The 72,089-nt window shown below is 38.6% G+C and overlaps 2 protein-coding genes and 1 non-coding gene across 4 annotated transcripts; all 3 read right to left on the reverse strand.

Annotated features, from left to right (window-relative positions):
* Positions 1-906: 906 nt before the first annotated feature.
* Positions 907-36,910, reverse strand: ETF1 (eukaryotic translation termination factor 1). Of its 2 annotated transcripts, XM_072630417.1 has the most exons (11): positions 36,774-36,910; positions 36,480-36,583; positions 15,822-15,997; positions 15,007-15,146; positions 11,684-11,822; positions 11,128-11,318; positions 9,670-9,799; positions 7,118-7,273; positions 5,899-5,963; positions 3,600-3,747; positions 907-3,238 (listed from the first exon to the last, which is right to left on the reverse strand). In XM_072630417.1, exons 2-11 carry the CDS (start codon positions 36,563-36,565, stop codon positions 3,156-3,158), a joined length of 1,314 nt encoding a protein of 437 aa, XP_072486518.1. In that variant the 5' UTR covers positions 36,566-36,583; positions 36,774-36,910; the 3' UTR covers positions 907-3,155. The 2 variants fall into 2 exon arrangements, with proteins under 2 accessions (XP_072486518.1, XP_072486519.1); XM_072630418.1 differs by lacking the exons at positions 36,480-36,583; positions 36,774-36,910 and adding an exon at positions 35,781-35,898.
* A 17,828-nt stretch (positions 36,911-54,738) lies between these two features.
* Positions 54,739-71,893, reverse strand: HSPA9 (heat shock protein family A (Hsp70) member 9). Its single transcript, XM_072630416.1, has 17 exons — positions 71,602-71,893; positions 69,509-69,567; positions 69,330-69,417; positions 65,408-65,589; positions 64,083-64,207; positions 62,998-63,071; positions 62,803-62,909; positions 62,145-62,307; positions 61,577-61,669; positions 59,932-60,141; positions 58,844-59,071; positions 57,846-57,950; positions 57,336-57,453; positions 56,627-56,721; positions 56,054-56,146; positions 55,785-55,925; positions 54,739-55,461 (listed from the first exon to the last, which is right to left on the reverse strand). The coding sequence occupies exons 1-17, from the start codon at positions 71,677-71,679 to the stop codon at positions 55,384-55,386; spliced, it is 2,037 nt and encodes a 678-aa protein (XP_072486517.1). The 5' UTR covers positions 71,680-71,893; the 3' UTR covers positions 54,739-55,383.
* Positions 58,293-58,361, reverse strand: LOC140521840 (small nucleolar RNA SNORD63). The gene has a single exon (XR_011973122.1). It is a non-coding gene; the product is annotated as a small nucleolar RNA SNORD63 (small nucleolar RNA).
* Positions 71,894-72,089: the final 196 nt, after the last annotated feature.

The raw sequence follows: 72,089 nt of genomic DNA on the forward strand, positions 1-72,089 counted from the left end.
GTAAACCGAACAAAAAAATCATTGAAATAGGTTTCAAAATTATAACCAAGCTTGGCCTCAAAGAGATGAGGAGACATGCAGAACCACACAAATGTGGGATAATGAGTACATTAGCCTTTTTTGATGTCACATTTTTTTATTTTTGTACTTCCTCGTAAGGCATAGCTCTCTAGGAGGGGCAGGAGAAAGGTGATGTCACTTACTTTTTAAAGAAGAAAAAGCACCTTACTAAATGGACTTAAGAAACAAGTTTTCTTGAAACTCACGCCTCAAAAAAGATCAACGTTTTCATACCAAAGTCATCTTGTGAACTCTTTAAGGGTTCTAAATAATTCTCAGATGTGGAGAAGGCCAAACCACACATAATGTAAAATTAGCCCATGAAACGTATCTTAGAATCATGGACTGGAGAATTTTTGTTTGACTACCCAATGAGCTTAGACAAGAAAAAGTCATTCTTCCTACTCAACCCCTGGGAATGGTATGGAAAATTATTTCTTTCTGAAGTTAGAAGCTTTAGACAAGGCTGAAGATTGGGGTGGCTGGGAAAAATTTATCCTGGTATCTTGTTCTCCAATTTAACCACATCCCCAAAGACTAGCCACTTAGGTCTATGAAGAGGACCATATTGTAAAATAAGAGGCATTCTGGAATTACTTGGACCTACTAAAAAATCCAGAATCTAAAGTGACTTTAAAGACTACAGCCACCTTTCCCCAACCAGAGTTGCACCGGGACAGTTCTCTACCTGCCCCACCACAGCCAATAGGAGATAGAACCTCAGATCTAAACCTAGAGAAAAGCCAATACAACACCAATGACTGGAATGTGGGTCTCAACAGTTAATATCCCACCCTCCTACCACAACAGCACCCAGTACATCCTAAAAAATCTCAAGCACACAGATTATATTCTTAAATATGGTTTAATACTCTTCTCCATTTCTGTACATCACAACACCAAGATTTCGCTGCTTAGGATCTCTCTGCAGAGGCTATATAGAATGCGAAGGCTACGATTTTCACCCCCTCGTATGTGTATGTGTAAGTGTAATACATATCAGTATATATTGATACACACATCAATATATAATGCAATATATATCACCGAAGAGAACACATTGATTAAAGAAATACAAAAATTTGGCATCATTTCCAAACTTAAATAGTAAAAATAAAAACTACAAAAAAAGGAGCTGCATACCCTAAATGTATCATGTGAAACAACAAGCAGTATATTCAAATATGTAAATTTACATCCAATTTTTTCTGGTCTTGTCATATCACATTAGACCCATTTACAATGGCAAAACCCTAAGGTACTGCTGCGAAGAGAGCAAGTTTGTTCAAACTTGGGTTTTCTGCAAATAAACAGCAGAGCCCAAAGCAAAAGCCTGTTCTGGTGAAGCCTCCCAATCCAGTGAACACCCAAACATTTACTCTTACTGGGAGATTGACACATCAGGTTACACATTGACAGACAGTCATTTGGACCTCAGAGTACAGTGTGAGAACCAGAAGCGTTACATTTTAAGACATACTCCCTTCATTCAAGTGAAACAGGATTATTGGAACGATAAGCAAGTCTGCAACCTTGGAAGAAAGAGTTGGTTCAGACCAATAAAGCTACGAGTGACTGAGTCAAAAGTCAGTGAAGAAGCAGTCAGGCACTAAAGTGTGAAAAGTACCCAATTGGAAAAGCAAATGAACCCCCCACTATCCTCCATCAGTATGTGGGGGATATACCGCATTGACTTTTAAAACCACTGGCTCAAAGTTCATTTGGTACACTTTATTCATTGCCATCATGGGGTACATTCTACACTTTATCCACTGTTACCTTCTTGGGCATTCCACAGCACTGCACGTGAGCTGGGTACAAGTCCAACTTAACTCCCCAGCAGCCAAGCTCAGGCTTCATATTTTTGGGGCCACTTTTGGATCCAACATGGTTAAGTCCTTGATGCCAGGAGCTGGGTCCTGCCCCTCCCCAACCCCCATTGTTCCAACTTCCCATGTGAGTGATGCTTGTGCACCTCAAATTCTAAATAGAAGCTCCAGGCCCACCAGAAAGTTTGGGGGGTTCCTAATCACATGCACAGGCATACACATCTTATTTGTTGTCCCTGTGAAACACCTTTCAGTTTTTTTTTTTTAAAAAATCAAAAAATTCACATAATCTCATGCTGTCCCAACACAAGGAAAACACAACCACCTCCCTTTACCAAGGAATAGACCCGAGTGTAAAAAATAAAAATTTCTTTAAATTACTTTGCTTCCACTTAAATTGCATGTTTTATTTCTCACAATCCCAGCACAGGTGCCCCATTACTCCCTCCCACCCCCTACCCCACCCCCGCTAACCCCAAACTAGTTTCTAGCAGGCTAAGATCCTGGGCACCCTCCCTTAGAGCATACAGTAATGAGAGCTCCTGACACTTGGGCACAAATGCTTCTGCACAATGGATGTGAGTAAACAGTCCAGTGAACCCAGAAGTCAGTTTGAATGTGCAGTGCAACTTGTACCCTCTGAACTGACCGCTTGGGGTATGTGGGGTGTGGGTTTAGGGGAAAGAAGCTGACGTTGCCTTCTATTATTTTACCCTTTCAACATTAAACAGAGACCAAGAGAGAAATGTTTCCAATATTTCACCACATATATTTCTTCTTATGCAGTCTAAGCTGAGAATGCCATGTAAATGGGTCACCGCGAAATGCAGCAATTGAAATTTTCTCCAATCAAAATAAGAAACAAACCAGTATGATCTTACTTCTATTAACTTTTGAAGGTTTTACAGCAGTTAAAGTATTTTTTGCTTCTATGTATGAAGGTTAAAAAAATCATTTTTTTTCATAAAATACAAGAGCAACCAATTTCACCACTGAGTAAAAGTAAAAACTGCGATTCTTTTTTAAATTAGTCCAAAGTGGCATTTAGGAACTTAGTAGTTTGCTGCTGCACTGACACCATGACAAATCAAAGTGTAGGGTTGGGTTTTTTGTTTCTGTTTTGTTTTCAATATCCAATGCTCATGGATCAAGTTCTGGAAATGTTTCAATCATAAGGCAGGGATCTGTTTTGTTTCCACCACGCATTTGCTCCTTGGGTTGGATGCTGGAGGGCGAGGCACGTTTTGCCGGACCCAGGTCGACTACCTAGTAGTCATCAAGGTCAAAAAATTCATCATCTCCCCCTTGGTATTCCATTCCCTGGAAATCTACTCGGTACCGCAAGATACCTGGAGGAACAAAAAATAAGTTATTGTTTCCAGACAACATGAAAGATAGGCAAGCCTAGCTTTGCTATGGAATCAGAGAAGGCAAATTAGCCAAAAGGAAGAATTCCAAGCCAAATTTCCAATGCCTCCTTGGCTCCTTTAGGCTCATATTTGGTTTGGAGCTCACATGAAATAAAGAGACTGTCCATAAGCCACTCCCCTCTCACCCCCAAAGGCTGATAAAGATGAAAACATGGCAGAGAAAGAGCAAGATTCCCTGAGGTTAGGTCAACTATCCAAAGACACTGAGTGATACCTGCAACTGGGACACTGAACAAGCACTTTGGAGACCTTAATCTCATATTTAAAATTTGTTGCTCACCTCCAATTCCACCAAATCCTTTCACAAACTGGGATCCTTCCTGTGACTTGTCTGTAACAATTTCCAACGTTGCTCCAAATTTCTTATAGTTGTTAGCAAACCATTCCAGTAGCGGCATACTCTCTATCAGCTCATGTTCCTGTCCTGTCTGTGGGAGAAGACAGTTCGAGGGATACAGAAACAATCATGTGAAGACAGTCTGACTTGGATGTAAGCTCTCTTCCCAGCTAAATTTCTAAACCTGAAAAGTAGTTAAGCAAAACTTATCTAGAGTTTTGCCACATCAAAGGATATTCTAAGATCTCAAAACAGTTATCGTCCGGCCTTTAGCATCAATAGTTTGGATACCAAACAAATGCAGACACAGCAACTTTGCAAATTATGATTTTCACTGTTTGCTCCCTAAGTCAAACTACTTAAGTGGTCCCAGGCAGCCCTAGGACACTCCCAGAGCAGCCATCCCAGGCCGGTTTTCTGGAGCCACACAGAAGAACAAGATCCTCAAACTCAGAAGTGAAGGAGGAGCTAGCTGAGGGAAAGCAGACTGTGAAACTGATACCAGATCAACCACCTCAAGCTTTTGAATACATGTATACTCAACTGAAAAAAACCAGTCCAAGACTTAGTTTAAAGCCAACCTTAGTTTTTCCAGATGACCAAGAGAAAGAGGAATGAAGAACTTACTTTGTGACTGGATTAAATTTTCCTATTCTTGGGAAAGGGTATGATATGAACTGATGTGGAATAATACTAAGCAGAATCAGGAAAATAATAATATACAATGATTAAAACAATGAAAAGGGAAAGAACACCAAAATACCAAACTCTGAACACTGAAACTTTAGTGACTAAGAAGCTTGGCTTGAAAAAGTATCTACTCCATCCTTGTGCAGAGATGAAGGACTATAGATACAGACTATTAGACCATCAGATCCAGTTGATTTGCTGGTTTGTGATGTTGAATTGCCTGCTGTGACCCTCCCCCGCTTCTCGTTATTGCTACAAGGGTTCAGTGGGTAGGAGAAGAAGTGTGATGCATTCAGAAATGAAGGTGATAGAAAAACAAAAGCTTTCATCATTTAAAAAAATTCTTTAATGTAATCTTTTTTTCTATAACCTTCAATTTTGAATATATTTCTCCTTCCACCCCCCCAAAGCAAGCTAGCTCTGTAACAAAAGAAAAAAGAAAACAGTTAGGCAAAACTGACCAAGACATTCATTAATTCCATTCCTGTAGTCCTCCACCTCTACAAAGAAGGGAAATGAATTCATTCTTCAAAACCAAGTTTGGGGAACAGCATTCAGTTTTTTTTTTTAAAATCTTTTGATTTACACTCTTGTAATATTACACTCTTGGATATTTTCCCCTGGTTCTCTTTACTTCACTCTGTATCAGTTAGCATAAGCCTTCCATGTTGTCTGAATTCTCCATCTTCCTAATTCCTAGCAAAATGTGTTAACTTCATTTTTATGCATATGACTTTTATAACTTGGACCTTGTACATGCCTAGCTTAGGATCGCTGGTTTAAATGGTACACATTTTACTCATTTTCCAAGTGACTTTACACAATTCTATATTCTTTTCCAGAATGGCTAGAACCATCCAAAGCTACATTGTCGGCATTCGATTAGTATGCAGGGCAATCTCACGTGGCAAATACATTATAATTCTTTTACTTGTTTATATTCTTTCACTATTTATCCATTGAAGTCTTACATTCAGTTCACTATACAGTTCAGATATCATGTTCATCACATATTTGATACACAGTTTCCCCTTTTCCTCATCATAAACTTGCTCTCAAATATTCATTGGTACAACAGCTTTACAATTTGTGACTGCTTCTTTTATTTGTTTGGTTAAGAACTCTGCCACCAGGCATAAGTTGTGACAAGTACTGATATGGTTTTCATTTACATTTTTTATGACATGACCTTTAAAATTCAGGTTCTATATTCACTTTGAGCTTATTGTGGCATATGGTGTGAGATGTTGGCCTCAAGTTAATTTCTGCCAAATGGTTCTGACAGTTTCCAGTTGAAAAACAAAATTAAACCACAAAAAGACTTAGGTTTAAGACCTTATGTTGCTATCTCACAAGCAAGACTGCACTATGTTAAATGAGAGGAATGAAGCTGGAATTTTAATAATTCAAGATTTACCAACACAAGAAACAATGAGAACATTGGAGCTGGGACCCTCTGATTTTATGGATTAGGAAAACTGAGGGCCAAACAGTCATTCTAAGTCAAAGAGCTAGTTATGGCAAGAGACTGGAGCCAAAGATCCACACATACCTCTTTGTCTGTAAAATGAGATTTATCCTTCTCTTGCTCTGGAGTCAAATACAGAATCTTCTCTTCTATAGATTTTGGGAGATGGAAGGAAAAAAGAGAAAGAAAAATAAGCCTAGTCTTGATGGAATCAAAGTTCTTGATTTACCAGATGAAGTGGAAGTTCTGAAATTGCTCTATATATTAGCCTAAATACCCATTTAGGATATATTAAGAATTTGCAATGTGGCAATGAGTTAAGGGGAAATACATAAAACAAACAAAACCCCCTAGAAGAAATTATTCCTGTCCCTAGTGAGATAATAATTAGCATTTAAATAGCACCTACTATATACTAAACATTTTACAATTATTATTTCATTTGATCCTGACAATAATCCTGGAATGTAGGTGCTATTATGATCCCTGTTTTACAGATGAGGAAAGTGAAACAGAAGTTATGTGACTTGCTCAGGAGAACATGGCTATGAAGTGTTTGAGGTCACATTTGAACCCAGGACTTCCCTGACTAAAGCTAGATAGAGTCTAATGCTCTATCCACTGTGTTACCTCACTGGTTCAAATTACTGAGAAAAATTCTATAGGTGTGTGTATTTATTTCAGAAAGGACAGATTTTTTTTTTTTGGAGAGGGTTATGGTTTGTCTTTCGTTCTCCAAGAGGATCATGACATCAGGAAGATGATGACATCACTTGCAATTGACTTTGATTTGAATGAGGGAGGGCTGTGCAAGGTCACTAGCCTCACTTTCTCCTCTGGAGCCATCTGGATCCAGTGGCCAGATATCCATCAAGATAACCAAAAGATGGCACAGGATGCAATGGGACACCTTAGCCCCTTTAAGATAAGGTCTTTTCAAGTTCTCACTTCTAGTGAGGCAACACCCATTCAGTGAATAGGCCTCTTTAAAAATTGAGTCAAGGGATATCCCCTTTAATAAAAACAACAAAAAAAATCAAACTGGGAAGGGAAGATCCAAAAGTTATTGGTCATAACAGAAACAGTTACTATTTACATTCACTCTGAGTCAGGAGGTCCCCCAAAATAACCCTTAAGTAGTGCTTGGCCAGGGACCTATATTTTTTTTTTATCAAAGGGGAGAGGGAAAAGATAGAAGGGGTAGAAGAGAGGTAGTGACAATAAAGTCATAACTTTAAAGACTGTCTCAGCCACACTGAATTCCTAAAAAGAATAATCCCATTACTCTATTAACTTATCATACCTTCTGTGCCTTGGCAATGAAGAACATATCTCATTATATCTAGATTTTCATAGACTATCAGGATCTCTACAGCTCCCATTTCCAAAGCTTTTAGTGTGTCTTCAACTCCAAAACAGTACTTCCCGGTGTCTTGGCTAATTTCATCAAAGTATCTTCCTACAATTAGAAGATGCCCAAGAGTACAAGTCATCTGAATGATCCAACAAACATTTATTAAGCACCTACTATGTACAAAGCATGGGCTAGATGTTGGGGATAGAATGATAAAAAATGAAACCACCCTTACCCTCAAGGGGCTTCCATTCTATTGGGTGAGACGTCACGTATAACAATTAATACAATATATATACAGAGTAATTTTAAGAGGGGGCTCAAGAAAGGTGTCAGGAAGTAGCACCTGAGCTATGATTTGAAGGAAGCTAATAATTTTACAAGGCAAGGATAAGGAGGCAGTGGATCCAAGACACTGAAAAATCCTTATGCAGACACAGTAGGTGGACCATTATGAACTGAGGGCAGCAAGCAGTCAGTTTGCCTATAATGGACAGAAAAGGAAGGGAAATGATATAAGATTACAAAGATAAGTAGAAGCCAGATTGTGAAGAACTTTACATGCCATACTGAAGGAATTCTACTTTATCCTCAGGGTGATAGAAGGCCATTGAAGATTTCTGAATAGTGGGGAAATATAGATCTGTTTTTAGAAACAAAAATTTGGCAGCTATATGGAGAAAGGACTGAAGAAGGAAGAGACTCAAATCAGAAAAATCAATTAGCAGGCTTTCACAATAGTCCAGAAGAGTGATAATAAGGATCTGAACTAAGGAAGAGACTGGAGGTAAGGGGATGGATGCATAACATATGGAGACTTTGCTGACTAGTTATGGAGACTGAGGAAGAGAAGACTATAGAATGATTCTAAGGTTTTAAACCTGAGCTAGAAAAATGGTGGTGACAGCCGAAAAAAGGGAAAGTTTAGAGAAGGGAATTTTTTTTTTTTCAGGAGGTGGGGGTGGAAAATAACAAGTCCATCGAAAACATTTTGAATTTGGGATGCCTACAGGATAACTGTTTAGAGATGTCTAGCAGGCAGTTGGTTATACAGGACAAGAGTTCAGAAGAGAGAGGAAGGCTGGACATTTATAGTTGTAGAAGTCTAGTAAAGAAAGACAAATGAAACCATAAGAGCTGTTATGATCACCAAAGGAGAGAGCAAAGAGGGTCCAGAATAGTTTTGGTGGACAGAGGATGGGAAAAGATGATTTGGTAAAGGAAACCAAGAAGGATGAGTCAGACAGGTAAGGGAAGAAGCAAGGAAAATCAGTGTCATGGAAGCCAAGAGAATATACAAGATCCAAGAGGAAGGAATGGTCAATAGCGTCAAAAGCTGCAGAGGTGAGGAGACTAAGGACTTTTAAAAAGTTTATTGAGTTTAGCAGTTAACAGGAGAGAAAAGTTTTAGTGAAGTTGTATGTAAGCCAAACTACAAGGGACTGAGGAGAGGGAAGTGAGAAAAATAGAGATGAGCATAAATAATGCTTTACAGGAGTATGGATATTACAAGGAGGTATGAAAGCATAACTTTGGGAAATGTTACAGTCAAGTTACATCTGAGTATGTTTATATATATGGAAGAGAAATAATGAGTAGATGAGAGGTTGAAGATCAAAGAAGGGGAATGACATGAGGGTCAAGCTCCTAGAGATGTGAGACAGGGGGATCAGAAATGTAAGTGGAGCATTTTTAGGTTTGGCAAGGAATTTTCATCTGAGAATAGAATTAGACTAGAAGAGAATGGAGGATAAAGATGGGTTTATTAGGAGGTACAGAGTGGGCAAGAATAGGGAGCTCATGATGGATTGTCTCCATTTTTGCAGTAAAGCAGGAAGTCAGAGAGAAAGATGATATCTGAGGATACAGGCCTTGAACAGATACTGTAGAGAATATGAAAGTCAATGAGGGAAGAATAAAAGGATTGCCATGCAGCACTGAGGGCCCAGGTGGGATTAGAAAACATGCATCTGTAGTAGAACCCCTCAATATGGTTATACTACTATCTTCAGGAGTGTTTAGCAATATATAATTAGGAATGGAGAAGGCAGACAGTCAGTAAAGATATAAATTAACCTGCACCTTCCAAATGCAGCCCAAATCATTGGAGGAAAAAAGAAAGCTTACAACACATTGAAAATAAGGCATAAGATGATCCTCCCCCCAAATCCCACCCCAGCAATGGTCAAAATTTTACAGAATGATACACAAAAGGGAGTATTGGTGCTCTGGGGACAGTTTTATACATGAGCAATTCTTAGACTAGGATCACCATGAAACACACTTATTGTTTTTATCTTCAGATTCATAGAATTTTATAGCTGAAAGGGACCTTTCAAGAACATTATTCTAACAGGACCCTAATTAATTTTCTAATTATTCCTTCCTATTACCTTCCTATACCTTTGAAGCAAAAAAGTAACCTGCTTCAAAGTTGGGAAAATACTGGTACAGGGAAAATCCTAAGGATACTATGGAAATTAGCTACATTCCATCCATACCTATTAGTTTCTTCTCTTGAATGAATTTCACGTTGGAGAGGACTTCAGTAGACAACTCAATTGCCTGATTGAATCCATTTTCACCACCATAGGAGATATCAACTAATTTTAAAACTTTCGATTGCAATCGCTTTGACACAAATAAAAAAAACATCATCAGTATTTTCAAGGCACGGCATTATGATCACTGGGTCAGTAAGTTTGAATTTGGGGGCTGAGGAGAGGAGACAGGTTCAGTTTACTGAGTGTAGGTTCTGCTTTCACTATGGAACACACTGCTAGAGAGACTTCCCTAGTCAACCACAACTGACTGTCTCTCTACCTATTCTGAGACCTTCAAAGAGCTTAAACACAAACAGAATTTGCTTTGCTCTTGGGGTGGAGAAAGCTCTCTCTTCCTGTCAAGCTGTTTGATGATATACAAAATACCTTTGTGGCTTGGGATGAACTGGGAACATGATCACAAGATCATAGCTTTAGAGTAAGGTAACTTCAAAGTAATTTACAACCCCCTTATTTTATAGATGAGAAAACTGATTTGTCCAAGGACACGTAGTTCCTAAGTAGTTGAGCCAATATTTGAACCCAGGTTCTTTTAGCTCAACCGAGCAATCACAGAGTTGGAAGGACACTCATACCCAAGCAAGAATCACCCTCCTATTCTAGTGTGGAAGGACCTTAAATTCTTGAAAGTTCTGCCAGTATCTACCAAACTGGAAAGTCTTTAGAGTATGGTCCCAGTGACTGACCATGTCTGCTGCCTGCAGTTGAATCAAACATAAAGAAGTTTTTCCCAAAAGGTTCATTACCAGATGATAAAGTTTTAGGGCCTGATGATCCATGAAAACAGGTACAAACTAGATCTTTCTGATCAGGGAACCTCTCTGAATTGAACCAGCATCTTAGTGAGGATTCAAGGCATGTGCGATCCTCATTTTTTCAGATCCAATGTGTCAATGTTTACCCTTATTTCAGCATGGATGGATACCCTGGGTATTATAAGAAGTGGAAAGGGATAAACAGCAAAGAGAGACAATGATCTCAGCCATGGCAAGGCACAAACCAGAAAAGGATAGGGAAAACCTAACTCTTTAACACAAATGTGTGACCCTTTACAAAATAACACTAGTTTCTTTGAAATACGACAATTTCTAGAGCATTTCTATGTGCTGCTCCCTCAACCATCTGCCTCACCTATCTCCTGTTCTAATCCAGACCTCCTTCACATATCCTTACTTTCTCCCAGAATAAAACATAAGCTAACCTACAGCAGGGAATAATTGCTTTTAAGACTAAATCCCTATTATTTAAGCCACAATACTTGCACTATCACTGAAACTGGGTGCTCTAGCTGCCAAAAATGTTAGATGCATGAGTCCAAATGTTGATTTGCCAAGGTTCATGAAAACTCTTAACGCTAAGACAGATATAATGAAAAGCTCCCCCTCTTTCACTCACCTGATCAAACATGTCAGATTGACTTAGTTCAGTTTTGAAGTCAGCTGATCCAGCTAAAACGAGACCAGCCACATTCACTTTGTCCCCAGAAATAAACAGCTGCACAGCAGTTTCTGCTACCTTCCTTACATAGTTGTGTCGTTTTTCCATTCGTAAACGGGCAAAACGCAAGGCAGATTGACCTCCCCTACCTTTGAAACAAAGATAATGTGTAAGACAGAGTAATGATTTCCAAGAAAAGCAAAAAAAAATTACCAGGCTGATTCACTCCTCAAGTGGACTATAGGCAGTCAAATAAATGAAATTATTATTCTTTATTACTTGACTAGATTAAATGATTAACCTTTAGCATTTTAACAAGATGGGTTTAAACCTCAGATTTCTAATTTATTATTTCAAAAATTTCAGAAAGGAAAAATCACATCTTCAATCATTCCACAATATCTCCAAACCTACAATCTGTATTTTACTCTGCTGCTCTTTTCTCACACGACTTCAGCTTTCCTATTATTGTTAGGAGAAAGACAAATGAGTTCGTGTTCTCTTCCTAGTTTACCGTGTTTCTTTGGGAGATCCACAGTGAATTTGTGCAGGACTTCTCTTGTGTTTCCTTGCAGAGTGCCAAAGAGTGCACCACTACCATCTATTACAATAAAGCCAAACTTGCTATCATCAGACAGTAGCGCTGTAAGAGCCTAGAAAATGAACATCACACAATAAGCAGACGTCTTAATGGCTCAGAACAAAAATTCTCTGAGAACTAAGATACCATAAACAACAGGACATGCTTTGCACACAAGAGGTGCTTTAAAGTTTGTTGAATTGAATGAAAATAAACACACAAAATGGATTTCTTTTGACATTTAAGTTAGTGGTGCTACAGTAAAAAGGCTAATGATGCTAACTTCAGATATAAGGTGACAGATGTTTAAGAGTTTTGAACCTCACTGGAGTTTTCTGAGGACTTTAAGAGGTTTGTGAAACATGTCAATGTACTTGATAACCAAAAGAAAAGCTAACAAGTACCCAATTCGTTAAAAGGAGACTGTGATTTTGAACTTACCCTTGTAATTCTATTTAAATAAGACAGATAAAAGAACTAAAAACCTCAGAAAACTGATGGTGTGTAAAATTTACAAATTAAGGATCTGAGTTCCCACTGTTTAAAAGAACTTGTCAATGTAATCTTCCTTCTTTGAAGTGGACCTAAGAAGTGTGAAACTAAGAACAAGTATCTGAAGAAGTCATCTTCTGGCCCAAGAATATTTCCTATGACATGTTTGTCAGTTTTGTCTGCACACCTAGGATAATTTCTTTGGTGTAAGAAAATTCCTCCACCAGTCAAGATCAGGAAAACTTATCCATAACTTATAGTCAATAAGCAAGCAATTATTAAAGCAGTTACGAGCAAGGCACTGTGCTAAGTGCTGCGAGTACAAAGATAAAAGTGAAATAGTACCTGTTCTTAAGAACTTATAATCTAGTCAGAGGAAATAACATGTATATGTACTTGTCTAGGCATACAAAAAATAGATACAAAGTAAAATTATGGAGGAAGGCACCAAGTGACTGGGTATTAAAAGTTTATGTTATTTGTCAAATAGCTAAATTAGCTAAAAATAGCTAAAATGTTTAAGAGGCAGTACTTGAACTCTGACCCAGAGACCAGAACTCTATATACTAAGTCATACCACAAAAATGAGATCTTTCTCAATGGGAAGAAAAAAAAAAAGGGAGCAAATAAAGTACTGAAATGACATCTAGATCCAAACTTCAACATACTTCTTGTGTATCAACAAAGTCTCCTACAACTTTAGGTTTTAAAGGTGGCACAACTAACCAAACCAACGATTCAAGAGTTTGGGGGGGAAAATCCTTTTCTTAGAACAAAAATTTCACCACCAATTTCCCATCCCCCATATGGCAAAGTAGAAGCTTTTAGGACAAGATGATAGTTTGTACCCTACAGACTTGGCAGACTGACAGTTGCTGGGTGGTAACCTTCTTACATTTCAGAAGGCACATCCCACTTTAAATAGGGAATAGGAAAATCGTGTCTTTAAATATCAACCAGGAAAGTACAGATTAATCACTGTGATCAAGAGTCTGTTCTATTTTTTTTTAAATCAATCTTTGCCCAATCCTGGAACAGATGTTTTCCCATGTCTACCATGCAGTAATTAGCATCAAGAAAGGACAGTTGCACATGTTAATGAAGTTGTGTTCTTAATGGTGATCTGTTACACTGGCTTGAGAGAAACCAGATATAATACTGCCACCTGTGGGAAACAAACATTCCTCCAAAACATTCTTCTCCATTAGTAGACACAATTAGCTTAACTTTGATTCTGATGGAGGATACAAGTTACCCCTGCTAAGTCCAAAGGAAGCAGAACAAGGAAAATTACACAGACCCTTGAGGAAGAAGTTAGGATTCAGAAAAACTAATAAGGATAAATTCAGGATAAGTTAGGCTGCCAGGCAACAATGAAATCCACAAACTTCAAACGTAAGTCATAATCACATAGTGTGACGGTGGGGACTTATAAATGGAAACCTTTGACAAAAAAGTATTTTGCAGGTCTGTGTTATATCAAGAGATGTAACAAATATTAAGGAGTCCTTGTTTCCATGACTGCATGTGTATAACCTATATTGGATTGCTTGCCGTCTTGGGGAGGGGGGGTGGGAAGAAGAAAAAATTTGGAACCCAAAATTTTATAAAAAATTGAATATTCAAAACTATCTTTACATGTAATTGGAAAAAATAAAATACTATTTCCAGAAGTCCCTGTTTTATGTCATCAAAAATTCCAAAAGTCATCTGAATTGCTATCAATTTATCTAATATCATCCAGTGGATGAATGCCCATTCTTGGTCCACTGCAGAATTTTTTCACTACCATGGGCCATGAAAGGCAAAAGAACTTAATCAGGAGCTGATTTCAAATTCTGAAATGCCCTACTATCTATAGATATGGGACACTTTAGTGAGATCTTCTGTCTACTAAAATTACTAACACCATTGCAAAGCCATCAAAATACATGATCCAAAAAATAGGTTCTCAAGACAAATTGTGGTACTGCACAATATGCTAATACATTATCAAGATGTTTAATGAAAAAAACATATATACAAACAGAATTGATGAACAGGGGTAGACAAGTCAAATGTTATCTTCTACCTTTCAAAACCTATTCTAGCCTACACTTTCCAAAAAAGTGTAATTAGCTAATGCTATACTGTAAATAAGTTCTTGTCTTTAGAAATAAACAATATTAGCTCCCATACAGATGATTAACAACTGAGCAAATTGCTTTATTTCAAAGGATTTTGATTTCATCATTTTACTGCACTTCTTTTAAAAGCCACCCTTTCTATTCAAGGACTTAAGATTGGTTTCTATTTGGTTTTCCTGAGAATGGTTTGTCCTCATGCTTGGCAGAAAAAGGTTAGGGTCCTCTCTTTTCAGTTTAGTCACTGAACATCTGGAGTGGTGACATTCCATTTCCTCACCAAATATGCAAGAACAAATTGGCAGCAAAGATTATTTAAAGACTAATGAATGTCCCATGAACTTCCTGTCTCTTTGTCTGCCAAACACGGCCCCACCTACCCCAAATATAGATACAACATTCTTTCAGCATTCATATAAACCCCTACGTTGTGTGGATATTGTATAAAGCCAGTATTTTGCTACCATAGTAGTATAGATTTCTGAGATAATGTGTATCAGAAATAGAATTAGAAAGTATCAGGAACAGCTACTTACTTAAACCCTGTTCTTTCACCACTCTCTCCCTCCCCCAGCCCTCTCCACTGAAAAATGAATGGCTTTTTTTTCCAAACCCGTGACAAAAAATTGTTTGGATTCTTACCTCTGTATGGAATTTGTTGTCACACAGATACAATGATGTATTGATTGGTTTGAAAGGTTCAAAGTCAATGTTGACTTTCTTTTCCTTTCCTTCTTCTGTCACAATTGTTCCACAGTAAACAACCAGACCATTTGGAGGTACTGTAAAAATACAATCATTTAATCCCATTGAAATCCAGTTTCCTTAGATTCTTGTTTAAATATAATTTTGACATTTGAGATTTGACAGGAATTTGATTTTAGCCTTTGTCCTCCTCCTTCAAAAGACGAGTAATCATCCTAGGCACAGCACAAGATTAAGATTTTAAAGCATAAGTTTATCTACATTTTGAAACTTGCTCTAAAATGTCTAAATTTATCAGGATATGTTAACACTTGCAGTTTGATACCTTAAAATCTACCACTTAAATCTCCAAATAAAATAATGCTATATTCAATGGGAATAATAATAGCACCTACCTCACAGGGCTGTTATGAGGATTAAATGAGATGATATACGTAAAGCATTTTTAAAAGCTTAAAGTGTTATTAAATTCTATTATTATTGTTATTATTACCACCACTAAGAAAAGGAGATGCCTAGGGAAACAAGTATGACCAAAGTACTACTGCAGCATCCTGGCTATAGAGTCCAACAAAAAACCTTGCCACGAGTGATTTTCTATAAAGGGACACAGAATGGGAAAAAGTCATAAGAAGAATTAAATATTTTAAGTTTGTTAAGTGCATGTAGAAAGGAATTACAAATGTTTTTAATGAAGGAAAGTGGGGGGAGAGTTGGGGGGGCAGAGAGAAATCATGTTATAAAGAATATACCTTTGTTATAGAGTTTGAGTCTTTGCTGTACAGATGTAATGGCTCCCAGAACTGAAAGGCGGTTTACACGAGATTTTATATTGGATGCAGTTCCAAACTCATCAGCTAACATTTTTGCCACTCGAGAAATCTGGTCTTTGGGAGGAATGATCAACGATATCATGCTGGTGCCATTGCTGAGAAAGAGAGAATAACATTCCTTAGTCTTAAACACTGCATACTATTTGCATCATAAAGAAAGAAAAAATAGCAAGAAACTCATAAGAGCATTTCATCTGTACATCCTCAAGAATGCAATGGCCTCAATACTAAGACGTTTTAGGTTGAAATTTCCATGGTCTATGCAAAGCTCACAACAAAAAAATTCTCTTCATCTAATTTCTAACTTTAAGTGAAGCCATTTTATTTATAATTACATTTGCTTTTCTAATAAGAGGCAGAGAATATTCAGCTATTTTTTTTGGTGGGGGGAGTTAACTAAGATAAAAGAAGTAAAAGATTCAAGACTAAAACAGGAATTAAACCTTCTAACAGAATTATTCAAATCATACAACCCTTTGACCTAAAGTTTCCACTGATAGTATACACTGCAAGGAGTTCAAAAATAAAAATAAAGGTCCCATAAACAGCAAAACATTAACAGTATTTTTTTGTAGTAGCAAAGAACTAGAAACAAAGTAGATGGCCACTGAATGGAGAATGGCTATACAAACTGTTGGGTGTGAATGGAATAGCATTACTCTAAAAAATGCATATTAAGAATTCAGAGAAACAATGGAAAACATATAAAGGATATACTGGGAAATGAAGGCTATGTTAAAAAAAAATGTGAGTAACTTCAAAAAATCCTACATCACAGCTTTCCCTTAAGCTGGCAGTTCTCTTTCAAAGGAACTGGATACCTCTATATTGTATTTGTATATTGTATTGATTCCCACCCTTTTCCCCCTTCCCATTACAGTTTTTCTTTGGGATTTAGAAAGGTCTGAAACTAAATCTATACTAGCATATCATACTAATGCTTTATACTAGACTAACCCCACTCTTTACAAAGTTAAAGAACTGTGACCCTCACAAGACCCAATCTACAATAACAAACCAGACACAGGATAAAAATCTGCCACTATTGTTAGCTAGGGGGTTATTACAATAGCTATTAGTACTATCCAGACCAAGCTATCTTGTATCTGCTCTAAGATAAAGAATACTATTCAATTTGATGCATACACATTCCTAATTCTCAAATTTGGGAGTTTAAGGATTGGAAGTCCTTATAATAAATGGGAGGTGAGAGAAATGAAGAAATAAAGAAAAGGGAACACTGTTAAACGTTTCTAATATTTCCCTAGTTACTGAGCTTACATTTTCCTGTTAAGACCAATATACCTATTCCAAATACAAATTGTATCTACCCATACTTTAGAGAGAACTGGCAAGGAAAGGGGTAGAACAAAAATAAACAGGAAGCATGTAAAACAGGATTAAGAGAGAAACAAGAAGTGAAAAGTGGCACTAAGAAAAGGAGGAGAAAATTCCATCACATCATTTATTACATGGATTTGGATGTAGTACAGTGCAAATCCCATCTGCTCCTGGCCCCCTCAAAATACTACAGAGGAAAATATTGTTAGTTCTATCGAAGATAGGTTCCACTGTTCATCTCTCCCATTCATTTATTTTGTGCTGAACCTGATAGAAACCTTGGGCATAGTTGCTTTATTTAAGAAAAGATAATTAAAATAGATGCCCAGTTCATTCCTGCCAAGAACTCTTATGTCTTCAGGTTGCCAGGTGGCCTAGGAATGTAAAACTTCACAACACTGTTTGCTGTGTGAAAAATGAAGGTTCTATGCCAGCATTCAAATTTTAAATTTGGGCACCAAAATCTACCTCAATTAGTTTGTTGAGGAAATTAACTAAAGCTACCATGTAAAGGGACCAGCTACATGGCACAGTAGATAAAAGTGCTGGGCCTGGCATCAGAAACACTCATCTTCCTGAGTTCAATCCAGCCTCAGACACTTACTACTAGCTGTGTGACCTGGGCAAACCTCTTAACCCTGTTTTGTTTCACATTTCTTTGTTTGTAAAAGTAGCTGGAGAAGGAAATGGCAAACCACTCCAGTAGCCTTGCCAAGAAAACCCCAAATGGGATCACGAAGAGTCAAATACAACCGAAAAATGACTGAATTGTTGAGAGGATAAAAGCAATGGGATAGTGTGATAGGCCTCTGCTGCCACCCTCTGGGACAGTAAAACAAGTTCTTCTCTCCAAACTAGAGGATAGGAAAGAAAGGCAGGGGAAGCTCTTAAGTGGGTCAAATGGTAGAGAACTGTATGAGCTCATTAACAATATTCCCTGCTGATTTAAACAAATTTCAGTAGTATGGCAGCGTCTAGCTCAGAAACATCACATCAAACCATAAAAAGAGGATGATTCTTTTCATCACAAATCTCATTTATAAACTTGTAAAAATCAGTTTTCCACTACAAATATAAGAACCCATGACAGATAGATGTTTTCCAAAGATAACTTTCATCTAAAGTAAAAGAATTCATAAGTATCTTTGGCTAAAATCTAAAGAGCTCATTACTATTATTTAAATAAGCTAAAGTTTTAAATATTAGCAGACTAGATTATACTCAGACAAGTCTCTGTGTTCCACAATAGAGTGTGAGCTCCTTGAAAGCAGGACTAGCTGGTTCATTTTTTCTTTGTGACTTAGTGACTGCAACATGGTGGGAGTATAAGAAATGCTTGACTGAAAGAAAGATTAAGACAGCACTGCTCAGTTCTAAACTTCACAGCAGAAACAGACAGGGATTTAAAGGCAATGTGCTGACTAGTAAAGGAACACCACATATCAATTAAAACACATATGAAATTCTATCTGCTGAATACAGAGCTAAGTTACTTTCGGGAGAACTTTCATGACAAATCTAAATGACAAAGTTATTCTATGGAAAATAAAGCCCGGCTGCCTCAAACTGACATTCCCACCATGAAAAAATGCCAAGAGAATGACTCTCAGAATTATAGACTGTTAAAGTGGGAAGGAAACATATGGCCACTCATTTAAAAAATGAGAAAATTGAGGGACACAGGCTAAACTATTTATTTGACATTATACTGCTGGTGAGCAAGCAGAGTTGGGACTATAACTTCGAGTTCTCCTGCTTCAATTCAATCTTCTTTCCACTACATTACAATGCATTCCTCAACAGGCTACTTGAAAAAAAAAACCCAACAAACCCCAACATATGAAAACAAAAGAAAGTGGATATTTCCTCCCACCAACTTAGCATAACACTATGTTGTTTAGATGAAAACTTCTTAAGAAGCCTCCTTGGTGGTGCTGGTTGGTCTGTCTGGGAATGACTCCAAACCTTCATCAGCCAGTGATTTACCTAGGAGCACACAGACCAAGGTACATGGATAGCAGACACTCAAATGTCTCATAGAAATAGAGTTCCAAGCTCAAGCCAAAACAACAAACAAAATGCAAAAGAAACTACAAAATAATGGCCACAGTAGTTTTCTACTACTCCAGGTTATATTAGATGATAATTTTTTACATTCTTTCAGTTTACAAAGCACTTTCACTTGCTCTGATCCTCTCAGTCGTATAAAGTAGAAAAGACTGTTACTATGTCCATTTTAAAAAGGAGGAAATTAAGGCTTAAAAAAGTTAACTTGGAATTTTTCACAGAGTTGTGACTCTGGGATCCAAGTAATGGATCGAACTGCTGGATTTTTTTGGAGTGTAACTCTCATATAAATAGGTCCACTTTTAAAGATGAAACAAATTTTAAATCAAAGACAACAAAAGCAAAACTATTATAAGAAAATTGTTCCAAGTGGCAATGAGTACAATGCAGTGATTATTTTAATCAGGTATGAACAAATGAGGCCAAGGTGAGTTGGCTTGTGTCCAACCTGCTGTCATCCCAGTGAATATATATGCTTATGAATTTCATCATCAGGCTGCCTGCTACATGTAAGTCTATACATACTGGTCTCCTTGTACTGAAGGATAGTTTCATTCTTTGTGTTTGTATCTCTAGTGCCTACTATACTTCCTGGCATACAGTAGATATGCTTAGTAAATAAACTGATCAGAATATGAAATGTTATATTTAACGGTTGTTTGTGTTGTTATTTTTAAAACTGTAATAACGGGGGGGGGGAAGCAGGGCTGGGGGAGAACTAGGCCTCTTTATTGTTGCTTAACCTAGAAGTGGTCACTCACAGGCCTGATACCACTGCTGACTGACATGGAAGCTCTGACTTCCATTTCTGACCTGGGCCCCAACTTGGGCAGCCTGGTGCTTTCCTTGTATTGCTGTTGGTCTTAGTTTAATAAAAACAGCTAGTATTTCTATAGTGCCTGCTATATGCCAGACACTGTGCTAAGTGCTTTACAAATATTATCTTCATAACAACCCTGGTAGGGAGGTGCTATTATTCCCACTTTACAGATGAGAAAACAGAGGCAAAAATGGATTAACTAAATTGCCCAGGATCATACAGCTAGTAAGTATATGAGGCTGGAAAAGAACTTGGATCTTCCTGATTTCCAGCTCTGATACTCTATCTATCCAACGTGCCAGCTAGCTGGCCCAAAAGTATACACTCTCGATTAGCTAATTTTTAGCTCCAAACTCCCAAACTTAAGCCACAATAATGTAAACTCTGAAAGACTTAAGAAGGATGATTATGAAGCAGCACACTTCCTACCTCCTGGCAGAAACATGATTAACTCAATGTGCAGCATGAGACTGATGTTTTCAGACATAGACAACATACTAATTTGTTTTAATTGAATATACTTATTTTGTCAGAGAGTGCTTCTTTCTATTGGGGAAGGAGCTGGAGGATAGTAATAATGATGAAAAAGAAAACGGCATCAATGAAGTATTTCTTTTAATAGAAGATGGAAATAGAAGAAAAAGGACGGATGAGGGCAGTTTTTCTGTTGTAACGTAACATTTAATTCACAATTTCAAATGTAAGCCTCTTTTAAATGATCCTTTTAATTAAATTCATAATAAAGAAGAAATCATTTAAATGAGTAGATATGAGGAGCTGCAACAATTTTTGTTTTTAAAAAGTGAGGTTTTGGGGATGAGAACTGATATTTAAGTTTGGAAACAAGTGATTGCTGAAGGTGTCACACAAAACAAGTTGAAGCACCAAAAATAGGCTTAATTGAGCCGGTCAACTACAATTTCAGTGTTTTTTCTACTATATCTTATGATCTTTTTAGTAAAAAAGCTTTTTAGAAGGTAGGATTTATTGAACGATAGTAACGTATAGGATACAGAGAAACCCAAGATGGCAGTAGACTGGGCAGTTGAAGAAGAGCAGATGAAGAATGCTTCAAAGAATAAACTTTAGGGTGAGGGATGACTTAGGTGGGCCATCTGAACTTAGAAAGTTGATATGGAAGGCTGTGGAAATTTAATAAGTATGACAGGTCAAGCAATGTCTTTCATATAAATGGCCATTTACTTCTACTGCTAGACAATTTAGGCAATAAACAGTACTATCAGTATATATTTCCAATACAGTCAAGGAAGAGAAAACACTGTTCACTAGATCATGGCTAGGATTTACTCTATACAGGATTCCTTTTTAGAAAAAGCTCATTCTTAGTAGTACAATAATTTATGCCCTATCCTGTTACCAAGTAGCTGCTAAGTGTGAATCACTAGAAAATAGGGGCAGTTAAATGTTAAATGAATATACACTTGGCTTGTTAACATTTTGTTAAGATATGGAGAGAATTTTAGTCTTCATAAAAATTTTTTAAAAATCCCAAACTCTAAATCTAACTTCATAATCACTTTAAAGAATATCTTTATGCAACACTTTTATCTGCTACAGATTTCATCAATATTTTTCCCACTGAAAAACCTGCACATTATTCACTTCTAGGGTATCTAGTACAGAATAAAATTCAAGATCTTTACAAAATTAAAGATTATTTTAGAAATGTGAAGAAATTTAAAAAAAAACTTTCATTTTGTAATCCATGATATCTCTCGTAAATTTAGTTTTATTGCACACAGAAAACAGACAAGATTAACAACGATACTTCCTGAAGGCAATTCTTACAAAGTTGTTAGACCAGTTTGTGTAAACATGGAAAGAAACTTTGGAAGCTAAATTTTTCATGTTATAGCTCTGAATCTCTAAGGAGAAAATGAAAAATGGGATATGTAGCTGGCAACAATAGCAAGCTGCAACCCTTTCAAAAAAGTTTTTACCTACCTTTTTAACATAAGTCATAGGGCTCCCTCCCATTCAAGTGATGATAGTGAATCATGCAGTAGAAGTGATTCAGTACAAGTTGTGAAAAAAATGAAGACACGAAACAACAATGTGCCCTGAAATATTCTCAATATAATTGTCTTTACTCCCAGATCTCTAGTTGTCCATGTTTAAGGAGAATGATTCCATTCCATCTTTACTCAAAAGCTGTATCCCTATATATTGAAAATTAATCTGTTGGGGCAGTTAGGTGGTGCAGTGAATAGAGCACAGGCCCTGGAATCAGGATGACCTAAGTTTGATTTCAGCCTCAGACTAGCACAGTGTGCTTTTGGGCAAGTCACAACCCTGAACGCCTCCCCGGAAAGGCCAAAAGAAAAGAAAAGTGAGAAGTGAATGACAGTCTGCTGAGTGTGTTATAGAGAATATTTATGCTTCAGGTATGGGTCTGCACTAATATTTAGAGATCACAGCTGATCTTTAAGGTACGTCCAACTTATGAAATCTATGAATCTAAACAAATCAATCTCTCTCTCACACATACACACATGATTTATAGCATGAAGGAAACAGAAACACGTTTGTGATAAAACAGAGTAAGGAACTTGTGGCTGTTTGCACAGGGATTTATACTTCATATGGGAAATGCATGACTTATTACAAAAGGTCATAAGCATGAAGAGAAATCTGTAAAAAGTTAACCACCTAAGTGGAAGAGATGACTGATAGCCTATCAAGGAAATACAAGCAGTTTAAGGCTAAGGAATTTGGGATTTATCACAAAAGCATGGAGTAGGCAGGGACCTCAGAGATAATCTTACACCAGAATAAGAATTCTCTCCTCCCTCCCCCAGGGAGGTATAGAAGCAAGTGGATATAAAGAGACTGGAGTCCAAATCTCATCTCTAATTATCAATATGACCTTGGGACAAAACTCCTTTAGGGTCTCAGTTTCCTCATCTGTAAAGAAGAGATTAGATTAAACCACCTCTAAGCTTCCCTCTAATACTAAATAATCTATGAGCTTTTATAAGTGGCCAATTGGCCTTTGCTAAGACCTTCAGTAATGGGAAACATACTATTTTAGCAGGCAGTTTATTCCACTTCAGAAAAAATCTAATTGTCAGAAAGGTTTCCCTTAAACCAAGCCTAAAGATACCTTCCCTCCTTTTTTTGTTGCAAGTTTTACATATTCCTTTCTTTAAAAATTTTAAGTTATTTATAAACAATTTTTAACATTTGTTGTTTTGTTTCAATTTTGAGTGCCAAATTCTCTCTCCCCCTCTCCCCAAGATGGTAAGCAATCTGACATGAGTTATAGAGGTGCAATCCCATATTAATCATTTTGTGGAATAAAATAAGAGAGAGAGAGAGAGAGAGAGAGAGAGAGAGAGAGAGAGAGAAACAGTATGGTTCCTCTGCATTCAGACTCCCTCAATTCTTTCTCCGGAGGCAGATAGCATTTTTCATCATGAGTCCTTTGGAACTGTCTTAGATCATTATGTTGCTGATAATAGCTAAGTCATTCACAGTTGCTCATCATACAATATTGCTGTTACTGTGTACAATGTTGTTCTGCTCACTTCATCCTGCATCAGTTCAGGTAAGTCTTTCCAGTCTGCACATTCCTAGTTCTGCCATGTGAGGATAATAAGTCTAATCCTTCTTCCACATTTCAGTCCTTCAAATATTTGAGCTATCAAGCTCGAACCCTTTTTTTCTTCAAGCTAAGCTAAGCATCCTCAGGTCATTCAATAAATCTTTTTATGGCATGGTCTTTCCAGTCTCTTCACCAACCTGAACACCTTCTTTCTGAATATGCTCCAATATGTCAAACTTTCTTCCTTAATGTGGCTCCCAGAACCAAATACAACACTCCAGATGTGGAGTGACTAACATTATAACTTCTTTTATTGTAGCCTAAGATTGTATCAAGTTTTGTGAATGCCTTGTCACATTGTTGATTCAGTGAATAGTGAATGTAATAAAACTCAAAGACCTTTTCCACAGAAATTGTCTAGCCATACCCTCTCTGCCCATCCTATACCTGTCAAGTTGATTTCTCGACTAGCTGAATGACTGTTTCAACTGCATGTTTGATAAGCATGCCATCTATGCCTTGACCATCACTGATAAAAAAAAAAAAGAAGTATGATTAGTGTGGCATAATCTATGCTTTAATGAAGTCGTTGCCTCTATTTCACTATCCATGTTGAGAAATTTTTAGTTAGCCAGATGAAATGGCTCCTGAAGAACAAGATGTGAAGGAATACTGAATAATTTGGTCTATCATCTAGGATTTGAGGCAGAACCACTTAAGTCACTTCAGATAGCTTCTCACAGGAAATCCCAGAATTTCACAAACTGCTGGGCTCTCTCACAAGAACCCAATACTATTTCACTACACTGTGGCAACTCAAAGAAGCTGAATTCTTACCATATAAAGTGCTACAAAGGCTAAACTCCATTGCTTCCTTCCTTCCACCTGTTCTGTCTAGATTATGACCTCTAAAATTCATGTAGTCATTCTTTACAGTGTTTCACTCTTAAAGTGAATAGTGACATATGGTTCCATTCATTAAGAATTAAGACTTTAGTCTTAAGAGGTCTATTTCTGTCCCATTTTCTTAACTGAACTGCGGCTGTTTGTCCATTTTCAAAGAGGATCAATGATATAACGGGGTGATGAATTGTCTATGAACTGGATTTAAGTGAGACAGAATTGGGATGACTTTGCATAACTTTGCTTCGCTTAAATGCATTAAGGTGTTAGGAGAGAATCTATATTTTAGGTGGATGATTACATCTATCATAAGCCTTCATATCAAGATTATAAACATTATTTTCTTATTCAAGCTTTGATTAACATGAAGATGCTCATCCAGGTGGGGGAGAGGGAAAAAGTTACTTGTATAATTATCACTAGGTATAGCTTTCATCCCCACCTTGCCCCAAGGGTACAGGCTGGAGAGAAGAAACATTTGACAGCATCTCCAGTATTAGTAAAAAGAAAAACTAGGATTGGTTACGTTACTTGACATCAAATACCTGGGGTGGGAGGGAATAGAAAGAATGTCTTGAGGTTAAAATTGGATCAAGGGCGTTTGGGGCAGAAAATGAAGGAATTAAGTGTTTTGGGTTTGTTTTGGGGTTTTTTGGGGGGGAGAAGAAGAGGATAGTGACAATGTCATAGATGAGAAAATAAGCAGAACCTCCACCAGGGACACAGCCAAAAGTATAATGGACAAATCTTGATAGGGTAGACATTTCCTAGATAAATTTTACTAAGGCAGAAATTACAGGGATTATCAGAATCCTCTGAAGACAAGTATCAAATTAGTCAACACCAACTTTATTCTTCCTTTTTCTTTTACTAAGAGATTTATGAACTTTCATCTTTGATTTATAGCCAGGTTCTAAAATTCTGACATAGGCCAGGAGCAGATGTTCATTGTCTAACAATCAATTATTTCTAATGGGGCAGTGATCTGAACTCAACCTGTACTTCTGCCATGTGCCAGAAACCCAAATTCTCACCCTGAATTGATATACTAGAAATTTGTGACAGCTCCCTCTATCGACATCTCCCTTTAGATACGGACTTGGATTTGTGATTTCACTAGGGCAGGGAACTTCCAGATAAGAACACTCCCTCTACCAATCCAGAGCTACACTTTCTCTGCAATCTATTAGTGTTGCCTACAGCTTTAAGAAGTTAAGTGACTTGCCCAAGGTCAGCATGAATCATAGATAGAACTTGAACCTCAATTTTCTTGGCTAGCTATAGATCTACTATGCCAAAACTGCCTCTCCTCTCGAGCAGGGCTTCTAAACCTTGAGTCCATAACCTTGAGTTTGTTGTTTTTTTTAATTTTGATAAATCTATTTCAACAAAATTGATTTTCTTTGCAATGCTATATATTTTATGCAACTGTAAACATTTTGGAAGGAGTCCATAGGCTTCTCAGAGGATTTCATGATATAAAAAGTTTAAGACACCTGCTCTAGAGAGGGGCTAGAAATAACTCCTGCCAATCCTTCCAAAAGAGGTAAAGAATCTAACAAAATGTACATAACAATAGTATGGGGTGGGTGGGAGGCAGTTGACATACAAGTGCCACACACGACTTAACTGCTTCCAACTTATCTGAGACTTCAAATATCCATCCTACTGCCAAATAATCTTATTCAATAATAATTCCTTCAGTGTTCTTTTCCACTACTCCCTAGCGTTCTAAGGCTCTATTCATCCTCATCTTGCTCCAATTTCTTCAAAAACAGAGGACAAAAGTCAAAACAATATGTTCATGATCTCCACACAGCCAGGCACCCCAAGATTCTACTGATATGTTAAAATAATGAAGCTTACTCCCAAACAATGAGTTCCTCAGTGACTAAGGTGAAGCAGTATACTCATCAGAGAGTAACCAGTGGCTTTTCCTAGCCTTCTCTACTTTTAAAATAACACATACTGCACTACAGGAGGTAACAACAGAAGAGACACAAATCTATAAAACACTCTTTGGAGATTTATGTGCTCAACTTCAAAATCTCCACATGTCTGGAACGTTTAGTTTTTTTGGGGGGGGGGAACCTAATTTTCTAAATGGAAATATAGGGATCCCAGAAGGTTATAGTAATTCATACCTGTGACCTTTGGGGCCAGAAATAGCAATTAGGTTGAGACAGGAGCAAGTCTTTTCTATAGTATGAAGGTAAAATAGCTAGAAAAATTGGGGGTGGGATTCATGTATGTAATTAGAATAAAATGCTCCCCAAATTTTTGGCAGAAAGGTTGAGAAGCACCATTTTTTCTATCTTGCTCCTCACAAATATTAGAAGTGCACGAACACCAACACTACAATGAATAAAATGCTATTAGTAGAATATTCCACCAAAATGGAGCAAGTCGGAAAAATACCTAAGGTGTTCTCAATGCAGCTCTAAACCACAAAGTAGAAGAAATCACCAGCACCAAGGAATTCCACAACAATGATTCATCAAATTCCATGTTATCAGGGTCCCCTCAACTGAAGCAAACAAGTAATGATGAATACAGTAATAGCATAAAGAAGCTGAACACACATTTCCCAACTATTACATAGGAATAACCAAAGACTAATTATATAGCTGTTGTTAATTTGCTGTCTTTGAACAAATTTCCTACCAAGGTACTATGAATTACCTCACTAGTGATGCTCATTAAAAACAATCAACCTGCAGTACAAAAATATTTATAGTGGCTTTTCTGTGATGGCAACAAACTGAAAACTGAGGGTGTACTCAACAACTGGGTAATGGCTCAACAAATTATAGTACCTGAATGTGATGGAATACTACTGTGTTGTTAGAAATGATAAAGGGAAAGTTTTAGAGAAATCTAGGGATGCTTACATTAAGTGATGTAGAGTGAGCAGAACCAGAACAATTTGTACAATAACATTATAAAGACAAGCAACTTTTAAAGACTTAAAAATTCTGATCAACACAATGCCTAATCACAGTTCTAGCGCTAATGATAAAATACGTTGCCACTGCCTATCAGAAGTGATGGACTCACAATGTAGATCAAGACACTTTTTCAGACATGGTCAATGCAAGAGTTTGATCATAAGTTCTTGCTTCTTCAATTGGGGGAGGAGGGAAGGAGAGAAGAAGGTGGGAAGACTAGAAGGCAGATCTTCCCTTGAAAACACGATCTAATTAATTAAAAAAAAAAAATCAATCTGCTCAATCTGCAATACATAGACTAGGCTTCCAGACATCATTCATCTTTTTCTTTTATCCTTTAAGTCCCAAAACACCTGATCTTCTATTAAGATGCAAAGCTTCTTTGACTATAGTCCTGCTTTCTGTAAGGAGTGGGGAGGAGAGATTCTTCCTATTGAGCATAGGAAATACTACACAGACATCACTCCAATCAAGCATGATACTGAGATACTCATGTCCTTAGAAAGTTAACTCCTTAGACTTGATTTAAAATAATGTTGGGCTCAGTCAAATCTCAATCCCTTTGTAGTTTCTTTCTGAAAATTCACCCTGTTCCTATATGAAGGCCAGAAGATGCTACCAAAATGGTCTAAAGCCAGGTGGTGCAGTGGATAGAGCACCAGCTCTGGAGGCAGGATGACCTGAATTCAAATCTGGCCTCAGAAACTTACTAGTTATAGGACCCTAGGCAATTCACTTAATCCCTATTGTCTCCCCTCAAAAAAAGTACCATCTGAGAAAACATTAAAGTTTGAGGGTCACTGGAAACATATTGCATTTATTTTGATTCACTGGCAGCCATGTAATGAGTCTTTCATGGTATGTTCAAGCCTATTTTATTTACAGAAACCAAGAGGGCACAAACGTGCAAGAGTCCTGCAGTATTTCAATCCCTTGACAGCACACCAACTCTCACCCAACAAAGCTTTTATATCTAATTTTAGGCCAACTGGCCTTTTACCAAGAATGGATTTCAATTATAATCTCAGAGCTGCAAATCAGTTACAGTTCCAAGCCATCCATTGTAACAAGGCTATTTCCAGACTTTTATATTAGTAAAATAGAACTGTAATTCAGTGGCATTGAGGAAGAAAGGCAGAGATGTTAATTCAGAACTAATGATGGGAGAACAAACCTAATGGCTGATTTCTTCAAGGGAAATAAGTTCAAATTGAAGTATTTATCTAGTCCTTCTCATGTATAACGCACTGGAATTAGGTGCTAGGGATACAAACAGTTCCAGCCATCCAAAAGTTTCTATTTTACTGGAAAAAGCTGAACAGTGCTCAGAAACTATAGCGGGAAAAATTTATTCTAAAACTTTATCTATCCTTGTTCTCCATTAAGCCTAGATCAGGTAGTCTGATTCTATGATTTTAAAAATCATTTTAACCTTTGTGGAACTTCCCTAGCAAGCTGTCCCACTTTACCTAGCCAGTGCCAATCACACCTGACTTCACCCAGTAGATGCAACTACAGCACACAAATGTATGAAAAGATTAGTTGGCAGGGCACATGGAGAGAGGGAGCCCAGAGTCTAAAGTCAGAAGGGAAGGTGTTTCCTCCCAGGGGCTGCCCCTTTCTCTCAAATGACCAGCATACTATTATGGAAAAAAAGCACTGGATTTGGATCAGAGAATCTGGATTAAGATCCTACCTAGCTCTGCTCCTTCCTACCTCTGTGACCCAGGATAAATCAAATACTTTACCCCACAGGCTGTTAATTTTCTCATCCATGGAATGAGGGAATTTGAATACATGGCCTCAGAAGTCCCTTCCAGATCTAAATCTGTAACAATGATGCCTCCTTCTCCCTGAATTCCAATTAGTTCCCCATTCAATATAATGGAAGTCCTCAGGTGAGAAAGGAAAAGGGAGGGATGGCACAGATGGACACCAAGACCTTACAGCCTCAAAAAGATATCACTGACACAGGGGCATTCTTACCCAACACCTAAATCCCCTCCAGCAATGGAATCAAAAGGTTGCCTACTTTAGGGTCACATATACTTTCGGAGATCCCCACAGGAAGGAAAAATAACTCTCAAAACAAAGCTCTATGAGAACAGAAATCTGATGATCACAGCTATGCTAGGATTCACTCAGACCTCTTCAAGTCACGGAGACTTGTTCCAGAATCTGAGTAAGCAGAAGAGGCAGACATACAATAGAAATAATACTGGATTTGGAGTCAGACTATGGTACAGGAGAAATAGTGCCAAATTTGGAGCCAGAGGATTTAGGGGTTCAAATCCTGGCTCTGCTTTTTACTATTCTGTGGGACTTCGGGTAAGTCAATTAACTTTTCTCAAAACATTTTCCCCCTCATTTAATTTTCATTAAAAAAGGATTGGGATAGATGACCTCTAGATATTCTCCTTCCTCTGTCTCTCTCTCTCTACACACATAGGCACACACACGTATCCACCCACCACACACCTCCTCCTCCCCCTACTTAGGTTCTACCACTTATTACAAGTGTACCTGTTTCCTCTCTGGGCCAGAATTCTATCTGTGAAAAAAATTCTAAGGTCCCACCTCAGCTCTAAATACCACAACCAATGCCTTTAAGAAGTAGTTCAAAACATCTCCTCCCAAGAAACCTTGAGATTAACCTTGATCATACACATTATAACTCTTTAAATACTTTGTGCTACATCTCTACTGAATTACAATTTCCTTGACAAACTACATCTATTACACATTCCTGTAAAAATATCTGGGATGATTTTATATACCAAAGACATGAAATATCATGATAAATATAAGTTAGATACTCTCATTTTTATATCATCCCTTGATCTTGACCCTTGGAAATGATCTCTGCCAGTCACAAGAATTTGTACAGTAACAGGAAATGCCATTGAACTGCCTCCTGATCTCTTTAGGGCTCAGTCACCTATTCCATGAAACCTTTCCAGGCCTCTTAGATTAAATGGTCTCTACCCTCCCCCTTCACTTTCTACTTTGTATCCTATTTATTTGTGTGAAGGAAAGCTTCATATAGAGAAACTATTTTTCATCATCTTATCTCCCCAGCACTTACCTAGCACAATGCCTTATACACATCAAGTGTTCAATAAAAAATTCACTGAAATCTTAATGATTATCATTGATATGTTGGAATAAAGGCATCTTTTGACCAGCCACTTTTGAAAGCAGCTTTGAAGGAGCCAGGGAAAGATGAATACAAGGTTATAAATGCCCAACTACAAAAGTTATTAGAGAAACAGGAAAATCCATTAAGGTGATTGAGTGCAAGCTTGTACAAGGATAAGTAGGATAATTCAATTCACAAAACGTTTTATAACTTTACAAAATAATTGCTCCACAACCCCTCTAGTAGGTAGCAAAAGTACTATTATCTCTAAGAAATTCCTTTACCTGCTAAACTAAGTTTCTCTTAACTTCTCAACTTCTAACTGTCAAAAAGGTTAAGAACCCTGTCCCTGTCTCCACAGTCGTTCAAAAAGTGTTGCACCTGGGACTTGAATCCAGGGCTCCTTCTACTACAGTACAGAAAAAAAGGTAAATATCTAATAAACTCCCAAACCTAAGCCAATTTCAGTTGTTTTTTTTTTTTTTACCCGAATGTAAATTGCACTTTTTGAGATGGTGAGAAAAGGACAAACTAGCGAGTCTTTCTTCCTTTTACCTCCCAATCTACTTGGGCTAGAAGATGTTTCAGTACAAAGCAAAAAAAAAAAAAAATTCTCTCAACAGACTTAGGCAAGGCTTCAAAATGTGTCTAAAAAGCATAAGCGAAGACAGAAAGATCTTCAGTAAAGACAACGGAAAATATAAGAGTGAGAAACCCACTTAGATGAAAGTACTACCAAAGCTATGTTATGTTATGGGCAACAACAGATACAGAAAGAAGACAACAGGTTTTACTTTCCCTGTCTGGAATCATCACTTCAATAAGAGAGAACCAGGATGGTTTTATTGCAAATCTGCACAGCTCCAAGTATCTTAACATTTGAACATCTGCCAAACACTTACTGGACACATAGTATTGTGCTAAGCACTGTAACATATACTCAACAGCTCAAAGAAATAAGACCTCTAGAGATAAGCGTTAAAGCTGGGGAAGCCTCAACCTACTGTGAACTCTGCCCTAAATGGTACAATAAATAGGCACACCCATTAACCTGAGAATATGTCCAGAGCAAGCCTTCTCTCTTAAATAAGTTGCTACTACAATCAGAAGTTTGTAAAGAGTGAAAATCCAAAGAGGAGAATATTCATTAAGTTCACAGTGCACAAAGACTACCATACTATACCAACAAATTGCTTGTTAAGAATAATATTGTAGGAAGTTAGCAACCTGTAGCTTTAAAGGTTTAAGAAAGTACTCTACCATTCTCCACCTAATACAACCCTCTTTTTTGTTTCTTCTCCCTTTTCTTTTACTTTGATTTTTCTCTACAGGTTTTTCTTAGAATCCCTTATAGCATCCATAGATACTGCTGAAACATGTTCAAATCCTCAAACTGTAATTTCTTTGAGTGGAGCTTCCACAATTATTTGTTTTCCAATGCCAGATACCTGAGTCTATAAGAGCATCTGCCCATAACCAGTTCATGCCTGGTTGTGCATATCATCTGGAATGAAGTACTATACATATCAATATTTTCTCCTTATTTAGGCAAGTGTGCAACTATTGACCAATGAATTCTATTTCCAAAGCACAAAAAGAGGCTTTAATTTATTCAAGACAAAATAGTTCAATCACTATGCACTGAGCAACTAAGGCTTGACTAAAAACATCAGTAAGGCTCACAAAATCGATGTTTTCAGCTTCAAACAATGTTTCGTTGAGTAATTTCAATTTCTGTCACAGATAAGATTCTAAAGTGTATATTCATTTTAGTTATAAGCTGAACTTTCGAAGAAAATTTTAAGCTCTAAAAGTAAATGCATTAAAATGGATTAAGTTTCACGATTTACAAAGTATACTTACAGGTTTTCAAAATCTGGGCATGAGTAAGAGAAAACAATTACTTTTCCATCTATTACGTTTTGGACAAAGTTACAAAGTTTGAGGCAAACAAGGCCCAACTGAAAGTATTCGAGAAATAGTAATGACAGATAAAATGATTTAGGATAAATATCTCTTGAATCTCCCGACTTCTCAGAATGGGGCCCAATCTGGATTCTGCACTATACAATCAGTGATGCTTAGAACAGCCTCTGATTACCATTTCCCTAATGTTGTGGAGCAACTATAATATAAAGAACATAATAAAAGTGGTACAATCCCAAGGAAACCAAACTTTCACTTAGACAGGACACATTACTGCTTATGCTCAGGTCTTCAATACTCTAATTGCAACATTTAACGTACCCTTGCTGGCTTTTTACCTGCAAATAAAACTTGTAAAAATGAGCCAATATTTTAAAGTAATTTTATTATAAGTTAATTAGAATAAATAGAGCACTATCAGGATTGTGGAAAGCTCCTTTAACTTAAAGATCTATTAAGCCATCTTAGAGAACAGAGGGTTTGACTTTGAATTCTTGAAGTCTGTGCCAGCAGTTCCTACCTAGTGAGACAGAGTGTATAACTGGTCATCTGAGGCTCAGCCTAGCTCTTTCCCAGATTGGCTGCAAATAGATGAATTTTTTAACCACAAAAGTCTTTATGAGCCACAATCTAGGATATGGATCCTTGAAGTACTGAAAATCCATTCCTTCTAAGGTTCATTTTGCTCCTTATACAGATACAGTTCATCTGAAATACACAAACAGGTGGGTCAATTTTATAAGCTGGGTCACCAGTTTCTAGATTTTAATTGGCCATTGCTCTCTGACTTGCCAGGCTATTTTTCTGTGGCTTCCTTTTATACCTGTTATCATGCCATGTGGTTATCTATAAACTGGCTATCTGAAGCTCAAATTTACATTATATTGCTAGACTGGTTAAAGTTAAAAAAAAACAACAACTATGGATTAATGTGTCAGATGTTCAACATAAATGAAAGCATCAAATGCAAAATACAAGTGATTGGCTTTCTTTCTTTCTCTACTTTCAGAATATTTCTATTCACCCACCATTAATTTCACGTTTCTTACCATTAAAATCATTTGTACATTATTTCAATTGATACTTGAAATTAATTCTTGTCCCAGATACAGTGGCAAATTTAGATTCATTTGTCTTTTCTTATGAGTTTATTAGAATTATCCCAGGAACTTTTAACCTTCAGGCAAAGTATTTCTCAAGGTTAGATACTTACCTCTGTAAATATTACTTTAAAAAATCTCTTACTTTAGGGGTATCTAGCTAATCACACAAAAAGTAATTTTAATATTCCCTGAAGAAACAAATACATACAATCAAATATCAAATCAAAGAGGAACAACTTTCAAAAGTCTTCTAAGATCCAAGAAAGTCAAAGACTTTACACTTTGTTGTGCCAAGATAAGACTAAAATTCTAGATGCATGAAGAAAAAGGCATCAAGTCAAATTGCATTTGCTTGGGGGTGGGAGGGTTTCACCTGGACATTTTGATAAAGTCAATTAACTCTCCCTATGACCTGGAAAAGACACATGTTCTATTCCAAAACAACAAATCTTTGAAAAGTTTTGTCTAACTTGTACACTCTCCCTTTTCCCTCAGGTATCACACACTCATCTTAAACCCTTTTCCAACCATGAAGCATCTCAAGTATTTTATTGATTCTGCCCTGATTCACAAACTCCATTTGTTGATAAGGCTACTCATATTATACACTTTACTAATTACACTACAGATTAACACTGCCTCCCTCTTGCACTCTTAAGTTTTAAAAGAGGGGATATATTTACAACCTATGAAAAAAGTTTTAAGGTAAGGTGACATACCTAGAAACAAATTTAAGAATTGAAAACAGCAAGCAGAAAGCAGTCTAAACTAATATTACTAAGCCAAGTTACCTTATTCAGATGATAGGAAAATTACAGCAGTGAAGTAACTTTTTGGTTGCCTTCAAAGCATGTAAAAAGTTTAAATCAGTATATTTAGGGAAGCAAATAGGCTGAAATAAACTGTTGTCTAAAACTATGAAGACTAAGTGAACCTACAAGCCAAGTGCAGTTTTAACCCTTTACAATGAAAACAGCTCTGAAACCAAGTGACTACTAAAAATATTGCTAAAGGCCCATCAGTTAAAAGTTAATTCCAATATAAGGAAAGAATTAACACAATCCTTAGCATTAATTGAATGAGTGTTTATTGAAAGAATCTAACAAATGGAGAATAATTTACTTTATCTATCCTGGAATCATCATTTCATGTAGAATTACTTTAAAACCATAACTAATCTTGAATATTCAAGGAGATTCAAAGATGAAGAAAAATCAAACTAGTAAACAAACAATGATCTAGTTACCTAATATTCCCAGTTCCTCTAACTCTTTCCCCCAAATTCTTTCACAAGAAAGAAATAAAACAAAAAAAATCCCAAAAGTACAACAGTCCAAACCACTTGATCACAACTAAATTTCAGAAGCTTCATTCTGACATGACCATATGTTTTTGCCAAAACTAAGAACAAAGTTTAACACAAAGATATTTGCAGTCCTTAGGTCCTTAGTATGTTCTGTTCCTACTTCACAAAAGACCACTAAGAAGGGGAAATGGGGACACAAAACAGAATGCTTAGAGGATAATGACAGCAGTGGAGCAGTGCTGGGAGTCAGAACTTTTAATTCCTGCTCTGAAACTAACTTTCCATATGGCTGTGATCAAGTTACCATTCCAAAAATGTCGATACATATAACACTGAGTATGTATATAAAAATGTTACATGCTTCAAAGAATTATCATCTTCACCCCTTGCAAAAGTTCCTTTACAACTATGAAAGGAATGGGACACTTTAGAAACCTTTACAAACTGTGCTCTGAAAAAAGAATAGCAGCTTTTAAATCAAGCAAATTCCTGTTCCCCCAGAAAAACCAAACAACTCCCTTATTCCTACCAAATTTCATGAAGTAAACGTTCAAAACCCACTCAAATCTGTACTGAATCTGTTTTAAAACAAGAGCATTCTTAAGTTGGCTACATCCTTTCTCTTACCAATACCAGTCTCAAACTCTATAGGGATGGTTTTAACGTGACCCAACTGTACACTATTTTCAGTAGACACAGTGTCTAACAAAAACTCCGACCCCCTTTAAAAACATATTTGCCAACTCTTTCTTTTTACCACCTAGGAGTTCCTGGGGAGCAGCTGGAAGCAGCACCTCAAAGCATCCCGGGATGAGGAGCGGGGAAAGCCTTCCCCCAAACTCTGCTGTAACTTCAGCCCCAGCAGGTCCCCCAAGGCCGGCTGCCCTGCTGCAGGGGATAGGAGGCAGGGGGAGGCCTGAGTCCCCCCTCCTCATCAGCTGCTCTCTACAGTCCCGAACCAACTTCACTTTCCTTCCAGGTCTCGTCAAAATGGCCTCCCCATCTGGGCTCTAAAGGCTTCCGAGCGTGAAGGGAGAAGAAGAGATGAGGAGAGAGTCGAGGAAAGGCGGAGGCAGGGAGGCGGTCCCCTCTGCCCCCCCGGGGGGCCGTCGGGGCCCCGTCCCCAGGGCCAACAAGGGTTCCAGGGGCCGAGGGAGACCAGGAGGAAGACCCAGGTCTGCGGGGCAGGAAATGGGGAGGGGGGTCGGTGCCCCGGACAGGCCGGAAGGAGGGAAGTGGTGGACGCCGGGGCGGCCGGGGCTGGGGAGAGGCCCACGCTGGGGGCCCCACCCAGAGGCGGCCCCTGGGGCCGGCCGAGCCCTCTCAGGCCCGGCTCTCCACAGCCCGCCATGCGGCGCCGGGAAGGCTAGGCCGGCTCTCCCGAGGGGAGTCTCAGAGCTAGGCGGGCCGGGGGGTGGGGGGAGGGTCCCGGGATCCCCGGGCGCGGCGCGACGCTCACCCGCGGGCCGCTTCCAGGCTCTTGATGAGCTTCTTGATCTTCCAGATCTCTACGTTCCTGTCGGCAGCGCTGGGATCGTCAGCCATCTTCTCGCCTCCTCCTCCCTAGAGCGGCCCGGCGGGGCCCGGAGACACCAAGACCACAGAGTTAGCGCCGCCGCCGGGGCAGAGCGGCCCCCTTCCCCGCTGCCCCCGAGCGGCCCTTCTCTCCCCCCGGGCCCCCCCCCCCAGCCGCCTGTACCCCGCGGCCCCAGTCACTCGGGTTCCTCCTCCCGCCCCCCCCCCCAGCCCTCACCTAAGGGCCCAGTCCCGGGTGGCAGCGGCTCCTCCCCGGCGGCGGCGGCTCCGCGGCGGCGGCGGCAGCGGCGGCGGCTCTGACGTAGGACACCGGCTCCCTCTCTCCAGGCAGCTGCATGTGTTGCAATCCGCTCACATGGGGCCTGTGACATCACTTCCGCAGCAAAGGGCTGGGTGCGGAGGGGGGCAGAGGAAAGAGGAAAGGGGGAGGGGTCGCAGGAACTCGGGCGCGCGCTGCTGCACTCCATTGGCTCATCGCGCGGCCTCTAACAACGGGCCCGGTGATTGGTCGCATTTGGGGCCGCGCTGCCTTGTGAGGTAGGGCAGGGGGGTTGAGGCGGGGGGGAAAGAGCTACCACCTCTTCCGGGGCGTGGAAGACGGCAAGTGAAAAAGAACCTGTCCCTAAGACTCTCGCGAGCTTTCGATCAGTGCCGCGTCAGGACAGTGAGGAGTGGGCACTTAGAGGGCAATGCGTGGTGGTGCGAGGTGGTAGCGTCTGCTTCTCTCCGGATTTCCAGGCAGTGAGCTCCCCATGGCCCGACTTCGAGTATCCTCCGGGGATCTATGGGGTTGGTCGGCCGCAGCTCGCTCCCCGGCTGAGCCAGTTAGGCTACGGGCGCTGCCTTGCGCGCCGGGAATGGCGCCTTGCAGGCCTGGGAGGAGAGCGCTCCGGGCCGCCTCAGTGACGTCGCCCCCGGCCTCCGTGACGTCACGGCCTCTGGCTCTAGAGTGAGGGACTCGCGGAATTGCAGTCATTTCTGGGTCTGGGGCCTCGTGGGTCAAGCAAATAGGAAATGTCGGGACCAGAATGCCCTGTGGTTGGGGAGGTTGTGCAGTTCTGGCATGCGTGAAAAGAAGTAGAAAAGGATGAAGATACTTGAGAAAACTTGTGCGGCGGGATGGGTAAAAGTGTTGAGATTTGGGTACCGCAGACTTGGGTTAAATCCAGTCTTTGACTTGTGTTAGCTAGGCAAATCATCGCTAGGCCTCAGTTTCTTCATCTGTAAATTGGTCGTGGTATACATAATAATTCAAAAGGTCTTTGTGGTGGTCTTGTTACAAGATTGAGTATAAACGCTGTGCAAACCTTAAAGCCATGCGTAACTGTTAGGTAGAATACATGTGTTCCATATCCACTTTATTCATTGGACTCAAATGCTGCTTCTATCTTTAAGCCTTCTGTAATGCCCTTAAGAGGAAATGACTACCTCCACACACGCCTTGAATCTTCTAAGTCCTTTGTACCCGCTTTGTAATACTTTGAATTAGTGTTGTAGAGCTCTAGACTTGGGAAACGGGAAGTCGTATAAAGATACACTTCTAATGTGACTTTTATATGATCATGGGCAAGTCTCTCAAAACCTCTCTGGGTCTTTCCTCTTCTCTAGGGATAATATTTCTAGTACCTACCTTATAATGTTTTGGTAAAATATATATGGAAAGTCTTAAAAACTCTTAAGTGCTTATGTAAGTTATCAGTTGTTACTGTATCTTGTATGACCTTGGAAAAGCTACTATAGAATGTAATACATAATATCGATAGAATGTAATACATAATATCAATAGACTGTAAGCTTTGTTAGATAATGTATAATATTGATAGAATTGATAGAATGTAACCTGAATGCTGGGAAGCTTAATTTTTGCCTTTACAAAGTACCTTCACAAGTAAGTACCTGGTATGTAATAGGAGTCTTCTCATTGAGATTATAAATGCCCCCTAGGGATTTATTTTTTTGAAGAGTGGAGAGATAAAGAAGTGTTTTTTGTTTACTAAGTTGTGTGTATGTATACATACATATATGTATATATAGTGTGTACAATATTTATGTAATCCATGCATGTATGTTTGTATTTTTACATATTTTTATACACACAGGTGCTCAGTAAAAATGACTTAAGAATCTGTTTGCTAGGACCAGCAATACTGTTCATCCTGCTCCTGCAGGCCCCTTTCCCAAAAGACTATCTTACTTGAGTTTGAGATTTTTAAACAGTACTTATTGAAATCCAACCTACTGGATAGTTTCATGGATTTATCTGCACAGATTATATGGCCTGTGTTATAGGACAATCCTTCAAGTCAGTGATATATTCAAATAGTCAAAATTTTGCATATCTTTTTTGCCAGGAATTCTTAAGAACATCTCTGATCCATGCAGTGGAATTTTGGCTGACTGATGTTCTGAAAATATATTCATTTACACTGAGAACTGGATGAAATGATAGGAGCCACAAACCCTGAGAGATGCATACAAGGGAAGAAAAAATGTGGGAAGATTAGGGATCTTGAATGTGACTTCTGTGCTGAGTAATGCTATTAGCACATGAGGGAAAGCAGGCCTATTTTGTCTTCTGACAGTTAAAGTATTCCATGAACCATGGTGGTCTATTCTGGCTTATCTATTTGCAAAAATTATATAAGTATGTGTAATTGGGTTGGCAAAGAAAAAATAAAACTCTGAGCTTACGGTACAAACCTGGCAGAAACAATTTTATTAATTTAAGATTATTTCCAAAGCCAAGGATTTCCAGTTTAAAGAAGTGTCCAAAGTGTTCAGCTCTTCCTAACTGCCCCCCCGTATGCTCTCCGGCAATTTGAAAGTAGCATTTATAGGAAGTAAAAAATGTCTCATTATATTATAATAGGTTTCTGAGTTAATAGTAGATTAACAATAATTTTCCCCTAAAATTACTCAGTTCCTTCCTTGGCTCCACTAAGGGACTGAGCCAACCTTTCTCCTAATAATCCTCCCTAATTCATCCTGAGTGAGGAAGAAGAGGGTGTCTTGTATTTTCTAAGCTAGTACTTTCTAGCTCTTAGCTCATATCATTGGGAGTTGAGGAAGCCAATGATATTTATTAAACAAGAGGTATGTTTTATATTTGGTTCCCATTCTTAACTTGTTTTCTAGGCCTTACCATTTGTTCTTGACTTTTTCTAGACTCTCCTAAAGGTCTGGAAAAATCATTGTTATTTAACCAACATTTAATGATGCCATACTATGTTCCAAGAACTGTGCCAAGGGAGGGAATGGTGAAGGGAAGACACTATGAAAGATGAGGTATGTAACCTCAAGGACTTCAAACTAGAAAAATAATTTTTGTTGAACTAAAAGGGAGATTTCTTTAACATGCTTCTATAGGAGGTAAAGCTATCACCTAAAGAAAGAAAGGAAAGGATGGTAAAAATATTTTTCAAAATATTCCTGTTTGAACTAACTTCAGTAAAAAGAGATGAAATTCAAATCCAGTGGGCCAAGGCAAAGAAATTAATTGAGGAATAATGTGGCAGTCTGGGAAGTATATGAGAAGAAGCCTTTCTGAAATATTAAAGCTGTTATTGGTGTCTTTATTTTCTTTTATCACATATCACATTTCTATCATACTTTTATCACATTTTCTTTTATCACCGTCCCCCCCCCAACCCAAAAGTATATGAGAAGCCTTTCTGAAGTATTAAAGCTGTTATTGGTTTCTTTATTTTCTTTTATCACTCCTCCCCAAAAAGCCCATATTTTTTATCTCCCCTCCTCCCTCCCCATTTTATCCATTCTGCAGTACAAAAACAAAACACAGGTGAAGAGGCCAAGAGTAACATGAGCAAAATGTCAGTCTTAAGAATAGTTTCTGCCTTCTAATCCCTTGCCCCCTTGTCACATCCTGGCTACTAATCCCTTTTTTAAGATGTCCACAATTATCTTTTCTACTACATTAAATTCATGTACAATAATTTGTTCAGCCAATCCCAAATTGATAGGCACCTCTTTTTTATTTCCAGTTCTTTTCTACCAGAAAATAGAGTTGTAAATATTTTTGTACCTTGGGGTTCCTTCTTTATTTGATCTCCTTGTTGCCGAAGCCAAGTAGTCTTGTCAACTAAAATTTCAGCTGAATAAAGAGCAAATAATGGTGTCTTGACTCTATGGCTGAATGACAGTCTAGTCTTATTGGCTCTAGAAAGAATGTAGAGGAACAAGTGCTGAGATAATGTATTAAGCAGCACTAGCATACAAACCCAACCAAGGTAAAGTATCTTCTGTTATTTGATAACTGCAGCCTATTATTTTTAATTTTAATTTATTTTTAGTTTAAAACATTCAGTTCCACAGACTTTTGAGTTTTAAATTTTCTCCCCCTCCCCCTGCAAGATGGTGTGCAGTCTGATACAGGCTCTTCATATACATTCATATTAAACATCGCATTAGTCGTGTTGTAAAGAAGAATTATAACCAATGGAATGAATCATGAGCTTTTTTTTAAATGAGGGAGGGAATTTCATACTGAAGATAAATTCACAGAGCCAGACTAGATTATGTTGCATTGAATGGGACCAGGAGATCTGTTTCTGAAGACATGCTGTATCATTGATGTGGAGCATGAAATGAGATGCTCCACATACGATCCACTACTGTGGTCCTAAATAGAATGAGCCTATTATCCAATGGCATGATGCTGATTTAAATAAACTGGTTAAGCACCAGGAAAAAAGCTCAGATTTGTTTTTGTTAAACTGTCAAATTGAGCAGTTCCAGAACTGGGAGAGGCCTTAAGACTAGATTTAGTAATCTTTGACAATAAGAATTGTACTGCTAACTATGCTAGATAATACATTGTCCTCTGAAAACAGATATTCTACCTTCCAATCAGTGAGAGCTGACAAAATTGAGAAATACCGAATACACTTTGCCAGTATCTGGCCCAGAATGGTGGCCACAGGGTATAGTGTGTAACATGGTGATAGGAGGGTGGAATCTAGTTAATGACATTGTATTATCTAAATTAAAGATCTGTCTAAGAAATGCTAGCCTGATGAAGAAGTTGATGGTACAGGAGCCTGTCAAATGGATCAGGGACTCATAGAGAGAGGAAATAATTGCAGTTGGGCAGTATGCAGAATGAACTTAAGAGTAGAATGAGAAGTGACTATATGTCGTTATTAATTTTATACAATGTTCTTTAGTGCTTCCTTGTAATCTATGTTATGTTTATGTACATATGTAATGTTAATCTCTTTGGGTTTTATATTCTACTCTTATTATTGAGTACTTTATTATCTCTCTAAAATGTGTCAAATGCCTCATGTTATCAAAATACCTGTAAGTCTGTCCACTTAAAACAGAATAAAGTAAAAAATATCTGGGTCAAAGGTCAATTAAGTAATAACTTTTTGGGCATAGTTCCCAATTGCTTTTCAGAATGACTGGTTCAATATTCAGTTCTATCAACGGTGTATCAGTATTCCCGTTTCCAGTGTTCCTTCAGCATTTGTCATTTTTCTTTTTGTCAACTTTGTCAATTAGATGGACATGAGGCAAAATCTCAGGGTTACTTTAATTTGTATTTCTCTAGTTAATAGTAATTTGGACCATTTTTTCATATATTTGTTGATAACTTGGATTTTTTCCTTAAGAAACTGCCAGTTCATATCCTTTGACCATTTATTGCTTGGGGGATGACCCATTTTTTTAGTTTCCCACTGTAGAGAGGAAACCACTTAGATGTGCATCCTCTTTTACTCCATATTCAGTGAGTTGCCAAGTCTTGTTAACACCACTTCAACATTTCATGTTTCTTCTCTCTATTCATAATACGATCAGCCTATATGTCACATACAGTGCCTTATGCCTTATACCTCTCTCTTGGGCTATTGCCTTGGAAATCTAATTGGTCTCTCTGTATCTAGTTTTCTCTTCTAATCCATCTGCCACACAGCTACCAATTTGATACTCTTGGCATTTAAAACCTTTTGCATTTGGGCTCCAATCTAATTATTCATTATTAATCCTTACATACAACAAAATGGCCTCCTTACTATTCCCCATATATGACATATTCCCAATTTATTCACCTCTTGCTTCCTTGGTTTGTACACACTGTTGTGACTGTCCCTGTACTTGGAATGTTCTCTTTTCTCTCCTCTTCCTCTTAAATTGAGAATCATGATGCTCAGGTATCACATCCTAAATTTTAACTAATCACTCCTAATTGTTTAATGCTCTCCACCCTTAATTACTTATTTCTGGCCTATAGTTTGCGCATTAGGATGCAAAGTTCCTTGAGGGAAGGACTCTTGGTTTTTTTGTTTGTCTTTTAACAGTTCCCATAGCATCTGGCATATGGTAGGCACTTAATAAACATTTATTATTCAACTAGTTTTTTTCTCTTGAGAGAGATGGTGCCAGTAAACTGCAAGTCTCTTGGTTTTTTATTTTTCCTATGCATGCTGAGAAGTGAAGTCAAGTCATTTGACCAGGTGAATTAGTTGGTTAACAGTTCTTTTTGAACTGTTTGATGTCTGAAGTTTTGATGTTAGGTTCTGAATATGTTATTCAGAGATAATGAATTTTCCTTTTTTTGTTACTTTTACACAAATACACAACTGAATACTTTTCAACTCTCTGAAGTCTAGAGCAGAGGATCTTAACTTCCTTTGACATCCATGGATAGATTTTGAAGGGTTTGTGAATGTGTATGGGGAACAAATTACATGTTTATTTCACCATAATTGATTTTCTTTGTAATGCTGTTTATTAAAAACATTCTGAGAAAAGGTCCATAGACTTCACCAGATTGCCAAAAGGGTCCTGTGACACAAAAAGAGTTAAGAAAGCTGAATCAGTTGCTTGAAAAAAATGTAATTTGGTATTTTATTTTCTATTACATTCTAACATTTTTCCACAAAAGCCCCACTTCAATGCCTCATTATTTGTGAAGGTAACTGAGTTCTTGAACACAATGCCAACAGAATGTAAATTGTTATATTGTATTGTGCTGGAAAGATTGGGTTATAAGCCAAATGATGAATCGTATGTCTAAGGATCAGCCAATCGAAGGACAGTTAGGTTTATTATTAAGTTGGTGGTAGGATGACATTTTGTTTTGTTTGCCACAACTCTGTAAGACCATCTACTTTGTTATATAGGCACTATGACCTGCCTTGGTTGAGTAAAGGCTCAACAAAATCATTAACAGTAACAGTAAGGCTGTCTTTCTTGATTTGGCATGGCTTATATTAGGTTATAGAATGAACTAACTAGTAACCACACCTGCTTTTCAGTTCCAAAAGGGTAACAACTTTTTATGTATCCTCTGAATGAATTATTACCCTTTAGGTTGAAGTTACATAGAGAGATGCTCTCTGATAGTAGCAAAGTTCAGTGGTGGTAAACACAAGCTTCTGTTCCCTGTGACTGTTAAAATAAGAGCTGTTTCATGCAGTTCTACGTAACTAATGATGCAAAACTCCTAACCTCTCTTACAAAATATTTTGCTTTTTTCTTACATCAATCTACATTTGGCCAGGTGTTTGAAAATTGGTGAGAACTTTTGGATTTTTTTGATACCTTCTTCCACTGTTGAACTTCATTTCAGGGAAAGAGACTTTTCATAATATGGCCAAGTGAGTTTGAAAGTTTAAAGACAAAAAAAATATGATTGCTAGTAAGTGGAGTTAGAGTAGTAGTTGGCTAACACTCATGATATTGTGTGTACCACCACTTGCATTTTCTTTTCCACCATATAAGGCAGGTGTTGTCTGTCTACTCAGCATCTTCTATAAATATTTTTGTTATTGTCCTTTCTTGCCATAGAAGCTATACTTTGACAGACATTCATTAAACCTTGCTGTAAGTGGCAACATGTAAGTAAACCCTTTCTCAATATTATTGTTGATGACAGAATCAGACAAGAAACTCAGGAGTGCAGAAGACTGCATTCCCTCCTTTTACTCTTTTACACTATCTTTAATATCCTTCATAGACCAAATCTTTTGGATTATATACTTTTTTACTGATCATAATCAGTTAAAAAATGGAAAAAACCATAAATATGTGTTATAAATTATGTAGATGTACTACTGTGATAATAGGCAATGTAATATATAGTATAAGACCAAAAATAAAAAATATCAAGATGAAATCATTTTTAAAATTTTTGTTGACAGTACAAAAACCTTTTTGTTGCCACTAGTACTTTAGTGATAGCAACACAATTTAATATGCTTCATTGATTTTTAAAATTTTGGTTTAATCCTTTGTGATATAACCATTTTTTGCATTGATAAAACACTGGCTTTGGAGTCAGACAACCTGCTTCAAATACCCCCTCATGCTTGCTGCCTGAATGACTTGAGCAAGTCATATTAACCTCTTTAAGACCTGAGTTTCCTCATCTGTAAAAACAATGTGGGGAGTAGAATAAATGGCCTTGGGTCCTTTCTTACTCTAGATGATTTGAAAGTCTGATTCTAAGTTCAATATATATCGCCACAGGTACACAGAGCCAAATGGAAAAAGTCTTTGTTGGCTGCACTTCGTAAATCATGATGCTCATTTTTAACCTCATTCACTAATTACACAAAGATTGTTGAAATCTAGCTATTAAGTGTCTGCCTTCTCTGATTTTGGAAGTTGGGTGGCACAGTTTCTGGAGGTTAGACATCTTCTTGCAAATAGCAAGAGGCCCAGATAGGCCCTTGTTTTCTGGTAGTAAATGGCCTTTTGTTTCCAGGCGCTCTGTTGTTTGAGGGGGTCACAGTTCCAAGAGTTCTACACTTGTCTATTTGAACCTCAATCTTTCTGGCAAGGATAGCCGCCACTCTTGCCTCTTACATGTTTGGTCTTGCTACTGATATCCTGGCTTTTCTCAGACTTTCCATCACAGCACCTCCCAGGCTGAGGCAGCCACTCTTATTCACTTAGGCTTGGGGAGAGAAGAGATCTGAGACCTGTGTGCATCTGGGGTATGGTATATAGTTGTGTTGCAGTGAGGGTAGAGGGAGTGAGTACAAGGGTCCCTCATGGTGTCAAGAAACAATCAACTGCCCTTGGTACCTGCCTGGGGAATAGAATAGAACAGACCTGCGCAATAGGTAGGAGCCAAAATTAAAGTAGGCTAAATTTCTTTAGGCCATAGATAGGTTTATAACAGCTCACTTTCCAAGTAAAGGTAACTAGAGACAGACTGTTGATGGTTGTTGGTCAAGGGTTATAAGACAAACAGGAGAGGGTTCAAAGTGGCATCCAGTCTAAAATCCTTTGGTGGGCAGCAAGTGGCCTGAGGGCCAGATGTTGTGCAGACTTAAAGTAGTGGGTAGTAGACTGTCAATCAAGGACTATATTGGATGCAGGCAGGGAAAGGTAAGGAGGGTATCAGGGTAGGCAGTAACTGAAGATGCTCAACAACTGTGTTACTTTCCTCAATTCCAATGTTTTCTTCCTACACCCCCATTGGATAAGTACAAATACTCCTTATGGTGGAGGATGCCACTGCTCTAGAATATGGTGATTCCCTCCAGGGTGGGTCCTTTGTGCAAAATAATGAGTCTTATCACTCAGCTAAAAGCAGCTATTGAGAAAAGGTGGAAGGGCAGAAGATGACATCCACTTAGGCAAATAAAAAAACTTCCATTAAAAAAAAAATCAGCCCCAAAACTTAAAAAAACAGGAGATTGGGAAAAATCAGAAACAACAAAACTTGACAGATAAAATTATTATGTATAAGGAACTATTAAATACTTAGCAGGGACTCCCAGTCCACAATAGATAAAATGGTCAAAAAATATGAATAAACAATTTTCAAAATAGGAAACAAATTTTTCATAGGCACTTTAAAAAATGTTCAACCTCACTAATCAAGAGATAAAAATTAGCAGTTTTGGAATGATATCTCATTTATTAAGTTGGCAAAAATAGTTAAAAGTAGCAAAATTCAGTGCTTCTGTGGTTATGGAGAAATGAATCCTCATTGCTGATAGAATTGCAAACTTGTAGGGTAGCATTAAGACAGACATTTGAAGATTACAAAAAATTGTTTAGATCTTTTTGAAGTAATGCAAAGTGAAAAAGAATTGTGAGGACAACTTGTGAGGAAGAACCTGAAAGTGTTTTGTACGTTGAAATTAAATATAAATCATCATTAAGTAGAGCTATTTGTATTGGTGTTGAATGCTCTTCCGTGATGCAGATCTCAAACATGCCTACCCATCCATTCTGTGCAGCTGCCTCTTGTCCATGTCCTGCTTTAAGGTCATTTACTACAAGGGGTCTCCCCACCTTTCTGGAGCCTTCCTCATGTTTTCCTTATATTATGAGGATACTATTAGATTGTTCACTGGTCAACAGCCAGTCTTTATGTTGGCTTTCCCCATGTGATTAATTCTTCTTTTCCAGGATACGTTTCCTTGACATCTTTTATTCTTCAAAGTTCTTCATTGGTTATGCATGGCAGCCTTTTCATATTCACAGTATACCTTCTACCTACTCCATTACCCTTTATGTGATGTTTTCAATTCTTTGGAGACTGTTCTGTTCCCAGTTATACAGCCAAACAACACTATTAGGTATTGGTATTAAAAGGATGGCTTTTGTTTTAAGGAAAAGATTGATATCCTTAAAGAGGTTTTATAGTTTGCTGAAGGCAATCTAGCCCAGTCTCCTCTTCCTGTTCAACTCCTGTTATCTATCTACTTGCTTATCTACACTGTTTGTTCCAGACACACATACTGATGGATAAACCCTATAGGCTGTTCAACTGCATGTGTATCTGAACATGCACGTGGTCTGGAGATGATCATGCCAAAAGTGAGTGGTTAGAGATTTCTTTCTTCTGTGTTGTTCTTGGGCTTGATAGAAGTATGTCATCTTTAGGAGCATCTGGAGGACTTCACCATTCACAGGGAATCCCTCTTCAGCTTGGCTTCTCCACTGGATCTGCATTACACTGGCGTGAACACCTTTGGCAAACATATTTCTCTTGTATGGGCTTTGCTTGATGTTTTATGATCAGAGCACTATTTAACAATTATATCTGTTACTTAAGAATTACAAAGGAATCTTGGAATGATGTCGCTATCTTATGTGGAAACATCTTGTTGGAAGAGAGTCTTTAAAGCAACATTTTGCTTTACCACATAAAATGTTTTCATAATGAACAAACAATAAGCACAGTGGGATTTTGTATTCCTTATATTATTCCCTTTTTAGTCACTTGTGAAATGGTAATGGTGTAATTCATTGAAGAGGATCCTACTAATTCCCTATTATTATCTGCAGTATGGATGCTCTTGATTCATGTCTTGATTGAGGAAATAGGCATATATAGCAGCAGTTGCTGATGTCCTTTAGTCACTTTTTTTTGTACTGAGAATTTTTTGGTCTTTTCCTTTCAGATACTTTGTGAACTGATTCTTCAATGCTTTCACAATTTTGACCAAATTGATAACATTTGTCAAGTGCTTAGCACAGTGCCTCATATACAATAGGCACAGAAGTTCCCAAAGTGGATGATGCCATCCCCTTTGGGGTGGGGGGGGGGGAACTGGATTGATCTAGGGGGGTTGGTAGTAGCTTCAGGTGTAATTGGGGAGCATTGAATAAAAATAAGGGAATGGTGGAAGCATAAGAGAATTTTGAAAAATCATGTTTCATTTGTTGTGTAACAGTTAAAAGTCATAGTGATTATTTTCCAAATAAGCACACGAATGCAAGTTATAACCAATCAATGGTCAAATCTGCTGACAGGTCTTAACAAGCAAATGTTAGCACGCAAGTGTGTTGTGCATTGTAGAGAAGTCCACAGGTGGACATGCACAGGTGGGAATATGTGTGTGTAGTGACTTACATTTAATGACATTGCATCATCAAATTTCAAGGCAGGAAACCCCCACAAATTTACAACAAATTATTAAATTTAAGGTGTCATTTAAAAAAATTAATATTTTTTGAAATGATGCAAATTTCAAAAAAAATTAAAGGGTTAAAGAAAGATTCCCAAGGGGGTGTTGAGTAATTTTTTTTTAGAGGGGGCAGTAGATCAAATAAGTTGGGAACCCCTACACTACACAAATGTTTGATCCCTACTTCTATGTATACATTTCATAGTTACAGAATGGCTCACTGAGTTTATTCAATTGCTATGATTTTGCTGCCCCAAAATTGAGCACAGAATATACTTTGTATAAAGAGATTTTGTGCTATACCTCACTTTAGGTCCTATGACAACCAAGTATGGAAAGTCTTACACCTGAGTAAGTATGATGTACAGCAATGCGTTGCTTTTCTTCTGCTTCCCCAACATGATTTTTATCTACAATTACTAAGCCACTCTCTATGGTAATTGACTATTATTGACATGAAGATCAGCTTATAATAATGCCACCCCTGACTCAAAGCAAGACATGCTAAATATGAATCTTGCTTTAAGTTCTATAACCTATATTCTATCCCATGTACCTTTTACTGTCATGAGTATGAGTCTTAGATGTTTTAGAATCTGGATATTGGTTGTTCTAATTTTCTTCTGGGTTTGTGTCCTGGGGGTCCTTGTCACCACAGTATTTCTTTGTTGTGGGATTCTTTTTTGGTTTACTCACTCTTCCAACCTACTTCCTGACTTCTGCACAATTCTGGGTAGAATGTCTGGAGTTCCAAATCCTATCCTTCCCTTCCCTCCTCCCTGATACAATAAGCAATATGATATAGATTATACATGTACAATCATGTAAAACAGTTCTAATTAATCATTTTGCACAAGAAGAATGTGAAAAATAGCCTGCTTCAGTCTGTATTCAGCCAGTATCAGTTCTTTCTCTGGAGGCTTCGGAATTGTTCTGAACTATTGGATTGCTGAGAATAGCCGTCATTCACAGCTCCCCGTTGTTCTTCTCACTTCATTCTGCAAGAGTTCTCTCCAGTCCTTTTGCTATTTTCTGGTATTGCAGGACCTCAGGGCCAACTCAGGCCAGAGACCTGAAATCTTTTAGGGCTCCAAAAGTCGCTTTATTTCAGGGAAAATTTTGATCAACTACCCTCCTGGTTTTAGCTCATGAAGTTCCTGACCTGGGTTTGGGCCTGTGGAATACTCTTTCTAAAGTGACTCTGGTTGGAAATTAGAGTAGACTGCTGATGGAGTTTCGTGTTTATCTTTGCATTCCCTAGCATCTATTGTAGTGCTTTGTAAACTCAGTAGTGTCCAGTAAGTGTTTAACTGTAAGTTCGTAACAGTGAGTATCAGCCAAATGGAAAGCTCCTGAGGTTCAGGATGACAGAACTGCAGGCTCACCTTTAGTTTGGGATTCCTGCTTCAAACTAGGCCAAAGACTGGAAATGAGACTCTGCTCAGCTTCTGGCGTCAGAACCACACAGCACTGTTTGTTTCTCACCATGTTCTCACTAGTCTCAGGCCTACCACTGTTCCTCCTCACCCTAGAATGTCAGCCTTAGGTGTAGGTGTTCCCTCCTCAGTCCTTCATGGGTCTCTAACCCAGAATGATAAAACTGCCAGTTGGTACCAATTCCCACATCATCACAGGGTCAGTGTCTTTTAGACTAAGTCTAACATCCCTCTTTTTTGCCCTGATGCACAGCCTCAGTCTTTTCAGTTCTTGAACAATGGAATGCTGTGCTTACAATGCACCTGCCATATTCTAGACCCAGTGTCCACAGACCTCTGTGTCTCCCTATGTTGACCTTGGTTGGAAATGACTTGATTTTTTTTCTTGGATTTCCCAATCAGGACTTGGGCTGGTGTGTTTTCTAGATCTTTGTGGAGGAGGTGCATGGTGGAACTAAGTTGTACTCCTTGCAGCTTCACCATTAAAACTCCACCTTCCTGGAGCATTTTTACTTCAGTCAAATCTTACTACAGATCAGACATGGACAATGTGGCAGGAGGTAGGGGCCAAAATTATAAGGTTAAACTTCTTCCAGCCACAGATAGGTTTTTGGCAGCTTACTTTACTTTCCAAGTAAAGGTATAATTAATTACTAAACTGTTTTGTAAATGTTTTTAAAAGGGGAAATTTCAATTAATATCAGTTACACTTATTACTTAAGATTTTCATTTATCATTAACTTGCTCCTCTCAGACTAGAGACAGATTGATGATGATTGGTTGTCATGGGTCATGTAACAAACAGGAGCATGCCCAGTGGCAACCCACCCACCAAAGTTACATGATGGGCACAATAGTGACTAGTGGAAGACAGGTTAAGAGGGACAAAGCACTTGTTACATCTTTACTTTCTTTAACATTCTCTACATTTTTCACAGGCCACCCGAAATCCTCTGGCGGGCCACAAGTGGCTCCTGGGCCATATATTGTGCAGACCAGATCTAGATGCTCTTACTGTCCCCTAGCTTTTGGTCTGCAAGTTAGAAGGTGTGATAGGCTCTAAGCCTGTTGCTGGGTTAGCTGGGTCATTAGTAGCCTAAGGGCCACATCATTATTGTCAATGGTTTCCACTTATACTTGTCCTTGAGAATGAGTCAAGGCCCTATCAAGTGCAGCAAAAAGCAAAGTTACTCAATTTATTTTCTCTTATTTATATTATTCTCCAATGCTGCAAGGCCACAAGTGGCATGACTACTGATCGAGTAATTCATTTATTAGAATGCTGCCCACTCCAGTGGGGTCCTTTTGATTCTAAGATGGGAGAAATGCAGATTTCATAGCCTCCCATGCAAGGTTTCTATTATTAAGGACTAAACCAATGTGGATAAGAGGGAACTAGAGTCAGGAGAGCTGAGGTTCCCATACACCTGCCTTTAGTTTTAACTTTGGGCAGGTTGCTTTCCTCCCTGAAACGTAGTTTCTTTATCTGTAATAAAAGGAAATTGGACCAAATGATCACTAGGGTCCTTCCTCGTTTTGGGGGGATTCTACTAATCCATTCAATAAACATTTTATCAAGCATCTGCTATGAGCAGAACAGTCTGCTAGTGACTGTAGTATACAATTTTGCTAAAATAAAGGACCATGGCTTGAATTCTGGTTCTGTCACTTATTTATAAGGTTTTGAATTTACAGCCTTCCTAGGTCTCAGATTCTTAACTGTAAAATAAAGGAGTTGAAGGATCCCTTTCAGTTTTTTTAAAAAAATTATTTGTTGGAGGGAATGGGGACTAAGTGATTTGCCCAGTGTCACACAGCTACTAAGTGTCTGAGGCCAGATTTGAACTTGGGTACTCCTGACTTCAGGGCCAGGGTTCGATCCAGTGTGTCACCTCCCTTTGTTTTTTAACTTGGGAGCCAATCTCAACTGGCTCCTTAATTTCTACACACTTTATTTTCTTCATCAAGATGAGTTCCTCTACAACACCTATTCCAAATCTAAAAATATCTACAACAAAGGTGTCAACACCCAGTCCATGGCTGAATGCAGTTCACAACACTACGGAGTGCAGCCAGAACCAGATAAAAATATAACTGGGAGATACATAACAAAATAAAAATACAAGTTACATTCTAAAACTAAGTCAATGTGGCCCACAGGAATCCTTGTGTACAGCCAAATTAGTGGGCCCCCATTTCTACTCACTATCCTTTCCCTCCCTCTTAGTAGAGGACCTTTGCTCACTATTTCACTGAAAAAATTCTGGTCGTCCATCTTGAGTGCCTCACTTCAAGCCATCCCCATAGAGCATGGAACCAAAGCCTTTCAACATTCTATTTTGTCTTTTGGATACTTGCTGGCTCAGTTTCATTGCTAAACTTTGGCACTCCAGCTGTGGTCTGAAAACAGAAACCATTTTTTTTTTTTTAACACTAAGCCTGCATCACAAGGCAGCCCATGATCACATTAGCTTTTTTGGCTGTCGCATCACAACTGACTCAGTGACCCCTCCACATCTTTTTCAACTACTAACAATACTTCTCCAATCATGTACAAATTATCTGAACCTCACTATAAAACCTTGCATTTATTCCTATTGAATTGCACCTTATTAAATTTCAATTATCAAGATTTTTGGAACTTGTTATCCATTATTAGCTATTCCAACTTCATATCAGCATGTTTAACATTCAAGTCACTGACAAAAATGTTAAAAAGCACAGGGTCAAACACTTATCTCTATTGCACTCGACTGGAGATCCGCTGCCACATTAACAACAAACTCTTAAACTACCCTTTGAGCCCACCCCATCAACCAATTTGGCATCTATTCCTTTTTTTTGGGTGTAGTTTGTATCTTTTTCCAGAATAGTGAGAGATTTTAGCTAAGCTATACCTCTACTATTTCTCTTATCTACTTAGGAACTAGCAATAAAGGAAATAAAGTTAAGTCTGACCTATCACCTTCTCAATGAAGCTATGCTGCTTCATGAGCACTGCTTCTTTTCCTAAAAGGTTCATTAACAGTATCTTTAGTTTTGTGACACCTCATCACTCACGGGCTCAGCTATCCTAGCTCCCTATTATAAGGTAATTTCAAGCATTAAGGACAAGGACAACTAGGTACTCTCTTATTTATCAACTCCCAGTTAGCCATTTTTGTTTTCTAGACCCTCCGGGCTTAAGATTGATTATCAATAATAACTGTTGGTGTTTCCCTCCCAGTTTGATGTAGTTGTTTTTCTTCACCTCATTAAAGGGGCCATTCTGACTACTTCTTAAACAGGCCTATTCACTGAATGGGTGTTATCTCACCCTAAGTGAGTACCTGAACAGACTTTGGCCTAAAGAGGCCAAGGTCTCCCACTGCATCCTGGGCCATCTCCAGTCATCCTGATGAATATCTGGTCACTGGATTCAGATGGCTCTGGAGAAGTGAGGCTGGTGACCTTGCACAGCCCTACCTCACTCAAAACAAAGTCAAGTGCAAGTCATGTCATCATCTCTCCGATGGCATGGTATTCTTTGGCAACGAAGAACGAACACTACGCTGTTATGAACATCTTACCACAGAAAACAGATGCAAAATAACTGAGCAGCTTCTGTCATCAGTTATCAACCCAAGTAGCACTCCCAATACGACAAAAATGAAAATCACCCTTTTGTAATCTGACCTTCCCTCACTAGTTTCGGTGCATTGTGACTTTAAGTGCCAAGTTATTTGCATAGAACTGCTATACTTACATTCATGCTCTTAACTGTCTTTACTTATTCTTTTTTAAAAACCTAAGTTGTTGAGCTCCCTGCACATGGTTTCTTCTGACAATTCTCTCACTTTCCATTAGAGAACTGTTTCCCATTGTGCCTTCAGCATTTTCTTCTATCCCACCTCAGCTGAAAAGTTCCTCTGTAGAATTTAACTTCATTGGATCCTTCCTTTGCTTCTATCTACTCTTCTCAAAACCTGGGACAGATCAATATCTCAAAAGCAAATACTAGGGAGTGGTCACTTCTCCCAAAAGATCCTATTATTTTCATGGAATAAGCATTCCTATTAGATAAAACACCTTTATGCAAATAATTACTGGATCTATCTATGTCCATCTCCTTAAGTTCCAGGATTAGATTACTGACTGCCCTCATTTTATATGGGGGGACCTCAAACTCACCATGTAAAAACAAAATTATCCCCAAACTTCCCACCCCCCACCACCCTTTTCCAGTAACCAACTCATACATTAATCCCTTTCTCTCCTGAACATTCCTGATTACCTCTTACCTCTTCTTAGCTTCAAGGCTTGTATGAATTCTCTACAGGAATCTTTTTGTACTAGTGCTCCCTTTCTGTTGAATTTTAGTTCCTTGAGGTCAGGACCTGTTTTTCGTGTTTGTATCACCACTGAGTCTTCCCTGAGAGTTCTGGCTATGTTGGCTACTTAACAGTGACTTCATTCCACCTTCTCATGGATACAAAGCCCAATCATAGGGAAATAATAACTTCCCAAATGTGAATGCAATGAGGTCTTAACTATCTCATCTTCTGCAGACTGGTGAACAGGCTACCTCTGCTAGAATCTAGACTACCTAGGATCTTCACTTCCAGCATTCCACAAGAATCTTAGTGAATAAGTCTCCAAATGCACATAACCATGGTGCAGTGAGGAAAAAAGGTTAGACAAAATGTTCAAGTTGATCCTGAGGCTGAAAACTGTCACTAAAAAAACTTTTTGTGGTCACTAGAAAGTAGTCCCTTTTAATTATTTCACACTGACCACACTGAGTTTTCTATTAAGTTACTTAGATGCTAGCTGGCTAGTTAGGGCCCCTTCACAAAAAAACAAAACAACGTTGTTTTCATATTTATTTTTCTTAAAAAATCCAGAATGGATCAAAAGAACAATTATCAAGGAAGTAGGTACCCAAAGCAAAAGCTGGAAGGTGAAGAAAACAATGCTTTGGGCAAATTTGAAGAGTCTCATTAATCACCTTGTTTCAAATGGAACAGTTCTAGATTAGATTATCTAGTTTCTCCCTTCTCTGGCAATAAGCTAGCCCTGCATGGACTATGGATAAGGAGTCCCATCAGTCACAGCTGATCATATTTGGTTAACTAAGGACCTGTCCCTATGGAGTCTTTTAAGGATTATGGTCCCCTGCCCTCAATTCTGTGACATGTCACTGCAGCAGACAACTGTGTCAAGCCCTTGTAATGATCAGTGAATTCCCCCCTGCCCCTTACATGCAGCTGGAAAATAAAGATAGGCTGGGGGTGAACATTTAGAACTCTGTATTATCTGAATTACCTGTCAAATGATAATTAGCTAATACACTCACTAGATTTATACATTAAGAAAATTATATATAGAATACTGCAAAAACACAGTAAGACTGAAGTTTGCCCATTTCTGCTCAGGAAGGTCCTTGTGCCCCTTTGTTCCCAAGCTTCACAAATGTTTTCCCAATTTCTGCTCCAGTCAAGGTCAACTGGTGATATTACTGCTTCCCCTCCTTCTGATCTTCCTTCTGTTCCCCAGAAGTAGAACTTCCAGATCCTTCTCTCTCAGCTGCCATCTACAAAGGAAATATTTGTAAAATTGTTAAAACTAAAGCCCCAATCCTATCTGCACTGTAACTTTCTTTTAGCTAATATAACTTCAATTTCATGTCTTTCTTCTTGTCCTAACCCTTCTAATGCCCCACTTACATCATCCTACAGTTTATTTCCCAAGAAGGGAAAGACTCAGTTGTTAACAAAAACTGGCAGGTCTTCTCCCTTAGCTAAATTCAACCATAAGAAATTACATTAGTCACTCTGCCTCTGGGGCTTCCCCATTCATTGTCATCCTTAACAGAGCTCAAAAAACGAAACAACCCCTCCTCCCCAAACTCCATACCTTTTTATATGCCATTTCAAAGAGCTTTAATGATGCTTGCTGCAGAGTAGATGCTGCTTGCCTGATGTTTTCCCCTGTTTCGCTATCTTTGCGAGCCAAGAGTTCTCTCATTCTAGAGATTTCTTCTTTTAGTTTATTGCACTAAAGGAAAAAAAATTGTAAACACACATGGAATTATTGGTCTATATACATTCTCACTTTCTCCTTGCTTCTCGTCATTACCAAAACAGTACTTTTTAGATGGACTTTGGTTTAAAAATACAACTCACCTCATCTGCTGGAAGTTGGTCTTTGAATTCTTCCATCTTTGTTTCAGTATCATGAATAATTCCTTCTGCCATATTGACAGCTTCTACACGTTCCTGAGTGAGATATTAAGCCCCAGTGTTAGAGTGAAATGTTAGTGCATGCACTTCCAACTGATCTAGCAAATGTAAGTAGCAAAAAATGGCTTTTGAGAAGACAGCAGAAAATATGAAAGACAAATACCAGTTCCATAATTTCCTCAGTATAATTAGCAGAGCCCTCCATCCATGCGATTTACTGTCTTTAGAATAATCCAGGCCAGCTGTAACATCTACCATGACAAGCTGCCTTTTTGGTTCCATATTATTATTAAAGGAAGTATTTATTTTAAGGCAAAAACCACTCCCTCCCAAAAGTAGAGACAATCAGCTACAGGAGATCAAAGTAGCAGCATTACTATGCACTACAGTAGTCTGAGATGACTTCAGGAGGATTGATTAAAAGGTTGGTAGCATAATGGATTGGCAAAAAGGAAAGGGAAACAGATAAAACCAACAGGAAAATAAACAAAATAAGAATAAAATGAAAGCAATTACTTTCTTCCTTCTGTCTTCCTCAGCATACTTCTCTGCATTCTTAACCATATTCTCAATGTCATCTTTGCTTAATCCACCGGAAGACTGGATCACAACTATAGTAAGAAAAAGAGGATACAAGCATTATTTTAAAAGCATATTTACACATTAAATGGTGAAGTTTCCTTTTCCTTGTATTCAGTATTTCAAAAAGGTAGATGGCATTGTTCATTTGACTTTAAGCCTAAGTAGTCTAGTTTGAAATCAACACCAACACCCAGTATAGGTGATCAATCACTGGCATATGGAAAAAGAAATGGCAAACTACTCTAGAATTTTTGCTAATGAAGTCATGGAAGAGCTGGACACAACTAAAACAACCAAACAACAAAAAAGCAAGCAATATATTGCAGTCCAAACAAGTTTTGACTTTGAGGTAAACCAACCCTAAACTTTTACATCAGAAAGAAAGTTTCAAGTGGCTATAAAGTTCAATGCCTGACACCTGGTTCTGCTATGATCAAAAAGTCCATGGATTCAACTACCTCATAGTCAAGCCACTACCAGACAGGTCTGAAGCACATCTTTACCTCTTAGCATCAATGAGCTAACAGGAGGCAAGAACAAAACTCACTAGTATCTGAAACTGGAGGTTAGAGGGAAACTACAGCCAAACTTTGTTCTTCCATCTACTTTTTATAAACAGTATGATGAAGACAAGTAAACTCACTTTGTTGTTCACGTCCTGTGCCTTTATCCTTTGCAGAAACATGTACAATCCCATTAGCATCAATGTCAAATGTGACTTCAATCTGTGGAACTCCACGTGGGGCTGGTGGAATTCCAATCTGAAATATGACCAAAACCTTAGAGTAAGCTCACAACAGAAAGGTACTCATATTTTCCATTCCCAATTCTATTCACTGCTCTTGTAAATAACTGATTCAGTAAGAGACAAGAGAAGGTTTCTAAAAGGTTAGGATGTTCAGATGACGGGGGTGGAGATCCATTCCGCTGCTAATTGCCAAACCGTGCTCTGGGGAAACCAAAAATAGTTTGCCAGTTAATGACAAATATCACCTCTCTCTCCAATTTACAGGTTGTTCTTTTGATTCTGTTATTTACAAACTCCTGGGTGAAGTCTCATAACAACTAGATTTTATGGGTGGCAGTCTAAGCTTACTCAGGAGAGAAATTACTCTGTGGACTACAGGGCTTTTCTAGTTTCAGGATCACACACCAAAGTAAACTGTCCAAGAAGCTTGTTGTCTGCAGCCATTTCTCTCTCTCCTTGGCACACTTTAATTTCCACTTGTGTCTGACCATCAGCAGCTGTAGAAAACACCTATGGGGAAAGGAGACAAGTCAATGAACAGAGACGAGCTCAAAGGCTCCCTTTTCTCCTCTATTCTTCATGAAAAGGAAAAGTCCAAATGTACCCTGTGTATATGCCAGTTTCTTCCCTGCTGGGAATGGAATTGTTTAGGAATGCAATAAGACAACCAGCAGCTACTTCAGCGTTGAGATGCCAGTCAAAAATGTAGTATGATTGTGGAAGAAACGAGGATAAAATGCAAGATATGAGTGAAATTCACAGAGGAGCCATTTGGGGAAACATACATGCTTATTAATTTTTAGTCAAGGACCTAGAGAAATACTTTTAGCGGATTAATTTTAAAAACTACTTTGTGCTCAGTTTTAGAAGTTACCACATTTTTTTCTTCAGAATGAAGGGTTGTCAGAAACATCACAGCACAAATACAAGAACAGTTTTAGTTTCTTAGAAACTCTTGAGTATATAGGACATCAAAGGTGGGAGGAATAAAGAAAATCATCCCAACAGCTCCTGCCAATTAAACTCAAAAGGTTTTTTCCCCTCCCCCTGCCCAACTACAATAGTTACCTTACAGATGGTCCCTTACAAACTCCTTTGTACTCTACCCTATCAAAGGCCCAATGCACACTGACACAGCCTCTATAGCTTTCCTCTCATCCCTACCCCCACAAAGCAACATACACTGCTGCTGGTCACCAAGAAAGGGAAGAATTTCTAGGCAAGGCCAGGCTACCTCAGGAAATTTCAGAAATAGGAAAACTGTAATGGGAATAACAGACTAATTCTTAACTGCGTAGGGCTATCAACCAAGAAGAATGCTTTCTTGGCAAAGACCAGAACAGTCTAAAGCTACCTTCTTCCACAAAGTAAAGAGCTTTAACGTAGGTTGGAGATGTTCTTACCTGGCTCTTCTTAGTTGGAATAGTTGTGTTCCTATTGATTAGTTTGGTGAAGACACCTCCTAATGTCTCAATGCCCAGAGAAAGGGGAGTGACATCCAGAAGCAGCACATCTGTGACATCACCAGCTAACACGCCACCTTGAATGGCAGCTCCCATAGCCACAGCCTCATCAGGATTGACAGCTTTACTAGGGGCCCGGCCAAAGAGCTCTTGTACTGTCTGCTGAACCTAGGGCCAAGGAAAAAGTATGATCACTCATGGAATCACTCACCTTTCATCAGAATTACAGAAATGAGGGTGAAGGGAAGGTGGGAAAAGAAGTTATACCAATATTTCAATTTCTCTCAAATATGAGGGGCTTTCTGACACAAGCCTTTATTTAAAAGTTTTCAGGTTATGATTGAGTTCTCACTGACTCATTATAATGATAAAAAAAAAATGGGCAAAAGTGATTCTTTATAAAGCTTATATAATGATACAAAATTTCAAATGGCTGTTTTGTGGTAATGGAGGGGAGAGTGTACTGGCTTCATGTTTAAAACCAAATTTGACTGTACGATTTACTTTGTAATTTTTCTAATTCATCATTTTCCAAAGAAAAATTAATCTTTACAAATCAACCTCTATTCTCTCCCAAACTGCTTCTAAACCAGCAAAGGAACAGTATATAGCTCCAGCAAGTACTTGGTGTTCTCTACAACAGTCTCTTCAGAATGAGGCACTGATGACAAAATAGATCCCTGTACAGATAGATACCCTTGCTAAAGAGAAAGAATGACAAGATCCACCCCTCCCCTCATGTCATGGCAGCAGGCCAGAACTCAAAGGTGGTAACGCATCCTAATAGCCACCCCAATTCGAAAAGGTCAATTTTACTTTGGCTCAATATGTAGAGAACTCCAGCATGGGGAACAAGATCCCCTGAAAATCCCCCAATATTTAAATTCTTTATTTCCTGCCCTCCAGGCCCCCTCTTTAAAAGACTTATTCTTTCTTGAACTTGCCCTTCTAAACCCTGAAGATTATAAGGTTTATTAGGATTGCTAAAATATCCCCCATTCAAAGGACCACCAGCTACTCTGTAATACCTTGGGCATTCTGCTCATGCCACCAACTAGGATGACTTCTCCAATGTCACTCTTGTTGACTTCAGCATCTTGCATGGCCTTTTGGCACGGGGCAATAGTCCTCTTGATGAGATCAGTGACAATGCCCTCAAACTGAGCTCGAGTTAGTTTCATGTTCAAGTGCTTGGGCCCAGAAGCATCCATAGTCAAATATGGCAAGTTGATGTCAGTCTGCAAAATTAACATTCAATGTGAGCAGAAAAAGCCAGTGGTAAAGTGCTTACAACAAAAGTAGAATACGATTACTTAGAAAGTCACACAGATCTTACAAAGTTGGAATACAATTTCCATTGAACTATGTGGCAGTGAGTTCAGAGATGTAATTTCCAATTGTCCTTGGTTCTTTCAGCATAGAAATGCCTCAGGAAATTTGGAATTAGGTCATAAAACAGCTCCAGCAAAGAATCAAACATAACATAACCAAAATCAGAGTCACAAGGATTGATTTGTAGGCAAAAGCAGGAGTTAGAATGCTAATTTCTTATGTTGCCAAGGGTAAAATAATTCTGCTTTAAATCACACACTACCAAACACTGCCTTTTATCTTTAAGGTGGATGTTTAGTCCTTAGCATAATAAGCATGAGGACTGAGAAAATATACGTTCTGCCACGTTCATCCCAAGAATTGTAGGCGATGTTAAAACTGCATGGCCACAATTATATATAAGCTTATATTCTGGACTGTGTATTGTGGCTGCTATCTCTCTCTCTCTCTTTTCCACCCTAAATATCAATACAGAATGGATTAAAACCCAGCATGAACTTAATGTCAAGAAAATGCAACATGAAGGAGGCAACATTGTCTGATAAACTTAAGATGACGAAGACTGGGTTCTGAATCCTTCCTTAGTCAATTACTAGTGGTGATCTTGGGCTAGTCACAACTCAATTTCTCTGTCCCTACAAAATGGGGGTAGTAATATCTACCACCCAGGGTTGTACCAACCTACCTTTGTCCACTTTGCTCTAAGGATGATGTATGATAGGAACTGATGACTATTCTTTGCAGTCAAGACTTCCCCCCCCCATTTAAACAATCTCATTCTTCCTTAGGGGCTTTCACAGAATAGTTAAAGACTGAAAGCTTACAAGGCAGGAACCATATCCAGTACATTTTATGTAGCTCTGTGGACAATTAGTACTCAATCACAGTATAATTCTTTCTGTATTAAAAAGGGAACTTTTTTTTTTTTTAGTAATATCTAAAAGTTAAGGGAATAATAAGTTTTAGCCCTCAGGCCTGGTTCCAGTGACTATAAAGGCAGAAATGGCAGAGAATGCATAACTTCGGCCTACATTCTGTTTCTAAAATATAAAAAGAAAAACTGTTAAAGTGCATCTATTTAGATGGGGATGACAATTTACTTGAGGTACAATGATGTAGTTAAGACACAAAAGTCATTGCAATAAGTTTATTTTCAAACAAATTCTGATTGTCAGTTCACAAAGGCCTGTAGTACTAAAAATCGTTACTCATAGTCATATCAGTAACATCTGAGCTCACTGCTATTTTGAACAATTCAATCCAATAAACAAAACTCCTGATCTGGGGGTTTAAAAAAGTTCAATCAGTTCATCAAAATGATTGGGGATTCATTTCTCTCACCTGCACAGAAGAAGAAAGCTCACACTTGGCCTTCTCAGAGGCCTCCCGTACTCTTTGAAGAGCCATATTGTCTTTGGTCAGGTCAAGTCCTGTCTAAAAGACAACCATACAACATATAAACTGAAGCACCCATTATTTCAATTAAAGACTTTTTACATTACCTTCAGTATTCCATATCCCTTTCCCCTCTCAAGTATCATCCCTTACAACAAAGAATTTAAGGAAAATAAAAAAAAGACTGCCTCATACTTTTATCATTATGTGTCATCTTTTCATTTCTATGCTTCAATTTCCTGATCTGTGAAACTGGAGTGGGTAAGGAGGATTGGACCAGGTGACCTCCCAGGTCTTTTCCAGCTTCACTAAGCTTAAAGGTGGGAGGGGAGATATATAGGGCACTAAATAACTGTTTAGTGGGTTTTTTTTGGTACCAAGATTCTTTTAATTACAAGTAGCTGCCAAGACAACATTGTTCCAGCTCTTGTTCACAAACCAACTAATTTTACTAAGTAATATTCTAAAATGTGCAAGACTCTTTAAAGTAACATTTGTCAAACTGGTCACCAACCTCTCTCTTGAACTCCTTCACAATGTGCTGGAGCAAGGCCTGGTCAAAGTCTTCACCACCAAGGAAAGTGTCCCCATTGGTAGATTTCACCTCAAAGACACCTTTCTGAATTTCCAGGATAGAAATATCAAAAGTTCCACCACCTAAGTCATACACAGCAATGCTTTAAAGAGGGAAAAAAAAGGACATTTTAGTAAAAGTGGACCTAGTAAATGGGGGGATGTGAAGCTATTTTACTGAGTATAAAAGGTCAAAATATTTTTGTTAAAAATATAACGTAAATAATAATTTATTTCTGACTCTGGTAGTTTTACCAGGTGCTCAATAAAAAAAAAAAAAGAAACCCACTATATTAGGAGCAAATGAATGTTGACAATATCCAATCACACTTTTAGATATTCAACATGTACCAACAGAATTTACATCATCTAAAAATTCTCTCCTGCTGCTTCTGAAAGATTCAATTTTCCTAAAATGAAAAACACAGTATGTACACACACTCGCACTGGGATCTGATTATGTCCTAGGAAAGGGAAAATTTTTAGCCTAACTGCAAATTTCAAACACCAAAGGAGCACAAATGAGTATATATACAAGTGTTCCCATAGATCAGACAACTCAAATCTTTTATCTTTTTGGGGCAAGGGACCTTGCTTACATTTTGTCTTCAGATTTGTCTAAGCCATAAGCCAAGGCAGCAGCTGTAGGCTCGTTAATCACTCGAAGTACATTTAGGCCAGATATCTGCCCAGCATCTTTGGTGGCCTAGAAAGGAAAAAACAAACAAAAATCCCAAACTCTACATTGTTCACTTTAAAGTTTCACTGATTTTCATGAGTCTGTGTGACCTCACCTGTCGCTGAGAATCATTGAAATAAGCAGGCACAGTGATCACGGCATTTTTTGCTGAATGTCCTAGATAGTTTTCTGGAAAAGAATCAAAGAACTGAAATCAATGGGGGCATTTTATTTGAGCTACACAACAATTTCTTAATGTGTTATCCATACAAGATATACTCAGACTAAACAATCACTCCTATGTGACTCTCTGAGGCAATTAAAACAGTAAAGACTTGGGAAAAAAACAGTTTAAAGCTTTTATTTGTAAGTTACAAGACTGAGACTCTGATTCAGTGATTCCATTGCTATAACATTATCCTTGAAATACAATGAAAGTAATTTAAAGACCTACCTATTCAAAGGATACATAACTGCTATATTTAAAGTTGTGGCTTCTATGTACAATGGTCTGAGATTTAGAAATATATATTAATATAATGAAATATTTTATTACTATAAAAATGTGAAGAACCAAAGTTCATTATATTAGTTAATTAGTTGGACTGTTAGATATTAGTCCTAAAATTTCTTCTTTAATTTGAATTTTATTATTTTTGATATCTTTTTATTCCTCAACCCCTCCCCCTACCTCAGGACAAAATATAAGTTCAGTTCAACCATAAAGATTTAATTTCTTTTAAAGTTAATACAAATTTCTTAAAATGGGAAATCCTCTTCCTCAAACTCTGTTCCAAAAGAATCATGAACAAGGTCTCAGAGATGTTATCGTTAGAACCTATTTCTAAAATAACAACCCCACCTACTGGGGGAAACAGGAAAAGAAAAACTGACTGACTAGCTGACTAGATTATCAAAATCAGCAAACTCTGACAAATTTTTTAATTTATGAAGGCTATACCAAGGACAAGATTAACAAAATACAGAATGAAGGTATGATGTTACTAACAGGACTGAGGTTATATATTTGTGATTTTGCTCTAAATTTTTTTTTATTAATAAATGGGAAAGAAAACCAACAACAATCTACAAAATGAAGTCTCACAAACATTAGTTACCCGCATTTTAGCCCAGTTAAAAGGGATAAACACAATAAGGCTTTCTGAGTCTTTGTTTTTAAATCAGTTATCAACTACCTACCTGCAGTCTCCTTCATCTTCATCAACACAAATGCACCTATCTGACTTGGGGAATATAGCTTCCCATGGGCCTCTACCCAGGCATCACCATTGGAGGAACGGATAATTTTGAAAGGAACATTTTTACTGCAAGACACAAGAATTTGTGTTTAACTGAGAAAACTTGCTAGGACAATTCTTTCACCAAGTGCCTATCAAGGGCATGTCTGCAAGCAAACTAATATTCTCTTTAAGTTAACACAGACTTAAAATAGACTTCAAAAGGTCTAATCAAAAGTGCCCACAAGGGCAAAATTCAAGACACTTCACTGTCAGCGTTCATATGTCAAGACTTATCCACTACTCCCTAAAGGAACCACTTATTTTAACATCTGAGACAGACCCAATTAGAAGTAAATACTACTCATGAAGTGTGTATAGAGAGCCCAGCAAACAGTGGATCAACAGGTAAAATCTATTTTTTCTCTGCATATGTAATCAAACGTTATTCACATGATCTAGAAGCATACAGTCCTAGACAAACTTTAAAAATCGAAACATACAGCAAAGATAAAAAAAGACAATGTAGACACGTATCACTGCTCAAAAAGCTTTATAGATCACAACCATTTGGATTGGTACTTTTTTAGAGTTAGTTGATACTTTAACACAATATCTACCTAAACAATTCTCAGGTTTTTTGGGTCCTGAGTAGCAATCTGCAAATGAATTTGACTCAAATATTTATTAAGCACTGTGTTAAGAGAATAGATGATAAAGAAGCAAAATGAAAAATACAGCCCTTGACCTCAAGGAATTTAAACTCAACTAGAGAATCTAACACTTAAACACAGTTAAGGGGAAGACAATTTGCTAAGAGGATGAGCACTAATAACTAAGGAATAAAAACCATCAGAAATGGCAGATACAGAACAGAGGATTTACACACAGAAGTGAAAGGAACCTTAAATGTCATCTAGTCCAACCCCCCAATTTTAAACAGTAAACTGCAGACCAGAAGGTGACTTGGTTACCATTCAAATAATGTGTGGCAAGAAAAAAATTCAAAACCAGGCCCTATGACTCCAAACGGAGTGCTCTTTCACCTGCACCACGCTGCTGAGTTTTGAAGGAAGTTAAGGATTCTCTCAGGCAGAGGTGCATTCCAGACACTGAAGGCTTTAAAAAACAGCACTCAATGGTCACAGTAGAATGAAGATTAGAAACTGAAGATAGTGCAGATAAAGAAAAAACAGAGTCAAAGGTGACTCAGATGATGAAAATTTTAGTGACTGAGAAGGAATTCCGGGTGAGGGAGTTGGGAAAGGGAAGAGAGTTAATACTCACATGTCTTTCTGCACTTCAGGATCATCGAATCGACGGCCAATGAGGCGCTTGGTAGCATAGAATGTGTTGTGTGGGTTGGTGACTGCCTGGCGTTTGGCAGGCATGCCAACAAGGCGCTCGTTATCTGCTGTGAAGGCTACAACTGAGGGAGTGGTTCTGGCACCTTCAGCATTTTCCAACACCTAAAACCTCAAGGTGGTACACCCATAAGAATCCACTGAATGAAGAGTCTCCATGTAAAAGACAGCAAACTTTATATGGAAAACCCACACGAAAACTGACTTAATTTACAAAAACACCTCAAAAACCCTTCAAAATTAACAAGAGTGGTGGTTAATCACTGCTTTTTAAAAATTACAAACTGATTAAAAAATCTTGTGGGTTGGGGGAGATTATCTGCTAACAAGTTGGGTAATTAAGATGTTTATGAGGTCCCTGTCTTGCCTTTCAACAATTCCAGTGACTGCTATGTGATTTTTAAAAACCATTTAAATCCTTAAAGTCTTCAAAGAAATACACTAATCAGAAATAACTTTCCTGTTCTTATTCTGTACAGAATCCTCCACTGAATAAATGTCAAAAGCACAGTCTCTCTGACGACTCAAATGAATCCCTAAATAATTTTTTTTTTTGGCAGGGAGGAAAAAAGGAGACAACCTACAATTTTACTGCAAAAGGGAACCCTAATGAGAACTCCCTCTACCACAGAAGATCAGCATCTGACCTGTAATTTAGTAATAAGACTATTAAGCAACTTGCCTTCAGGATCACAAAGCCCATGTGTCAAAGGCAGGACTTCTAATAGCTGACAGAGGCCTTCTCCATATCCACTATAACAGGCTGCCTCTCTAAATATTTTTACTTCTAACAATATCACACACTGAAGTTAGGAGAAAAAAATGCCAGTAAAAAATGGGAAAATCAAGTAAGATTAGTTCTGGGTAAGATGATCCTCCTCTGGTGAGGAACAAACAAGTCTTCATAAATTCAAGGGAGTCCAATTTCTTTTGGGAGAAGGTAAACTGGGAGACTCACAGGCAGTGGGGCTTAATGAAAGCAGTCTTCAAGGACTCACTGAGCTCAGGAACTAGGGCAAATATCTAAGAATAATCAATACAGGGAAAGCTTCAGGGAGATGACCAAAATGAGTTAAGAAATGGCTTCTTCTTAAAAGGATGGCTGATAAGGTAGATTCAGAAGAAAAAGAATGGATAAAAGGTCAGGGCGCAGCATTTATATTAAGAAGGCATACTGGAAAAAAAGTGGGAGATGTATGGGAAGGTGAAAATGACTATTTAGGTAAAAATCAAAGGGGAGAAAACTAAGTGCCAGTGAAATAAGAAGTTGGAGATGGAATACGGAGTTTGGGAAATAGAACGCAAGTCTGGCACAGAAGTATGATATAGCGGTGACAAATTTCAATTATCTGGACATCAGCTGGAGCTCTCCAACAAAACAGAGCAACTAATGACCTCCTGGCTTGTCTTAGAGATAATTTTATCCTTTCAAAAAGTGGAGGAACCAACCAAGGAAATTCTATTTTGGATCTGAAAGTCATTAACAGAGGAAGAAATGGCAGCTGAAGTGGAAATGTTGGGAGATCCAGTGTAGGGAGTAGTTAATTTAGAGTTAGTGACAGAGGAAGGATAGGATTGCACGGACTAAAAAACATTTCAGGACAAGTCTGCCCAGAATGGGAAATGTTAATGAATGAAATTCAGAAGCTATAAAGTGAAATAACTTCAAAGAAGAAAAATGGTGTTTGTTTGAAAAGATCATCAAGAATGGCACAGTCCTATAAAAACAGTACTAAGAAAGTCAAAAAAACTTCAGAATGAATGGCAACTGGCAAGGAAGACCTACGAACAAAAAGATATTTTTTAAGTTATATTGGAATAAAAAGCAGATCAAAGGTGGGGAGGATGGAATAACTGACAGAGCAAAGACAAAAATGGTCAATTGTTTGCTTGGATTTTGGAGGGACAACACAATTAATTAAATGATGGTGGTTTTTCTCCTTGGATGTACGCTGATAGCCAAGATTAAGGAGATGGTGAGTTCAAGCCACCTGGCCCAAATGAACTACATGCTCAGGTCCTAAATAAAACGACAGATGTGACTGTTGAGCCACTGAAAGTATTTCAAAGATCATGGGAAAATGGGTGAAGCACAATAACAAAGGAGAATGGCAAACATATCAATTTTAAAAAAAACCTAGGGTGGTTGGCAAACGTCTTTTAGAGTGAGCCAGTACGGCTTCATCAAGAGCTGTTCAAATCAAATCAGATGTCTTATTTCTTTTTTTAAACAGGTTTACTACATTTTAAGAAGGAGAATGCTATGGATATAGTCTGCCTAGATTCTAGCAAAGCTTGTTGGTAAAGTGTCTTGTACTATTCTAGGGAAGAAAATGGAATAGATACACCTTAGATGATAATACAGTCAGATGAATTCAGAACTGGCTGGACAGCTACACAGAGTTAATGGTTCAATGTCCACATGTCAGGAGTTCCCCAGGATTGTACTCTAGAGATCTGTACTTGGTCTTGAACTGTACTGCTTGTCATTTTTGTCAACGACCCAGAGAAACGCATCGTTTCTCTCTCAATAAGCTGGGATCTTTATGTTCAGTTTAGCGGCCCCATTTCTCTTTGAGTCTGACACCACTATTGGAGATGACCCAAAGGATGGATAGTTAACACATATGATGACAGAACTGGAATGAAAAAAGGTAATGCAGGGCACGAATACTGGGCTGAATCCATTAAGATTAAATTTAATAGAGAAATACTGTTTAACATTTTGATAAAAAAACAAAACCTCAAACGTCTAAGGGAGAGGAGATATGAGTAGACAGATTTGAAAAAGATGGGGGTGGGTTGGTGAACTGAAAACTCAATGAATAAGCACTGAATGGAAGCCAAAAAAGCTAATGCAACTCTTGCCTTATTAAGAGGAGCTCAACTTCCAGGAACAGGGAGGTGATAGTCTTACTGTGCTCTACTCTTGTTAGATCTCATCTAGAATACTGTGTTAAGTTCTGGCTACCATGGCTTATGGACATTATAGGGTGGAAGCAAATGCCTATAAGTAAGCAATTAGGATGGTGAAGGGTCTCAACCCAATGTCATATGTCATGTTTGGCCCTAGAGGCAAAATCAGGAGCATCTGGTAAAATTACAAGGAGGCCAGTTTAAGTTTTATGTCAGAAAAACTTATTAATGATCAGAGCAATCCAAGTGGAATAGGCTGCCCTGAGAAGAGGGTTCCCTCTACCTGGACGTCTTTAAGCAGAGGCTGCATGGCTATTCATTGAGTTCATTCCAGCGAAGATTTCTTTCCCATACAGTTAGGTTGGATTCTAAAGGAGTTTGAAATCTCTTCTAATTCTCATACAATTTCATTTAAAAGGGAGGGAAGTGAAATTAGCCCAAACCGTTAGATTAAGACACACACTAGGACTTTGTTCTGCTCCTCCAGCGCTGCCTGCATCTTCCCTAACCAAAGGAGCTGCAAATACAGGCCACTGCTCACAAGGAATGCCATTCTCACTACTGGTACTCACAGGCATGTGCCCTGCCAGAAAACCAGAGGCATATCTATTCATAAAGAAGGGTACATTTCTATTTTCCTTTGTGGGAAAAACTGTTTTAAGTTCATGGGTGACTAAAAAGCTAGGAAGATAGAAGGAAAAAACTTAGAAGAAACTTTAACACCATACCACTACTAATAGAGATTACCTGTAAAGTGGAATGAATTAATTCATGACCTTAAGAGTTTCATTCAAAAGTCATGCTAGCAATTCAAAACTCTCAGTACCCATGCTAAATCTATAAAGCAAAAACAAAAAACCCAAAACTCAAGCATCTATTCTGCATACAAAATTAGTACCTAGGGTAAATATCAAGGTACAAAAACTCACCTTTGCTTGTTTCCCTTCCATTACTGCCACACAGGAATTAGTTGTACCCAAGTCAATACCAATAACAGCCCCCTTGATTGCCTCAGATCTGCAAAACACATATAAAACAATGCCAATTACAAATGTCAACCAGAAATTTAGTACTGACTTCCTTCCAATGCAAATTCTGATACACTTACGCATAGTCTCTCCTTGAAATGATTCGAAAAGCCTCATGACTAAGACCATTCCAGCCATCCTTTGAAGGAAAAAAACAGATTATTAACACAGACAATAAAAACCACCTTACATGGAAATACTGAACCTGAGCACTTAATTGTTTATAGACAAGCAAAATTAAGTCCAGAGAGGATCTGGAATTTCAAGGACTAGAACCCAGGACAAGGACCCAGTGGAAAGACACAGTCTTGCCACTACAGCACTAATTTTAACACAGAACAATTTTTGCCACAAATTTATTACTGCCCAACGTAACATAAGGACTGGTATTATTTTTTTCTTTGTATGCCCAGCAAGTAGGCACTTAAAAGATCTGTTGAACTAAACCATTCTTACACCATTGTGACTGTTCAGGTTGCAGATCCTTCATTTGTACAGTATTTGTCTATGTGGTATTACAAGCTAAATACAAAGGTGAAAAAAGAAACATTCAAAGGAAGCTTACAAATCTGATAAATTAGCCGGAATTAATATTTCAGGAACAAGGTCATTCTACATGAAAGCAAAATGGGTTAAGAAAATTTCAACTTGATTTCCACCAGCAAATGCAAATCTGACTATGGTCCTGCACCATAGAGGTTTAAGTGATTCTAAGCCACTTCTTCTGACCTTGTGACACAACTGGTTAGGACTAGGATTTATCTGGTAGAGTCAAAGAGGTGGGAGGTGGGTGGGTGGAGAGCAAAGAAATCCCCAGAATGGCCTCCAAAGTTTGTCTAACTCGCAAACCCTAGATGAGTAAGATCCTTGCAATCCTGCCTCAGACTGGAAGCCAATTCCTTATAACCCACGTGAATAGATATAAAGAAAACAAATATTTCTTTGGACGCATTATTTCCTATGAAATAACTGCAATTAGAATCCTTTTTAACTTTTCCTACAACATAGTACAGGAAGCCAATACAAATCCCTTAAGTTTTGTCTGAAAAGAAATCACAACAGCTATTTTATGGAAACTGCCGAAGGAATGGGGAGAAGGCAGATGCCAAACACTCAGACCAGACCACAGGAAAGGCTTCAGGAATCATTTCGATCAACACCACATTTGGCCTAAAATAAATCTGGCGTCGGGGAAGGGAGGACTTGTCTATGACCTAACGGTCGGTTAGTGACATAACCAGGACTAGAACCCAGATTTACCGACCCCCACCCAATCCACAGTTGCTCTGCCCTCCCCCCCATCGCTCCAGAGCCGATAGTGGCCAAGGAGCCGAATGAAAGGGACGAAATCCATGGGAGATCAGGCTTTAGAGGATGGGACGGCCCTTAGCTCCTGGTTACCTCCATGAGCGGGTGGTGCCTTTCTCACCTGCAGCTAAGTGACCTCCTGGATGACACACACCCTTTAAGGCCCACACCCCCTAATTCAAGGGCCCAGGGCGCTCTGAAAGGGCTTCCACCTGAGCCCTGTTACATCTCCAGATCAAAAGACCCCGGACAAGTGAGGCTAGAAAGTACAGGAGGTAGACAATCAGAACGAACTGGGTTCAAGTCCTACCAATGGAATTTTCTAGCTGTGTGACCCTGTTTCCCTTAAATTAAATTAACTCTCGGTTTTCTCTACCGTAAGATACGGAAAAAACACCCTCCTCGCAGCTATTTCGCAGCTCTCCCCCTCCGAGTACTCTTACGTGAAACGCTCCAGTCCCGCTACCGGGGCGTCAGTTATCGCTCTCCCGGGCCCGCAGGCCGGAGCTGACCCTCGCGGCTTCTCTTCAACCCGGGCCTCCAGGAGGCGGCGGAAAAGCCGGCCGTGACTCAGCAGGGCCCCACGGGTGGCCGGGCTCCTCCGCGGTTACAGCGGGGGTTGGAAGGGTCCTGCCCCTCCCTCCCCACCGACCGTCTCCGCTTCCCTCCCTTCCCGGTCAGCTTTTTCTCTCTTCGTCTTTTCCTTCCCAGCGGGGACGGAAGATCCCATCGCGACCGCTAGCTCTCGGTGTCTCTGGAATCCCGGCTCGGCCAGCCCTTGGCCCTCTCACGTCCCCTGAAGGCCTAAAAAAACCGCTATCCCCTAAGGCCCTAAAGCCAGGGCGGACCGCAGTAAGCCACTCACCTGGCGCAGGCTGGCCACCGGGCCCCGGCAGGCGGCTCCGGCGAGCCGGGCAACGGCGGTGCGGCTGGCGCTGAGCATGGCGGGTGGGCGCGCTGGGGTCGGAGGCAAAACGGACCGAGGGGGCCGGGAGGTGCGCAGCACAGCGGTCTCGGCTCTTCTGGAAACCTCTAACCACGTGGGGGGTGGGGGCGGGGGCTGGGTCACTGCGTCCCGCAAGACCGCTCTCTCCCGGGGGAGCCCAAGTAGGAGCCTGAACGTAAAGCTTCATGTTGTGACTTCTCGGAGCTAGAATGTCCAGGTATCCGAGACATGGTTTGATTGAGAGAAAGGACAAACTAATTTTTTTGGATGTATATCAGGGCGTCTTGCTCGGGAGAGAGCTTGCAAAACTAGCTCAATTATGTAGGCACTACTTTAGACACCTTGGGTCCTCGTCGACCGGGAAGACTCAAGGTCACACTGGATAAAATGCGAATCTCTTACAGTCG

The sequence above is a fragment of the Notamacropus eugenii genome, chromosome 1, assembly GCF_028372415.1.
Source record: "Notamacropus eugenii isolate mMacEug1 chromosome 1, mMacEug1.pri_v2, whole genome shotgun sequence".
Classification (NCBI taxonomy): Eukaryota; Metazoa; Chordata; class Mammalia; order Diprotodontia; family Macropodidae; genus Notamacropus; species Notamacropus eugenii.

Coding starts and splice junctions, on each gene's coding strand:
- ETF1 (XM_072630417.1), bottom strand. CDS start 36,565: ATGGCTGACGATCCCAGCGCTGCCGACAGGAACGTAGAGATCTGGAAG. Junction 15,998..36,479: donor AGCCTGGAAGCGGCCCGCGG/GTGAGCGTCGCG, acceptor TCTCTTTCTCAG/CAATGGCACCAGCATGATAT. Junction 15,147..15,821: donor ACTCAAACTCTATAACAAAG/GTATATTCTTTA, acceptor GTATTTTTACAG/TACCTCCAAATGGTCTGGTT.
- HSPA9 (XM_072630416.1), bottom strand. CDS start 71,679: ATGCTCAGCGCCAGCCGCACCGCCGTTGCCCGGCTCGCCGGAGCCGCC. Junction 64,208..65,407: donor CCTGAAGTGCAGAAAGACAT/GTGAGTATTAAC, acceptor TGTGTCTTGCAG/TAAAAATGTTCCTTTCAAAA. Junction 62,910..62,997: donor TCAATGATTCTCAGCGACAG/GTGAGGTCACAC, acceptor TTTCCTTTCTAG/GCCACCAAAGATGCTGGGCA.